The sequence below is a fragment of the Neopelma chrysocephalum genome, unplaced genomic scaffold, assembly GCF_003984885.1.
Source record: "Neopelma chrysocephalum unplaced genomic scaffold, ASM398488v2 Primary Assembly neopelma1_22, whole genome shotgun sequence".
Taxonomy (NCBI): domain Eukaryota; kingdom Metazoa; phylum Chordata; class Aves; order Passeriformes; family Pipridae; genus Neopelma; species Neopelma chrysocephalum.
This window is the reverse complement of record NW_020897689.1, coordinates 13,876,550-13,948,638: the sequence shown is the minus strand read 5'-3', so window position 1 is coordinate 13,948,638 and position 72,089 is coordinate 13,876,550. Positions and strand designations below refer to the sequence as shown.

Here is a 72,089-nt window from a genome sequence, read left to right as displayed (position 1 = left end):
AAGCCAATCATATCCTGGGCTGCAGGTCAAGTGACGTGATTCTGTCTTCTACTCCACTTGCATGAGACCCCACCTCAAGTACTAGTTCCATGTCTGGGGTCCCCAGCATAGCAAAGATATTGACCTGTAGGAGCAAGTCCAAAGGAGGGCCACCAAGATGATTAGAGGAATGGAGCACCATTCCTATGAGGAAAGGCTGAGAGAGTTGGGACTGTTCAGGATGACTTTGTTTTAACCTTCCGGTACGTGAAGGGAGCCTACAAGAAAGATGGAGAGAGACTACTTACAAGAGCATATAGTGACAGGACAAGGGGCAATGGTTGTAAACTGAGAGTAGGTTTAGATTAGACATTAAAAAGAAATTCTTTACTGTGAGGGTGGTGAGGCACTGGAACAGGTTGCTTGGAGAAGATGTGGATGCTCACCCCAACCCTGCAAGTGTTCAAAGCCAGGCTGGATGGAGCCCTGAGCCCCTTGGTCTAGTGAAAGATGTCCTTGCCCATGGCAGAGGGCTTGGAACTAGTATCTTTAAGGTCCCTTCCAACCCAAACCCAGTATTTATTCAAACTGCATTATTAGAAGGACAAACTGTTAGATACTCTGAGTACTAGAATGTCTTACTACAGCTCTGGCAAGAGGAAAACTTGTAATAAAACATGATAAGCCAGCAATAAATAGCTTCCAGGCCATCTCCTACTGCTCAGAGATGTTTAGTCTGAAGTAGCATGTAAGAGATAGATCCTTGACAGAGCTTTGGAGAAGTGGAGCATTTGGGCCATCCCTACTGATTGTAGGGTTTCCTGCAAAACAGGAAATAAAGAGAAATTTTTTGTATAAAAACACATGTTCTGGAGATCTCTAAGTCAGGAAAAGAAAACAGACCCATTCATACTGCAGCTGTTGCTGAAGGACTAATAGGAGTGACAAAGAGTGGAAACTTCTTTCTGGGAGATGATGTCTGGACATGCACAGAGGTAGGCTATTTATTTGATTGAAAGGTGACAGTCACATTTGGAGAAAAGTGTTACACTTTGGCCAAATCCAATCACTCTACCATCATATCAAGGTATCTTACACAATGAAATGGGCAACAAATTACAAACATTTTTCCCAAGAAGTGCATAAGCTCTTTTATATGCCATTAGTCCTCAGTTTCATCCTTTTATTTAAAACTTCCAAAAGTAAAACTATCTTTGTCACTTTCACTGCATCTACAATGAGATTCCTGCGTTCCTGTCTGAAGTGGTCAGCACCATTGCTTTGCTCTTCGCTTAAGACCCATCACCTGATAGCAGTGACAGGAAAGATTCTGGATTTATTTTGATCAATTTGTGTCCCACCTCTTTTCCTTCTCATATTCTCGTTCAACTGCCCCCCTAATTGTATACCTGACCCCCTTTCATCTGATAAAGTTCAAAGTTTAGTGTCACTTCTGACTTCATCTTTGGTAGGGATGGAGGAGCTTTTCCTTAGGTTGCTCTCTTTTGAAGTCTTTGAGGCCAGTGATGCTCTCTTAGACTCCATCTCCATCCTGTGTCTGTCTGAGGCACAAGCACTGGATGTGCCAAGCCTGTAAACCCCTCGAAAGTATGGTCTGACTTCAATGGTCAAATGCAGATCTCAGCAGGCAAGCATCAGGAAATGGAGTTACCTGGTGTGGCAACCATTCACAACAGCTGTCTCTTATCCATGGCTAGTGCCTTGCCCTAAGCTACAGACACCAGCCAGATGTGGGAGGCAGCACTGGCACTCCCCTTCTCACAGCCAGGCTGACACTCTCACAGCCAGGCTGAGCACGGGCAGCTGCTGATGCCTGCCTCTCCTTGATAAGACCAGTGCTTGCCTAAGTGCCTTGTGCACTGCTAGTGACTATCTGGCTGCCAGCATCAGGGGAGCAGAGGGCTGCTGAGCCAAGCCAAGCAGCCCACTCTGCTCTGCCCCACCTCTGCTGGAAAAAGGCAAGGTCCTCCTGGCAAGGTCCAAACGAGTGACTTCTCCTCCTCAGTCCATAGGAGCATGCCTAAACCCCGTCTCCTAAAAAGCAGTTTCACAAAAAGAAAAAAATCAGCAGAGGCCTCTCCTACCATGCTCCAGGGGTCAGTTGCAAGTAGCAACTGAAAGGCAGCTCAGAGTAATGTCCTAGGGCAAATGTGCCTCACCAGCCTCACCCTACAGCACAGTATGGGTCAGTGGGCTAAATATCCTCTGGAAGGAGTGGGTTTCAGGGAGTGCCAAGAGCCAAGCTGAGCATGGCTGTTTCTAAGCTAAGAGGTTTGGTAAGGTTCTGTGTGAAAGTGTGACTCTAGGTACAAATCCCAGGCACGTGCTTCCTAGACGGTGTGTTGACTGTACTGTCCAAACTGTATTACTGGATGCTTCACGTATTTTCTGTCATGGGGCCTTGATGTTAAAGAATGATGTAAGAGTATTGAACACAATGTGGATTAATGAAGGAAATTTTACTGTCTGTGTCATTCAGGGATCAGGTGAAGTTAACTGAATGATTCTTTCCAGTCTTAATAGCAGGAAGTTCATTACTTTGCTGACATTAGTGTTACTGAGGCTGTAGATAGACAAGATAGTAAACCTGTTTTAAGATGCCTATTACAAGATCAGAAACCCTGTGGCCATATGACACAAAGCACTGAAACAACTTCAGTCTGTCAGTTCTAATTTGTTCCAAATATTTTGAATTCTTAGTACAACTTCAATCTGTCTTGACAGATCAGTTTTTAGCTCATCCTGCCCACTCTAATTTTATGCCGAATACACATCATCTGTTTACCCATAGTTGGGATAAGGCCTGGCATATATCCATACACTGTACTATGGCTAATTCATCAGAAATATGCCCGTACCTCATTCAGATTGGATTTGTACCATGAGCTGATCCAGGAGCACACAGATCTCACACAGTAGAAGCACAGCCCGCATACGCCCTGTTGACAGAAATGGTATGTGACAGAAAGAATCTAGAAGGAAAGTAAAAGGTGTAAAAGGTATAAAAGCTGGAGGAAAGCTGATGAACAAAAACGAATGAGACATGACTTAAAAGAAAAAAAAATTTAAAAAAGCATATGAAACGAAAGATGTGAAAACCATGTGCAACACTGCATGTAGTGCAAATACAGTTACACATAGTACCAAACGTAAAGCACTGAGAATATGGACTAAAGGTAACTCAAGACTAGGCAGAAGGTTAATGCAAGCTTCTCAATTTGATGAAGGAAATAATGGGTGACAATCTGTGGTCCCTTTTATAAATACTAGGCCTAATAGAGTGAACCGATCTACTTTAATTTGGGTGATCATAAGTAATTGCAAGTCACTTTGGTCGTGCAGTCTGTATTGCACATGCAGACTTGAATATATTTTTACCACAGCTCTGAATGAAAGGTTGTATTGCTGTGTACAAACAGGAAGAATGTACTGAGAAAATGGAAGGACTCTATCTGAAGAAGAGGAAAAAAATCTCATTAAAATCTAATGAAAGAAAATTTGAAAGACTAAGGAGATAAAAAAACCCTCACGATCTCATTAAATTAGTAATTGAAAAACTCTTGAGAGCAGATTTAACAGATTTGACAGATACCTAACTCTTTCCTTGCTCTAGCCAAACGCCCTCCTCTTACAGGTGCAACTTCTTTGGTTTGGGTGACACTTCTGCATGTAGGTGTGCACCACAGCTAAAATGTCAGCTGAAATTTGTTGCTGTGAAGCAGACCGTGTTTTGATTCTTTTCTCTCATTCTTCTGGCTGCTAGGGAAAGGGACAGGCATAAGTAAAGTGAGGGGAGCAGAGGTATCTTACCACCAGGTCTCTTGTTGCCCAAAACTGAATATATTTTGATTCTTCCTTCTTAGAAATTGTTGGGAAATCAGCATTATTAAAAAACTGTAAAATCAATCTCATCTATGTGCAGCTAAATTTCTTTATGAAAAGATTCCCAAAGTAACACCAGATTTCTCTTTTCTAACTGATTAATTAGGAAGAGGAGTCATGTATTTGAGATCACAAAGTATCTCCTTTTAAGAGATGGTAATGTAACCACATATTATCACTCTTTTCATTTACAGGACAACTGATAGATACTTTCTCAAAAAGCATTCCTTTTTCTTCTCTCTCTCTTTGATAAATAAAAACAACTACACAACAAAACAAAGGTATAATGCAGGTTGGTCTAGAGAGGAACCGAAGGCTAAATGAAAAGAGAAATTTAGCTAATATATCAGAAGTCCTATAAAGCATGACTAAAACCGGTTGAAATTTAACATCTCAGTAATTTAGGGTATTCTAACTTAAATAAAACTTCATTGCCATTCAGAAAAATTCTAGAAATGCCAAGAAGGGCACTCTTTCCTTGTAGATGGAACAAAGATGCACCTTCCAAGGGCTTCATTGGGTCCTTTACTTTTGAGACCCCAATATTGAAAATACCGTGGGCTCTTCTCTCAAGAAAAATAATCTTCCCAAAATAATTTCAGAGGTTTTGTGAATTAAAAAAAAAAAAGTTCCTGTGCAGAACCGCACAGCTTAGCATTCTCATAGAAGAAGTGGCAATGGCAACTTATTGGTTGTTCCTTCATCTCTTAAAAACAAAAAAAATTTACTCATCAGTCTGTCCCTCAGCTTCACAAAGCAGGCTGAGGGGAGAACTTATCGCTCTCTAACTACCTGAAAGGAGGTTTTAGCCAGATGGACATCATTCTCCTCTCCTAGGCAACCAACAGTAGGATAAGAGGGCACAGTCTTAAGCTGCAGCAGGGGATATTTAGGTTAAACGTAGGAAGAAGTCCTTTACGGAGAGAGCAATTGGGCATTGGAATGTGCTGCCCAGGGAGGTGGTAGAGTCACTGTCCCTGGAGGTATTTAAGAAGAGAGTGGATGTGGCACTTAGTGCCATGGTCTTGGAGATGAGGTGGTTTTATGACAAAGGTTGGACTCAAGGATCTCAAAGGTCTTTTCCAACCTAAATGATCCTGTGATTCTGTGATTCTACAAAATTTGACACTCACTATTAAGGACAGTGAAAGAAAGTTTCTGCAGCTTGTAATTTCAAGACACCAATCGGACCTTCCTTCTCTGTATTTATGAACCTCAAATGAAAATGGTATGAAATGAGCTTGTTAGCTTTTTAGTGATTAAAACCAAAGTTAATTGTGATGGAACAGTAACCACAATTATAGTAATCAACTCTAAAATGAGAATGAATTCTTAATATTAGATTCAATTTTGTTAACGAGAAGCTGGATTTAGGAATTGTTACCTGATTAACTAACCAAGAGATGTAACGTATGGAAAGCCTGAACATAATACACCACTCAAAACTTTTTGGGAAAGGATGAATACTGTATTATCAAGTAGCACACAAAAAATGGCTATGCTCTGAAGCCACCCACTATTAAATGCATTTGGGAAAGAATGCACACCAACAAGGGAAGGTGTCAGGTCAGGAGAAGCAAGAGGAGATTGTATTTTGGAAAAGGAAAAAAAAGCAACCTGATACAGGTGTGAAGAGGAGTTTGGAGGGAAGAGACAGGTTTCAAATTCAAGGATTATAGGATTACAGTTAATCTGCCTCTTTAGCGGTGCCCACTTGAGACACTGCAGGTACTGCCTTGTGTAAACCAGTAATTTTCACAAAACTTCACAAACTTCACTTATTCCCATGAACTCAGATAACAGGGACCTTTGAAGCCAGGTATCTAAACTCAAGCAAAATCTTCTTTCCAGGCAGTGGCAAAGACTCTGAAAGCACAGGAATTTTTTTCCTATCCCATTCTTGGCATTTCAGTGCAGTGAGCATCTAGGAAGGGCTGCTGACCACTGTGCCATAGGGAAACCTTGTGAGAAAAGTGTTTATGCCAAACATGTATGTAAACATCTGCCCATGCAGAGCACACTTAGAGTGGGCTGTTCTTGGGACCCCTGGTGGCCTAGTGGTTAGGATGCGGCACTCTCACCACTGCGACCCAGGTTCGATTCCAGGTCCCCCAGGCAGATGGAGCTCGTTAGCCCTGTGAGGCCATCCATCTATGAGAAGGACACTCTAAACAAACCTACGTCCTGAGGACCTCACTGCCATTGTCCAAGCTTGCTTGGCCCCGGCAGATGAACCTTAGGATTAAAGGGTGGGCTCAGTTCAGCGCAGGCTGTGTCTCACCTAAAAAATCCATTGCGCAGGCTGGAAAGGTAAAAAGACCTTTCCCAAAATCTTCGTTCCCGAAGACTGGCCATTATTATCTATGGTTCAGGAACAATGTGTCATTGCTCTAAAAAGATTACAAAGAAAGCACTTGGGGACTACTGTGGGCTCACTGTGCTCACAGCTCAGCTTTACATTCTTGAACAGCTGATTCCATTAAGACCAAACAGATGGGTTCCATTTTTCAAGTAAAAAGCAACAAAAAACAGTGTGGCTCCCTTAAGAGTTGAAGTCAAACCAGCACTGGGAATCATGGTGCTCCTCAAAACCACTGGTGGCTTTGCTGCCACCGGCCCAAACATCATGGAGATCTCTGTTGCAACCACAGTGATGCTGGGAGAGTGGTGCCCTGAGCCATGGGTGTGCCCAGACCTCACTGGGGCCACAGGACTGACTTTGCAGCCACCATTAGTCCTGAGGACATCACTCCCAAAACCTTGACTTGCTGCTGTTTCTGTTGGGGTTACTGCTTCTTCAAGTTGCCATATGACCTCTTTCCTGGAATTTGTGATGACTTAGGTAGTGGCAATTTATATTTGATTTCTGGTATTTATTTGTGATTTAATCTGAGTAGATGTGATCTTGACATATAGCCTAATCTACAGTTTATTTTCCAGTTTTAATAGAAACCAGTCTCAATTTTCATACACAAATTTTTCATTAAGAGTATCTCTTTGCCCACAGACGCCTCCTTGATGAAGGCGCATAGGTCAGAAAAAAACAGATGCCGAATTATGATATAGAGAGAGACATCTGCAGATACACATTTTCTTTGTTTGACTTTTATGTTGGGAACAAACCCTGCCTGAAGCTCTATAGTATGCAGACATCTAGTGGTTGGATAATGTAGTGCAATTGAACATCTACACAGGACACTTACAAACATTTTGCGCCATCACTTCATCATCTGAAGGCCAGATACCTTGGGTCCTGTTGAAAATGGATTCTTTGTCTCTGCAAGACCTTTTTCATTCAATACAACCCTAGTCACGGGTATTTTGAGATGCTCTGGCTTCATGTGTTTCTAGGATTCCATTTTAAATTGCATGGAATGGAGGTGGTCAAAATATAAAATGCCAAGAAATCAGGAAGGTTCAAAATGCTGCAGAACATCTACTTAATCACAGCCTATAATTCCACACTGAGACTCATGTTCTTGGTAATCATTACTGCCTTTCTTGACAAGAGCACACGGCTCTCAAGTTTTTTTGTGGTTGTTTTTTTATTTTTCTCTTGAGTAAACTTCTTATCTATGTGAATTGCTATGTTTCTAATCCACGAACAAATCTTTCAGCTACCTTTGGTTTTCCTTTATTTTTCTTTTTGCTCAGCCACACGCACACAACTAAAGAGATCAAGCCTTTTTAAATTTATGATTCAAGATAATGAAACTCCAACTGACACTTCCAACTGACCCATAGTGCATTAAAAACAAACAAACAAAAACCCCCTGGTATCTTCACAACATGAGTTTAAACACACATTTTCTAGAGCTGCTTTATACCTATTATTTAAAATACTGCTGACATGGTGTATCACATCCAGCTGTATGTGTTTCACTGACTTATCATAGCTTTCATCTGTTTCATGCTCACCACTGTCAGATGTTTATATGGGATGCACTTCAGAAAGCACTGTTTGTAGTGTATATTTATATTAGACCCTAAGGGAGCAAAAGAGTTTATGTCTATGGAAGATCAAGTTGCTTTTTTCTCCATCTCAGACACAAACATCACCTTTAATAATAAGCGCAGGATTTGCTTATGTGCTTGAATCTCCTGCCTTCTTGAGTGCTTTACTATATAAAAGACTGGAGTTTGTGTTATGACCTTATTTTTTTATTGTCTTTCATCTCGGGGGATGTGGTGGGGGTGGAAAAGTAACCCGACACAGAGAATGTGGTGAAGAGATAGGGTTTGGGATAAGGATTGCTGTCCAAGGACAAGCAGCCAATTCCCCATCCGTGGTGGGAGAGGAGCAGGAGAGCAGAAGTCTCAGGGAATAAGGCTGGCTAGGTGTGGTTTCTGATCACTGATTTGGGCGGCTGTGAGTTAGTCAGCTGGTGTTACACAACCCAGAATGGACCACTTCCAACACAAGCAAGTTGAGATGTAAATAGAGGGGGAATATTTCCAACCACATCCCTGCTAGCGAAAAGGACGCTTAAGGAAGTTTCCTTATGCTGTTTTTGCTTTGTTATCTTTATGCTTTCTTTTTTCTTTGTTATTCAAGGCTTAAACAGCTCATTGTGTACTTTGTAGGGCAAATTCTTCTCAAGTTTACCTAATATTTCCCTTCTTTTAGCCCACCTTCAGTTGTTTCCCTGTTATCTGGGGAGGAGAGGGCCTCTTTGGATCAAGATGAGGTCAGGCTGTGGGGAAGGCCAAGCAGAAATAAAGAACTGACGCTGTCTCTATAAACAGCATGAGAAGAACAGCAGTGAGAAGGATTTGACTACACCGAACTGGAGTCACAAAAAATAACCCAGCACTGAAAAACAAACCTTGCCTTAGAAGTCATCATGTCAGCCAATCAGGGAGAAAACTGAAGAGGTGATCTGACTACTGAGTCAATGCCAGGTTTTTTTTAACTTTGCAGATAAGGCTAAGTTAAGGTATAACAAGTTCTCCTGGACAAGACTACATGTGTTGCAGGTCAATATGAAGAGTATCTCTCTGATTTCTGTGTCTTTTTCTTGTGCCTGGCATCATACAGATAGCCAGTCTGTGATCAGAGAGGAATCCTCATATGATACAGGGGAGAAGGCATATGCAAAGTGATTGTAAAGATAAGTTCCTTAATACGCCTAATGCATTCAAACAAATACTGTGAGAGAAAGCCTCGTGAGCAAATGAAAAATGTCTTCACAGCAAGTCTCAAAAATCATTCAGCATGAATAACCCAGGGATGAATAATGAATAATGGGAGAGAAGGGAAGGGAACAGGACTTTACCTTTAATTAATTAAAGAAAGGGAGAAGCCAAATCATACAAATACTAACAGTATATGTGAACTGCTGGTGAGATGATGTTAGGCAGACAGTCTTCATACTGGAATTTGTTAACTTCAATTAGAAGTTCTACTATTCATTTTAAATTGTTCTTGTTTTAAAAATAGTTCCTCTGTGTATAGCATTCTAAAGAGATGAATGCACACACAGATGTGTGCTTACAATGGCAGTTACATTTTCATAAATAAATGTGCACCTGAATACTTCCAAACACACTCTGCATGGCCCAGCCTCAGGAGGGGTTGTAGATGATTCTCCAGCTACCTGACATTTCAGAAGGCTGCACTGTTTTATAAAGGAAGAACACATCTCAAAACAAGTCATGGCTGATGATATCACCATGAAACTCAGCCAAGGAGAAAAAGGCAGGCCAAAATTTGTCCTCCTTCCACAGTTCTCCACCCTTAGAGGGTTTTCCCCTTTTCCTCTACAGCCATCATTCCCCCTGAAGCTCCCCTCATTTCTACAAGGAAGGAAATTTCTCTTCATTCTCAATGGAGTTGATGTGACAACCATGAAAGAATTAATTTGCACTAGGCCATTACTGCACCAGTGCTGTGCCCACCAGTCAAACTCAATGAAGGTGATTCTGACCTTATGGCAGCTGCACCCTGGCATGGCCTGGGAAACACTGATGTCTATGACTTCTTGTGAAGCTGTATGTGCATGGATGTCTTCTCCCCGCTCCTTCTCCAGTCTCAGAAAAATTCAGCTGAAATTTCTCAGTAAAATTATTTTTTTCTTTATGTTGCCCTGTTGTTAAGCACTTTTAACTCTTCAGCAACAGTAGTCTTCAATTACCATCTGAGATTAGGAACACCGATGAATCAACCTTTAGGAGGCAGACAGGGGTGCTGGCCAGAGACCACTCTTATTTCCTCCTAGAATTAGTGTCCTAGCTCACACCTGTTTCCATACACAACCACTATACCATGCTTGCCAGTATAACATCTGGGATGGAGCCTATCCTTTAACCCACAGTAATGCCTGGTTACCTCCCAGGTGTATTTTGGGAACAGGTCTAGAATTCATTATTGCTCCACCTATGCCTTAATTTTCACACGAAAGAAAGGTGGGAGCCAGGGCAGAATGCAGGTTTAGGGAGGTATGGTACTCTCTAAGAAGCTCCTCTGGTATGGAAAAATGGGAGCCCATGATCACAGCCCAGAGAGCAAAGCACATTGCGCTATGGTCTGAAGTTTAAAGAGTTTAAAGCCTCTGTGTTTTTCTGGGAGCTTCAGAAAACTACAGAGGAATCCAAAGCACATGTTGCCTGCACAAGAAAGATCATCAACAGCAGACATCCTGCCCCAACTCACCTGCCTTCTCCCAAGAGCTGGATTTCTTCCTTTACCCAATACCTTCCTACAGTTTACCAGAAGCCTGTGGAGCCAGTTTTTGCCTAATGAGGCACATAGCTGCTTTTAAGTATTATATCATTGATTTCTTGATCAACAAGAATCTAACTGCTCGATGCCTCCTGGAAAGTTACAATTCACATTTCTAATAAATCTTTAAAATTATGTGGAGCATTATGTGCATTAATATTTACCTTTAAAAATACTCCCAGATAGCAACTGGATTCAGAATTTTAGCAGCTATAGACTTGAAGAGGAAGTTATTAATTCAGGGCCTTACACTACGTCAGAACACCTATATCAGTCTTTACGATTTCTTAAAAATGTTAATACAAAGGCAGGCACGTGGAACTCTAATTGGAGAGCAGCAGAGCCTTGTCACACTCAATAAAACCTCTCATGGGTGCAGTGTAACTGAAGTAATACATTGAGAACCCTTTCTGCAAATTCCTCCCTATGGATTCTTACCAAAACCAGAAAGAATAATTTGATTCTTCCCAACACACCACAAATGTGGGTTGACCAATCTTTAATTAGAATGGGTATGTTTTGTGAATGAATTTGTTGTTATAATTAGATCTAGTTCTTAAGAAAAGATGCAGTTATAAGTATTTATACCAATTTTTTTTTCTTTTGAAGCCAACCCTAGAAAAAAAAAGCCTGACAAATGTTGAGACAAATTTACTAACCTCAATTACTAGTATATGACTAGAAGTTCACTGCACAAGGCAGTGCTTGAAAGAACAGCAAACAGAGGAAGGGAGCACAGGAAAGGGAAATAATGGACTTTTTGGTGGAGACATTACATCATTTGCTTTGCAATGTATCCGTATTTTACAGCCAAAATAATATCAGCCAGCTCCAAGATAAGGAATGTATTTATTTAGAGAATAGTTCAGATTTCATCATAATGTCAATATTTGCCATAATACTACTACAGTTCCTGTCACTTAACACCCAGTAGTTAATAAGACGTTGTGTGCAAAGGGACAAGACCTTCTGAATGAGCTGTGGACAATTATTAGGTTCAGAACATGGTTCATTGCAGTTTTGGAGGGTTCTCTCATTGCTGGGTGAAAGAAGACAGGAACATGTCTTCACCCGGCAGAAATCAGTTGACTTCCACCTCACTAGCTTTGTTTCATTTTGCCAACATTTTAGTACCAAACCTGATAACTAGGACAAATTATCAGGTTCCTGTCCAAAACTGCAGACAGCCCAGCCTAGCCATTCCAGGCCATTGCAGAAGAGATTTCTCCCTGTCCTGTGGTACGATGTGGATCAGTGGGAGGCCAAGCTCCGGTGATCAGTGAGTTGGGGTTGGGCTCTGTCTGTGGCTGCTTGGGGAGTCCTTGCTGAAGGCAGAGGTGCAGCAGCCACTGAAGTTGCTACATCCACATGCTGGGGACACTGCAGGTGGGAAGTGTGGTTTTGGACAGCACTGAAATCTTGAATTCATTGACTAGATATTTGGGTCATATTTCATTAAATGTGGGCAGAAGATGGAGAGGGACTCCTTAAACACAACCCTAAGAAATACAAGTTTCTATAGGCCCAAGGAGCAATGTGCCAATTGCTGCTCTGTTAAGCCCAAAATAAACAGATGACCTCACGGTGGGCTGCTTGCTGTACATTTTCCATGCATTTATTGCAATGCATGCTGCCAAGGGGTATCTCCAAAGGAAGAGTGTTTCTGCAGTACACCCAGTTATGAACACAGTAAGTGCTCAGCAGTATCTGCTCCCCCTCACCCAGCTCACAGGGTGTGTTTGTCCTATTGTTACTGTTGCCCCTAATATACACATAAATGACTCAGAGAGTTCGTAACTCATTATTCAGCAGCAGCTCTGCCCATAACCCTTGACAAGGTGGATTAAGGATGCCTTCTGACACTGCATTTACCATTGCCTGGGGATGACTTTGTGACTGATGATTGATCTGCTCCAAGGGAGTAACCTCCCCTTTGTGAACCCTCAGTTTGCATCTTCATTGTGCCGCAGCCTGGAGCTTGCCATCTGTGCCTCTGGGATTCTTCCATTCACAAAGGTCTCTGCATAAACCTGCCCACTCATGCTAGTACAGCAGACCTCACTAATAGCTATGGTGATCAAAGCTACTGCCCCCCATATTACTGACTTTGTCCTTCAGATCTTGGTGTTTTGTAGGAATTAGAAGTTATGAGCTTGACTGCCTAGTTTAGACTACCCCTCCCTTATCTTCTCTGTCAGGTAAGGCATGTGTGGCCCAGCATGGCAATCTCCATGCTGTGCAGTGAGCCTAGAACATGCAGAGTAGGTCTCAGACTGCCATCCTCAGCAATGTAAAGAACAAATGGAACTGTCATAATTCACAGGAGAACAAAGGCTGATAATTTTCTGCCTGAATTTCTTTGCAAAGTTCCATGACCCATCAAGTAGAAAATAATCCAGACAATTCTGTTTATTGTTATATTCCTTAGTTCCAAACTGTCCTTTATTTCAGTAAGGTTCCTAGTAATGCAAATGTCATTCAGCTTTATTCAGATAAACCATGTTAAGTGTATATGTTTGGAAAAGGAGTGCTCCTTTCTGCCAAAAAAATAAATCTGAATTTGTAGAATACTCTTTATGAACAATGTTTTTCTTAGCTTTATAGAACGCACCTCCCCTCTACAGAAAGGATGGTTACTGACAGCAGAAGAAATTATATGGAATAAAATTAAATCTAATATTCAAAACAATAATGAGTATTTCTACATACTAGCATTCATACCAAGCTTAAAATCAGTACTACTTGGATCACAGATGACTATTTCATGCTATAGCAAAGTAACTATAAAAGCAATTATAACTACCATTTAAAAATAATTAACAGTGAGAATTGGAAGATTTAATGTGTTTTCTTCTTTTAATGTACAGCCCCATTCACAGAATTTCACTGGACCATGTGGACAGACCAACTGTCCCAGCCGTCTATCAAGGCTGAATTAGATGAAGACAAACAATACAGGCTTTGTGGTTCAACTGAAGCAGCAGCCTCAGAAAGTTTCCATTTCTCATCTGCGGGCACTGTGGGAGCATTGTCTTCCCCCTCTCTGAAAAGAGAATGGAACAATTATGTTACTGAAATTCCTCCACAGTGGGTCTGAAAGACTGTTTATGTCCAGCCAGGGAGACAGGGAAAACTAAAAGCTGGGATTTCATGACAGCAGGTGGGAGCAGTTTCAGGCTATATACTTCAGTGACATAATGGTTCTGATTCTTCTCTTTCAGGGTAAAGCCAGTGCTGGAAGATTTACTAGCAATGGAGGAAATAGTAGTAAAAATGCGAAGTTAAATGCAGTGGTAAAATTATTAATTCAAACCAAAGTTCTACAATTGGCTTACTGAATCAATCTGGTAATTGATTCTATGTGGTGTGCATGGCAGTAAACTAGAAAGAAAAATACACCAGTCACAGAGAATTTTTTACCATTTACTATTTTAGAGGCCCTACCAAGTGAAGTGCTGAGTACCCAGCTCTTATGGGAGTCAGGTGGGCTCAGGAGACAGAAAGCAATCACCCAATTTGTTCTAATAGCAATAATATTCTTACTCATTAGCAGCAGAGATTAATCAATACTCAATTTCATGCAAACACATATTCATGTGCTTTGGCATAACCTTAAGAAATCAGCTGCTCAGGTTGCCCCAATGCTCTCAGCTCAGAAGCAGTGCCAAACCATTTCATTCTGTTATACTAATAATCTCCTTTTTTTTTCCTGAGGTTATTTTAGTGCTAACTATAACTCAGTTCATACACACAAACAATCTGTAAGTCCTTGGGTGCAAATGATCACCTGGGGCTACAAGGAAGAGTCAACGCATTTGAAAGAGTTCCCACTCTTACTTAAAGAAGAAAGGAGAGTAGAGGCTGTCAGCCACCATCAGCACTGCTAAGAAGTCAATCTTGCCTACACAGAGACAATCTGTGCCATGATTTGCATGTGCTCCCTGGTTATCAATCAATACTCCCCCAAAAAAGTCATCTGGCAGCAACATCATTTAATGGTCCACTTGAAGAACTTTCTACAAGCTGCCTTCTAAAGGAGGCTGTAAGTCCTTCACACAGCAGCTGGTTTTAGCCACGGTTACACTCTACATAATAGCATAGAGAATTATCAGTCCTTCCTGGGGTTTGGTATGATGGTGTAACATAAAAAAACCCAAATAACAATAACAAGTTATTCTTCATATCTGAAAAACTCTTGGAATGTTTTTCAGTGGGCTGCTGATACAAGGAACCATCCCACTCACTGAAGGGAACAGAAGGCTTCCATTTGCATGGTCAGCAGGTACAGGATCAGTGACTAAGACTGAAAAGTCTGAGTGAGAAAGCTTGAAAGAAGCCAACACTTTTGTGTTCTTAAGGTTCCATACAGGCAAACTAATGCTGTGACACAGTGACACTTTCTCAATCTCAATTAGTGCTAAACTAATTAAGAAAACTGTTTTATACACTGCAGTGAGTAGTATCTCTCTTCTTTCTTGGATAATCCCTAGTGTGATGTAAGGGTGATTGAGTATCTAATTACTCCTTAATTGAATGCACATTTTGTACATTTTTAGCTAGTTCAAGCTTAATGCTTTTAGTCCAAAAGTCAAAGTCAGTGAAATTAAGTTGAACTGGGATTTGGGCAGCTATTGTATTAATGGATTACTTTTGGAAAGGAGCCTAATTACAAGCCAGTCCAAAGATTTCAGATATGTTCAATATAGAAATACTTAATATATTGCCTGACAAAAGACTGATTCTATATATTGGTAGTGTTGTTTTTCATGTTTACTGTTTATTCTTGTTTCACAGTAATTTTTCTACCATGCTAAATAAATAGCACTGTTCCATAATATATATATGGTCAAGTGACACACTATTCAGGCTAAAGGTTTATGTAGATATGAAGATATCTGCTCCTCTTACTCTGTTGAAAAGTTTTTGGAAATGCAATATTTGAGCTACAATTGTACAAATGAGTGTGTGTATTACAGTCAGAAAATTGCCTAGAAGCCTTGCTTGTTTATAAATTTCTGCCCCTGAAATTTCCTTATCTTAGGTTGAGTACTACATATATGAGTCCCACTGCTTCTGGTGAAGTCCTCTACAGATAAGAAAACCATTACCAAAGAAAACCTTTCAGGATCAGTGCCATGAAGTGTAAATACCTGCAAAGTCTAAGAGCTGTTATCACAATACCCATGGTTAAAAAAAAATATTAACAAGGTCAATCTAAACTCAGAAATTAATGTCAGAACATAAAAAAATCATTATGTTTCCAAGACGATTTATATCTAATTCTTTCATATAATAATTTAAAGTACCTATATTCCTCACAGAGAAAATTTTCTGGTACGAAACTAGGATAAATGCAACACTATAAATTTTATCTCAGAAACAAGGAGCAGCAGCAGGAGCAAAGATAAAGCCAAGCTGGTATATTTTTAAGAACGAAAGGTCCCAATGTTCCTACAGCAATAGAGAGAACTTATTTAAAAGAGAAGATATAGGAAAACTTCAGTGAAAAGGATTATTTTTCAAAGTCTTCCAAAAGTGTTGAGAAAATGCAAATAAAGAGACTAAGGAGAACTTAAATACGATGGCCACAATAATACGTCTTTCCATCTGATAAGGAGGAAGTAAGATGCCCCACTGCAGTAGCCTTAGGTCAAGATCACTACACAAGATCAAAAACTTTACTCTGCTACTTAAAATAGTCAATCTGCTTTTTGGAGAACTATTCCACCTATTTTGTCTTACCATATTCCTTATCATAATTGTTCACACAACATCTCTATTTTGTTTCCTTACAAAAGGATCTTGCCTTCTACTCCTTAACACTATGATAAATCAAAAAGTATAAGAGTTTAAAAAAAATCAAAATAAAGGGGTGGCAAACCCCATTTGGTACTGACTAAACATTACCACTACCCTATACCTTCCTAAAAACAGCACCTGATAGTACAGTCAGGCATGGATTCAGAGTGTCTTAGAAAAGAGGACTGACTACTTATGAAATCTTATCATTCCTGAAATGCTTTGCATTTCTTCCAAGAAAAGGTCACAATTTTTTGAGTCTACATCAAGTTCTGTGGGCGTTTAACTACATCTATCTAATTAAAATGTACCTTTATCTTGAGCTCTGGAGATGCATTAATAAAATCTTTTAAAATAAAGTTTTTCTCTGTAGCACTGCTCTGTCATAAACGCTGGTGTTATTCCTGAAACGTTGCTAACAACAGTCACTGCTGGCATTCTCTTCCTTGAGTGGCAATTATCACTTGCAAAAAACATTTTCAGTAACCCAAATAACTTGGTAGTTTATCTTTGCTATTTGTTTTCAAAACACGGTTGTCTGCTTAGCAAGAGTTTGTTTGCATATTGTTCATTGCATTGTCCTCATCCATATGAAATAATTAGAATTAAAACTTCCAATAAGAGTAAGGACGTCTGCCTACCTGGATCTTCAGTTTCAATGTAGGAGTAATGTTCTGCTTAAAACTCCCTGTGTGATTTCATACAGGTAAAACATAGCGAACTCCCAGTGCCGAACACATATAACATTACTGATTGAGGAAAGCATATTGCAGGCCTTCTTCTCTGACTTGGTCAGACATATGTACATCTACATCATTTTAATATCCTTGACATTCGAGAGCCTGTTACATTACATTTCACATGCACTAATCTCTTTCTCTAAAAATGGATGAAACTTTATCAAATATGATTTAAGCTTCCTATCATTTCGCCTCACCACTAATTCAAAGCTTTTTTGACCATATGTGAAAATAACATACCATAGTTTCAGTGTGCTCAGACTCTAACTTGTGTGTTGTGGCTGCCAATAAGCATGTCATGAGGGTGGTTTTTATGACAGGCAGTCCTGGCTACATTATCAGTTCCCAAGTAGCAGTGTACAAACCAAACACGGTTTATGGTAAGCAGCTGGAAATTATATTCTCTCAACTCATTTTGCAAAAAGCTGATGAAACAGCGAATTGTGAATAGCAGTGAATATGTGATGCTCATAGAGACCCACAGGTCACGAAGTTTGGGAGCCCTTGTCAGCATGAATTACCTAAAGCATAAGCAGAGATCTGACTCCTAGGCTACCTTATAACATTTTAGCTTTGAAAAGGAAGGACAGTAATATCTTTCTTCTTTGCTTCTTCTTTATATGCTTAGGGATTTTGACCATTTTCCATTCCTCCACAATTTGTGCATTTCTAACAAGAGCTCAGTAAGGAATTGAACAACGATAATTTCAATATGATACTAATTCTGGAAACAGCTACAACTCAGAATGGCTTTGTTCCTCATTTAGGGTTTGATCACTCCCTATATTGATGCTCTGGCGTGAACACAGCATAAATACACACTACAGCAGTGACTAGTCTATGACTCTTGGCTGCCTCTGACTACCAAGTCCCTACATTCTGGCCCCTGTGTCAGAGGTATGTCACACAAGAAACAAAAGTTTTTTCTACTCACTAATTTGAATCATAGCAGTGGAGAAAAAAATTATGTTGACATCACAGGGTTCACTTACAATCTCAGTACACATCCTATTACCTGCTATTACAATGAAGTAGTGGAAAACAATCTGAAAAGGTACCATCTTCCAGCCATTCCTGGAGCTTTTGGTTGCCTGAATGCTCCAAAACTTTTGGTTTGTTTCCAGTAGGCCTCTAGAGGATTAAGGTCCGTAGCTCACAAGCCAAAGGTGTTTGGCCCTCTGACCTATAGTCACGCACTCAAGCGTAAACACATTCTCAAGTACTCTGAAGTGGCAGTGGAGTGTTGGGCACTATACATAAGATCTTAAACACAGAAGAACAATTATTAGTTTTGTTGATAACATGAAGTTCAGTTTCTTTCAAAGACTGAAACTTAACAATTAAACCAACCACCTTTTAAGCACAAACTCTAAACTCATGAAGACAAACAATGACCGATAAAAAGTCACTCGCTGAGAATCAGCATAAATATTCATATTTCATCAAATCTAGGAAATTAGTGTTTGCATTTCTAAAGAACTACTGTTGATAATCTTTGTGTTCAGTTGTTTTGGTTTTTTTTTAAACAGGAAAAAGATAAGAACAGTCATAATAACCTAATGATGCATGGCTGCAGAAAGCTCGCTCCAGCTCTGGATCTACACAATAATGGCCAGTCTTCGTGAACGAAGATTTGGGGAAAGGTCTTTTACCTTTCCAGCCTGCGCAATGGATTTTTTTTTAGGTGAGACACAGCCTGCGCTGAACTGAGCCCACCCTTTAATCCTAAGGTTCATCTGCCGGGGCCAAGCAAGCTTGGACAATGGCAGTGAGGTCCTCAGGACGTAGGTTTGTTTAGAGTGACCTTCTCATAGATGGATGGCCTCACAGGGCTAACGAGCTACCATCTGCCCGGGGGACTTGGGATTCGAACCCGTGGTCGCAGCAGTGAGAGTCCTGCATGCTAACCACTAGGCCACCAGGGGTCCCCATCTACACAATAGCAAAGGATAAAATCCCCAAGTGTTAGAACTTCTGCAGAGTAACTTCTCTGCGAACTTCACAAACTGCAAATGCTACTAGTAAACTGAAACTAAAGACACGTAGATAGGTAATATAAATGCCCATTAAAATATAAAGTTCACTGAGATCTGCTTAAACAAAGAAATGCAGACCATACCATTGCATCACGCTTTCCATTTCTCAGCAACTCCACAGCTCCCTCTGTATTTGAATGTCCCTTCATATTCTACAGTGTTACTATACAGTTTGCAATTCCACAGAGAGGGGAGTGCATCACTACCTTTTTAGTACTAGCTCGTTCCCACTGGCAACACTGATCCCACTTCAACATCCTACAGAAAGGGCAACACAGTTTTGTTGCCACAAGAGCTGGTTAGCATCTTCAAAAGCAAGTTATTTGCACTATCCACTCACTAAATGCATCAGTTACAGTCATCATACTGCCCTCTCTCCTTGCTGTGAAACTACTGTTATGCTAATTTCTGCTTGTCTGCTCATCTCATTATCATCCAGAAAGTTTCCAGAGAATCAGGCACGCAGTCTCTGTTCCTCCCACTCTAAATTACTCCTTCCTGTTCCTCAGGCCTAGCACAATCTTGCTATTCTAATGATGCCATTTTTTTTCTTCTAATCTCGAATGTACAACTAGGAAAATTCTAATTATATTAAGAATGTTTTTAATCTGAATTAATTTCTGCTATCATAATTTACAGGACATTGGATAAACTTGCAATCTGAGGTCTACCAAATATGAATGCGTATGTATGAATGTGTATACAAAAACTGATGCTTTTTCAGATGTTTCTGACTCAGTCACAAACAATAAATGTTCAGGAGAACTGGAGTAATATATAGATTGAATAGGTATAAGTCATCATCACACTTGGAGAATAATTCTTTATTTATGAATATAAAATAAATTGTGTCTGGGATAGAGACTTCTGAGACAATACACTGGAGATCAAATTCTTATTTATTAATTATGCTCAGTGGAAACCAAATTAAAGTTTATCACTTTTTTTTTAAGTATTTTTTCAATATTATTTTAGCAAATTATTTTTTAGAAAAAGCTCTTACTGTCTTCTATTGAAAGAATCTCATGGATTTCAATGACTTCTGTAGCAGGAACTTATTTGATCTCATCTTAGTAAATAGGAGCAATGCCACTTACCTACTCTATGCATGGAATCATGCATATACACTCTGATTCATAAATGAACGAAGACATGTAGGCATGCCAACCTCACTTCAGTATCATTACAAATTCAAGTTGATATTCAAGTGTTTGAAATCAGGCATCTTGCTCATTCACAGATAAAGCTGTTCCACTGAGGTAAAAGAGGAGAAAGGCATGTCTATCAATCAGTTACATGTAAACTAATAAGGATTAAAGAGGGGATGAAACATCCACTGGAAACCACAGATGACACCATCTTCAGTGAAGAATGCCCTATCAGAAAAGTACTTATCCATTAGGAAAGGTGGTAAGCCCCAAAATAACAGTCTGCTGGAAAACTCACAATTCACATATTGAGAAATAGTCAGACAGGCATCAAATCATCATCAAAAAAAAAATAACCTCTGATGAAATGGAAGATTTAAGGGTTTTCTTATTTCATTTTTAGGAGTGATAGCATTTGTTGTCCCCATTGTTAAGCTTTGCTGTATAAGAACTATAAATCTTTTTTCCAAGATCACCTGAAAATGTCAAGAAATAGCTTGGTGCCCATAGGAAGGGCTCTCAGTCAGGCAGGAAGTATGAAAAAAATTAGTGTTAACACTGAGGAAGTCCCAATGTTATCCTTTCTCTTTTCTTTCAGAAAAGGATCTGGGAGCCCTGGCAAACAAGTTCTACATGTGTCAGTAATGCACCCAGGCAACAACGAAGGCCAACAGCCTCCTGGGTTGCACCAGGAGAAGCATTGCCAGCAGGGGGAGGGAAATGATCCTTCGCTTCTACTCAGCACTGACAGAACACCTGGAGCACAGGGGCCAGTTCTGGGTTCCCCAGTTCAAAAGAAACATGGAGACCAGCAATGGGTCACAAAGATGATTAAGCAATTGGAGTACCTGTCACAAAAGGATGGCTGAGAGAGCTGGGACTGCCTAGCCCAGAAAAGATGTTTCAACAGGGATTTTATCAACCTATATAAACACTTTATGAGAACAAGAAGATGGCACCAGACTCTTCAACTGCATCCAGTACAAGGAGAAATCCAATAGGTACAAACTGAAATACTGGAAATTTCATTTAAGATTAAGAACCTTTTTCCCCACAACAGTGGTCAAACACAGGGACAAGTTGCTTAAAGAGATTAAGGAGTTTTCATCCTCAAGATATTTAACTCCTAGCTGCACATGGCCCTGCCAGCCCACTGTAGTTAACACTGCTTTGAGCAGAGGATCAAACCAGTAGATCTCTGGAGGCACCTTCCAATCACATCTATTCTGTTATTCTGGAAAAAACTTTCTGTTATTCTTGAAAAACTATTCTGTTAATGTTCTTCACTGTCTGAAAGCAAATCTGTACTGAGATTTCCCTCCAAACTCCTTTAACACCTGATTAGTTCTTTCACTACTGGACATGATGTTAAAAGGTTAGAAATCTAAAAAATTACTTTTTCAAAAGAAACTTACGTGAAAACTGTGACAACTGCAGGAGAGGAAGGATGTAAAGGCCATATAATTGGATGTAAATGGGATGCATTTCAAAAACACCCACACCACAGAGTCCAAAAACTCATTAACCCCAGGCTATAGGAGAGAGATCCGTTTTTAGCAACAAAGAAGAGCCAAAAGGGGCCAACCAGATAGCAGCAAACTTATTCTAAAGCTGATTGGGTTAAAGAGAGCAGAGAAGCTACAAAGTTCTACCTGTTTTGTCCTCCTGAAGGCTCCCTTTAGAGCCTGGCCAAACTTTGTTTTAGAACTGGAAAGGAGTATTTTGAGATCTGAGTTTTCCCATGATGGAAGAACATTAAAAAAAAAAAAATCAACTATTTCCCTGAGACTGCACACCATGATATTCCATGTTTGTGTCGACTCTGCCTCTAATTCAACAAACTAGAACAATTTACATCAAAGACCAACATATGCCATTTGATCATAAGCCACAAAGGGTTCCGTTTTGTCAAGGTTTAAATCAAGGCTAAGGAGCAGATGTTCTGAAGCTTTGGGAGTATGGTGTGTGTAGAGCCTGCATTCTGATTCAGTCAAAACTAATTAGACCTTTCAAACAACCTCTTTCTCCTCCTGTGCATATAACACTTCTGGAAACATTTGTCTCCTCCTTTCCCTGACAGAGTGACAAGGTCATGGCAAACCAGTGTTCCTCAAGGTTCTTCAAGTGAATGTACCACATTGGCTTGGAATAAAAAAAAACATTGAAAACTTCACTGATAGGTGCTCCAGCAGCCTTGGCAGAGGGACATTGTGTCATAAAAGAAGCCCATCAGTGTGTTTGTAACTGTAATATTCGAGACATATCAGAGGTTTAAAATATAAGGTAATCTTCTCTTTGAAAGGAAAAAATGCTCTTCTTGGTTCACGAGGTAGATGCTGCCCTGCAAACTATTACTTCCCCATCTGCTACTGAGTCTTCGTAGCAATACTCAGCCGATGTCAGCAGTCCCAGCTTAAAGGACTTCCTTCATTCCTATGAAGGAAGGTGTCTTTTCTGAGGATGTCTGAGGTCTCTGTGAGGAGCTACTGTTCCTCAACACCTTGCTCCTGGAGAGGTGTGAGGAAATCACCACAAAGTAAGTAGGGTTGTTTTCTTCTCTTTCTGCCTCTTTGCATACAATAAAGGTGAACAATGCCATGTGATTTCTTTTTACACTTCATTTTTTTCAGCTCTCCAAACAAAACAGCAAGGATATATAATGAAACATTGATTGATTCAGTGCTGTTTGTACTGATGTACCCAAAACTAAGAAGACCTGGCCAAATGAATTTTGGATAAATAATTCAATCAGGTGTAGAGAGATAAGCGTCATTTCTTCTGGGAGTTACACAATGCCAGGAGTCACAGTTCTTCCTCAGTGCTTGAGAGTCCACAATTACCATAGCCCTAGAGTGAGGACTGTTATTTTATAATAAAAATTCCATCATTTGTGAATTAAAACTGCAGATTATTTTGTGAAGCACAGCCAAGATAAATCTTATTATATAGAACAAATCTTTATAAGTATTGACAAATGTAATAAAATTTCAAACATGAAAGCAAAAGGGAAATTTTTACATTTCAATTCCAGCATTGTAAAAGAAACTCTTTCATGCTTAAAATTCAAACTCAGTGTGTCAAGTAATTTCACTCTTACAAACTTGAATTACCTGCACTGGCCTGAGGGTATTATTCACTCTCTGAGAAAAACTGTACTTTAACATTGCTATGATTTTCCCAAGTAATTTTTATGCAGAAGCTGGGATGAATTTGAAACATCCATTTCAAGATTAAAGTGACAACATTTGGTGACTGCAGAGAACCATGTAATTGAGAATTGGGCTTAGGGATGTGCTCAAAATTAAATATGGGAATGAGAAAATATTTTTTAAAAAGTATCAAGATTTTGCTTTATTTGTTTAACTTCTAGGATTCAGATATTAACTAAGGTTATAAAATACAAATAAACACTTACTTCAAAAATGTTTAGATGCATACACTATTTGAATACTTACGCTATATGGAAAGACCATGAAATTGTTGGTCACTCTCCTAGCTCATTTAATAATTTCTATCCTATGCAGAAGGGAGGATAATTTTCCCACTTGGATCCATTTTTTGGAACCACAGGATTATCAATCTCTTTTACAGGTTATCTTCTGTCTGATTATTTATTAACTTCATATCAAGTTGGGACCCAGAGAATGCTCTGAAGAGGCTTAACTCCAAAACAGAGCATGTGAACTAAGTTCCACCATTGACCTAGAAAGGGCAAGAATTTAATGTACAAATATATGTCCTTACCCAAAAGTGTTTATCAATAAGCTTTCAGCAGCATGCTTCCAGGTGAAAATCTGGATGAATTGATTAACTTTGAAGAAATGTGCAGTTAGAAAATCTGATGCTTTTATATAATGGATTCCAACAGTAAATAGGGTAATGAGGAGTACCCAATATTTTGATCATTTAAATAAAGTTCATTGTAGACAGTAGATGAAAAATTTTACTATGCTAAAAAGCAGTATGACTTGTCAAAGGAAGCAACAGAACAGATTCATTCTTTTCTTGAAGACATCCCAGATTTGCTGTCTTACTATTTGTGTCAAGGTGGGGCCATTTTATTTCAAAATCAACCATAAATTCTGGTGCCTTGACTTACTACTTTCAAGGCAACTATTTGTCTTAGAATCATAGAATCGTTTAGTTTAGAAAAGATCTCTAAGATCATCACGTCCAACCACCAACCCAGCATTGCCAGGTCCACCACTAAACCATGTCCCCTCAGTGTCACATCTACATGACTTTTAAATGCCTTCAGAGATGGTGACTCGGACACTTCCCTGGGCTTTAACTTTCTATGAATCTCATTGCCAGGCTTTTCATTATAGTAAAACATTGATTAACTAAGTATAATGAGGTTTAGGAGTAACTGTTGAGCATTGAGGGAATTTATTTTGTAACTGATAGAGGCTGGGGGAACATGACATGGGAGCTTTTAATAACTGAAGCAGGGTTAATGTAGGTTCACATGCATATTAGCTCTTATGTCATCCTTAAATTATTGCTCTGTGAGCCAATGAAGGCTGAAAAGAAGCAGTAACTACTCTGATGAATGAAATAAGAAAAATTAGCCATAAGAGAAGTTAATTAGTTTCCTCTTGTATCTTCACTAGAGTTGCCTAAGATTCAGTCTTGGGAAAAAACAGCATTGTAAAGCAAGGAGAAGAGAATTATTTTTTTTTTTAAAGCAGAAAGAAAAAAAGAAAAAAAAAAAGAAAAAGCCTCCTTTGAGAATTAAAGGCCTCCTTCCAGAACTACTACCCTGTTTTTTAAGAGATAAGACTAGGAAGATACAGTGACTGGTCTTCTAAAAACACAGTAAGAAATCAACCTGTAAACTTCAGTAATTGGGGAATTATACCCCATAACCTACGTATACTGTGCTCTTCCTACCTGCAGCAGGAGAAATTTAAAGCCACAAGAAGTAATTGTGATGTAACTGTGTGTGGTGATTCACTGCCTACTGAAGTCAATACAAATATTTCAATACATTAAATCACTTACTAGAGTCCAGCTACTAAAGAACCTAACAGTAACCTGTGCTGGTTTGGACTGGGATGGAGTTAATTTTCTTCACAGTAGCCAGTATAGGGTTCTGTTTTGCATTTGTATTGATAACACGGGGATGTTTTTGTTACTGCTGAGCAGGGCTTTCACAGTTTCAAGGCCTTTTCTGCTTCTCATTCCACCCACCAACAAGCAGGTTGGGAGTGCACAAGGAGTTGGGAGGGGACACAGCTGGGACAGCTGACCCCAACTGACCCAAGGGTTATTCTGTACCATGTGGAAACATGCTCAGCACGTAGATGTAGGGGAAGAAGAAAGAAAGGAGGGACATTTGGAGCAATAGCATTTGTTTTTCCAAGTCACCATAACTTGTGATGGAACCTGGCTCCTGGAGACAGCTGAATATCTGCCTGACTATGGGAAGTGGTGAATGAATTCCTTGTTTTGTTCTGCTTGCATGTATGGCTTTTGCTTTACCTACTAAACTGTCAACCCACAAGTTCTCTCACTTTTACTCTCCTTATTTTCTTCCCCATCCCAAAAATGAAGAGTGAGCAAGGAGCTTGCAGGGCTTGATTGTGAGCTGGGGTTAAACCATGACATAACCAAACTATTATACCACAGGATAAAATAGAACATTACACTGTCAAAATTTACAGTTGTTAAAATGTACCATAACATTACCTAAAATTAATTCAGCAAGTTTTCTCCTTTTGCTAAATCTCCTCTATGAAAATTGTTTCAGATTTTCGATTTTTCCACTAAGTTTTTACTTACCTGACTAAAGATTTACTACTGTTGTTCTTACTCCTCTGCTACTGAAATGCGGCCCTGATAATTCTATCACTAAGTGGCTGAGTTGGTCTGAAGTTATCTCCTAGGATTCCATCAGAGCCCTCTAAAAGTTCAGCACCTTTAACATGTGTCCTCAGTCTTCGAAATTCTTCTATCTGAAAGACATAAAAACAGACATGAAGAAGCTGAGACACATTCTTCACTATGGGACTAATGATCAAAATCAGCCTTGTCCAATCCATTCTGCAGCTTTGAAAATGGGAGCGTTCAGGTACCATATATTAGGGTCAATATACATTAATAACCTTTAAAAATAGTTGTCAGCACTTCTTTTAGGATCTATGACCTTCTTAGCCGTTGCAGATTACATCCTATGAATCAACCTTACAGTTCTGCATTGAGAGTAATCATTCTGGTGCTCTTCAAATAAGTGCATTTCAGGAATAACTTGGTTGAATACAAATTGTTTTGAAATTCTCCTAGTGATTTGTTTACTGCCTGAAACTGTTGTTGCCTTCTAAATCAGAAGAATTCTGAACAGATTCTTAGCTTTAGAGGATGTCTGTTGACATTCTATGTGGAAAAATACAGGTTTTGCAATCAAAACAAAATACTGCTTCAAAAGATCTATAGATGTAGGTACTTAGAAAGTCAAATACAGTAAAAAATAAATATAAAGTATTTCAATTGAGCCAAAACAAATATGTTTCTGGCTTACAGAATCTTTTTAGATTTTTCTAAGTGTAATCTGGTGTAGGGTAGAACACGAGCAGCTTCCATCTCCATCCGTGGTATCAGCATCAAGCGCTGCATGATAAAGAACTGAGACAACAATGCATATCACAGCAATATTAGACTTTATTCTTCAACACTGCTGTCTTTCGGAGTCTGGTATTTTAAGTAAGTAGTTACAACTACTATAACAATTGGGTTTGCTTTAACATATTCACAAGCTGTCTTAGCTGGATACAGCAAATGTATCTGATGGCTGACTCCCCTAACCTCAGCCTCTCTACATTTATTGACCCTTTGGTGCCTCACTATGCAGTTCCACTCTAACTTGAAACTGAAGATAATAGAGAAAGTAAAGTGGAGCTTGCAGTACATAATCATTTAAACATCTAAGATATTATAGAGGTAATTTCCCCATGAAAAACATTCTATGAAGGATTACAGATTACAAGGAAAATGTAAGTGTGATTCCAGAATTAAATTAAATTAGGTACAAAACAGCAGGTAATGGCATTTTTATTCTTATCCTGTCTGCAGAGAATACATTCTTACTGCAACCTGGAAGACAACTGCCTTCATTGTTGTTTTCCACTCTACAGCAGAATTGATATAGACTTATTTACTTGATTTAGAGGCTAGCTCTGCTCTGCTTCATTTTCCTCAAAAAAACAGTGTTCTTGGGAATCAACACAGCTTCTGGCAGCTGAGATATAAAGCAACAGCTTAGACTGCAAAGATGAAAAGGAGAATGAACTGTAAAGCTCCTTGAAAGTGCTTTTTGAGGCAGAATTCTGTTTTGGAAGATTCTTGTTGTTGCTGTTTACTTAAAGAAAGGTGAAAACAAACCCACAACGGGCTTGGAATTGAAAAAGTCTTCAGTACTCAAGTGCTGGCAAATCACTGAATGGATTTTTGTAAAGGTAGCCTCTTTCACCATCTGAATCATCTCTGGAAAGTCTGAGATAATTGCAGTTTAGGAAGGAGCATTTTACAAAAACGTGGCTTTTGTTTGATCTGTTGAGAATGAGATACTTCAAACAAGTACAGATGAAGGACAGGGAAGAGCAGACTCTCTGCAAAGCTGGCATTTGTGATCTGTCTCCTACTGTAACTACAAATGCTCCATCTCAGTCCCCACAGCGAAATCTTTCTCCAGGAGGTACTTCATACAACATAGCTTCCAGTTTCTTCAGTCAGGAAAGTAGAACTGACCTGATCTCCACACCTGCTCTTTAGTCTTCAGGGAAGTCAGAAATTCTAGCCCTACTCCAAGGGGGAATTGCCCAGTCTCTTTGTTTAGTTCTTCATTCCATGTTTCAGACTGCCATGACTGAGACCCTCTATACACATGGTGGTTTGCTTCACTCATGAGAAGTGGTTCTGTCAGAAACGGACACTAGTGTGCTGACACTACTTTTCCTATTAAATTTCCATGTGACAAGGCAGTCTGTGTGCCCTACTCATCCTGATTTACCACATATGGAACCACTTACCATCTCCTCCCAACCCCTCATAAGTCAATGTTCTAACTCCAAACCAACTCTAAATTCTGCAGGACTGCCAATGAAACAGGTGTTTTAGAGGCACATGGCTATTGGATATTCACATACTTTTACCAGAAAGTATGCACTTACAAAAGTTCTTCTCATGCCCAGAAGACACCAAGGATGACCTAGGCCTGTTCACACTGAAATTCAGGATCAAGTTCTAACCAGTGAAGAGGCAAATCCACAGTGTTAACAGTCGCATTTCTACTGAGTAAAAGCATTTAGTTTATATTTTGTAGAATGTTTTTACCACTTCCTGTATTCAAATCCTGAACACTGCATTCTTCTGTTTCACTCACGTGCTTACTGAAGAATAGAACACACAAAACAAAGAATTTGCATGTTTTTTACAAACATTTCTTCTATATGAGGTATAAAAGCATTACCCTTCTGCTTGAAAATTCTACATGCCTCCATGACACCTCCCAAGAACACGAACCTGCTTCTTTCCCATTGCACAGAATACCATGAACCTCTGAGTGCTTTATTTCACAGACTACATAAATTTTGCACAATTCCCAATCCAGCTCCATATGCTAGTTACTATTTCTGTCCTTTAGGAGGTCTTGATTCTGAATGAGGTAGACAAAAGGACTAGAGACCTCGCCATTCGATACAAAACCAATTGACTCTGACAATGAATACTGCAGAATGACAGCTCCTTGTTGCATCATTGTTTAAAATCTCTACTCTGAGTGGCTTAGTCAATGTATTTGTTCTGGGCTTCAGTGAACCGCAAAGCACATTATTCACTAAAGCTCCATTTTTTTTTAAATATAGAGGAAAGGAGCATGAGTAAGTTTTTTTTCAATAATTTCATGCCCTTTACTGGCCTGATAGGAAGGAGTTTTTTATTTTCTCCCACTGCATTTCAGCAGTGTACATGCATGGGCGAGGTATCTCACAAAAACAGTCAAATCAGTTCTTTCCGGGCTGGGCTGTATATTTCAGCGTGAGACAAATGAGGATGATAAAAATCACAAAAGAAGGACAGGCATATGCAAAAAGGGTACTGCAGGGTGCAGCTTTCCTGACAAGCTCCTTTACACTGAGGTCAATAATAAAACTCCAAGAACCAAATTTGCAAGCCCTTATTCTCCAGGGGAGAAGAGTTGCCTGCACATTTTATCCAGCTCTCACAGAATGACCCATGAAGGAAAAATGCTTTCTGATAGAATTGAAGACTCATGTCAAAGAAAATTACTTCCAGTGAGGAAAAAGCATTGTATTCCACGAAAGCACATCTGGATGCTGCAGTCCTGGCTTGCTGTTTTGCTATTCGTATAACCTTTATGCCTTTGCCAAAATTGTTATTTCTCCACTGTTTCAAAATAAGAAAATGTGAAAATACATAGATGTGATGATGTACCACAATTGCAATTTTATTCTTTTTTTTTTTCCCCTTATGACCCATGGTTTGTTAAGCTAATCAATATTGTTATGTTAATTACAGAAAATGAGAACGGGAATAAGTATCTTGTCTCCAACATATGAGTTAATTTAATTAGAGGAAGGAAATAAAATCCTTTCCGTACTAGACTATGTTATTCTTTATTTACTTGTTATTGACACTTAGAACTTGATTATTTTATGGCCTGAAAAATGAAAATAGAAATCCTTGAATTTGTCTCTTACCAGCTATAACCACAGATGGTACTAGTATTTATATAAATAACTTGAAGTTTCATAAGCTGCATTCATTACTATCCCACAGAAGAAAGTTCTACAAGTTAATGACATATGTAAAAATAATGTGTTTAAAACCATTAGAAATGCATTTGCACTGAAATATATGCTTTAATATTACAAGCTGGCTTAATAAAATTAAATGCCTTTACCAGCTTTCCATGGATGACCAAAATGGCATATCCTATATACATCCTCTTATTTTCCACAGGCAAAAGCCCTTGCATTTCTAATTTCTGCTTGCAACCTGCTCTAGATGAACCTGCTTTAGCAGGGCATTTGGACTAGATGATCTCCAGAGGTCCATTCCAACCCCAATTATTCTGTGATTCTGTGATTAAGTGAAATCTCTCATAGGTACTCAGGCCCACATGCACAAAAGAGGCCAGGTATTTCATTGCAGCAAAAATGATAATTACAATTTAAAATCTTGGATTTTTAGGCTACAGGAAAATATTCTGGCCCACCAAAATCTTATTTTGGGCATCCTGGAGACCTTGCAGTACCTTTCAAACTTTGAATCCCAAAATCACCTCCTCTCACTTGTCCCCATATTTATTTTTAATTGACATCTGAAAGCACTACGTGATGCAAGTTAATTTTTTATCCCACCCTGGCAAAAGTTCTTCATGTTCTTAATAATTGTCTTTCCTGCACAACCTTACCTTTAATGTTGCAATCATAACTACTAGTGGGGATTTTTTTCTAATTGATGCTTATCTATGACAAATACAAAGCATTGTGGATCATATTGGCATAAGTCTGCTCCCATCTATCACTCTGCTCCAGTGCCACATCTTACCTGCATACTGCATCAATGGGAAGGAAAAGCTCCTCCATGACTTGTGTGCCCTTTATCACTGCAATATTCTTGTTGGCTTTGGTTCATACCTATCAAAGTAATGCAGCAACACAAACCAGGTACCCCTCACCTAACAAAGGTCAAGACTGTGAATCATAGTCTTTTCCCCAGGCACTATGGGTTACTCTTTTCCCCAGGCACAACATTTTTTTCAGGAGTTTATCCCCTTTGCACCATATTCCATGTTGTTTTATTGTGGCAAATTAATACATAGTAATCCTAACTGAAATTGCATTTATCTAGTTAATTCCTCTTTTGTTCATCCTCTTGCTGTCTCCCATCACATATGGATGGCTTGAACTGTGCCCTCCTCTGTGCACTGACTGGATTAAAAGGAAATTGAGACTACAAAATCTGCAACTAGTAGTATCATACTATGTCTCAGTTTAGCAGCTGTGGACTTTGTATCTCTGATTAAGTCCTCTTACTGTACCTCTGATTAAGTCCTCTTATTTATCCATATTATACCTGAACAATTAGCTGCCAAGTTACAAAATACACACTCTCTTTAAAAGTTATTCTGGATCTAATAATGCCAACAGAATGCTATTTCCATCTACTCAGTAGTAAGCAGCCACAAGATTTACCTCTTCATAAACAAACAAATAACAGATTTATGATGGGATACATTTAAGTTGTAGCTACCATACAAATAGCTTATTGGGAGCTATTGCTTTTATCCTATGATCAGACCCAGAATTCAATTTCCATATGAAAATAAACACTGCCAATTTCAAACTGTTAAAGTTTGTAAAATATTGTGCTGGCATCACTAGCAAAATTTTACGTTATTAAAGCTGAAATAATTTAAATCTGAATTTATCACCTTTGATTTTTTTTTCCCTTCTGTTTGTACATGTTTCAGAACAGGCAATGAAAATGAATGTATTCAGCTTCAGGGATTCTAGAGAGTTTCACTTAAATTAAACCCACAGTCCTCCAGTTGGGATTCACAGACTGTGGGAGTATATTCATCAGGAGTTTTAATCGTTTTTACCATGATTATTTGTAGACAGATTTGAAATGTTTTCTGTAGAAAGCCTCACGACTGTAAGATATAATGTAAGAAAAAAAACCAAACACTTTAAAATACATATGTGTGAAATCAAATTTAAATAGGTAGTTTCCATTTGACATTTATTATAAAAATGAATATAAAAAGAGCAAGATAAATTAAATATAGTTCAATGCAATATAGCTAGCCATAACTACGTTAACATTTTTCATTCTCCAGGACATAGTGTCTCCCTATGCTTTTTTGTTCCTTTAACATCAAAAAGCAGTGATATTTGAAAGCTTACAATAATGAAGAATTGAATTTCTTTTGCCAATTGACTTCTTTCTTCTTCTTGCACTTAAATAAAGAATTATTTTAAATGCAGATGATAAATGATAACAAGGTTTTTCATCTCTGACCTTTGCGTTGCTTTCAATGACTCAAAAGGTTTAACCTTTACTTGAAAAGCCATGTACTGATCTAATGGGATCTTTAAGGAGAACAGATATAACGTCCTGATATATATATTTGCACGCTATAACCTTTAGCTCATAACCATATTCCAAGGTCACTTTAAGCACAGCTGTTACCTGCACTTGGGACACAGTCAAAGGGTAGCGAAATAGTATCCAGGTGACACCTTCACTGCAGGGTGGAATGGTTAGAGAGCCCTCATACACCCAGTAGTCACGCAGCAGAGGATCTGAAATTAAAAGAAATATGGAATTTTAATGAAATCGAAGTTAATTGTGTCTTTCAATTATGACCGCTTATGATAGCCATGGGCCTGCTCAAATGATGAAGTTAGTATGCAGTAAGCTAAGGTGTGAACTTATAACCTGCCAAGCACTGTCCACTGCTTTCTCATGTGAATGTATATGAGCTTGTGGTCATTATATTACAGTAACTTTCCACTGCAGACGAGTATTTTAAATATAAAAATGACTCCTTAGAGATGTGAAAAATAACATGTGCACAACTCTTTAAACTAACACAGCAAATAAGTAATATTGTGAGAAAGAACTCCTGTTAATGTCAAAACCTACAAGAGCCATCCAATTTTGAAGGCAGAGGGGTTGGAGTGATCACATTTTAACTGACTTTTACATTTAGGATACGTCTCAAGGATGAATTTATTCCGTTTTTTAGAAAAAAGTCAGTGAAAATTCAGCTCAAGAAAAACTTTACAGTTTGCAATTCTGGTGACATATTTTTTGAGATGCACTGGTGCCTTCTAGCTTTGGAAAAGTGAGTTTAATTTTATGTGGAAGGGGGAATCATGGTTTATTTTAGAATTTTTTAAGTTTATAAATTTATTTATAATTTTATAAATAGCTATTAGAATAAACAGTTGTCTATGAAGGGAATGTACAATGTTTTGTCCAAGCAAAGTTTTGACTCTACATACAACACAGAGACCCCTGGTGGCCTAGTGGTTAGCGTGCAGGACTTTCACTGCTGCGACCACGGGTTCGAATCCCCGGTCTCCTGGCCTGATGGAGGTCGTTAGCCCTGTGAGGCCATCCATCTATGAGAAGGACACTCTAAACAAACCTACGTCCTGAGGACCTCACTGCCATTGTCCAAGCTTGCTTGGCCCCGGCAGATGAACCTTAGGATTAAAGGGTGGGCTCAGTTCAGCGCAGGCTGTGTCTCACCTAAAAAATCCATTGCGCAGGCTGGAAAGGTAAAAGACCTTTCCCCAAATCTTCGTTCGCGAAGATGGGCCATTATTATTATTACATACAACACATATGCTTTTAACTATTTTAATTACTTTAACTATTTTAATTTTAATTTCTCATGGATTCCAATCATGCTGCACTTCACAAGGCTTTCCTTTGCTGCTGTAGCCCAAACAGCCTAAGAAGTATGGAGAGGAAACTGCCTGACTGTAAAAGAGGGGACAAGAAAAAAACCTAGAGAGGAACTGGAGACAAAGGGTGATTCATCATGGCATGGAGAGCTAAGGGGAAGATAGAATGGGAGACTGGAAACATAAACTTGCTTGGTCGAACTAACCTGTTTTTTCACTATTAGTTTTTCCACTACTTAGTCAGAGGAATATCAGCGGAATTAAATCTTGTTAATGAAGCCTGTGATTGTCAGTGAATGGATTTTTTTTATTGGTGTAATTTTCTTTCTCAGTTAGGGAATTACACAGCAAATCCACTGACAGCAAGTTGCATTATCAAACACTCAAAAGTTAAGAACTGCAAGAATTAATTCAGCCCATCCTGTGCATGCATTGTGACACTGTCTTGTTACATGATCATGTATGTCTTTTCTGGAGAATCTGTCATCATTTACTTGCAAAGATGGATGATTTTGTTTTAAAAAGCATCTAATAACACTTGGATTTCTCTGTACAATATTCTGTACTTGGTCTTCTTTTTCCCATGCTCCTCAAATCCTGCATGTTAGAAGGACCATATTTTCTCATTTTTCATATTTCTAGTGTACTCGTTTCTTCAGTGCCTGAGTGCTTAAGTGAATTAATTTATCCTTCCACATCTCTGTGTGGTGAGGAAGGATGTATTACCCCCACACTTTAAAGCTGGGAAACTGAGGCACAGAGAAGTTAAGGTCAAATGCATCTATTCATTTGAGGTGTTCAATATGACATGCTTAGAACCTGATTTCTCTGAGTAGTTAATTTTCTATAGCACTTAATACAGTCAGAGCACTGCTCCCATTGACTTCTCTTGGAGGTGTAAGCACTCAGCACTTCTGCAAATCAGACCCCATGATCTCAAGTCGGGCACCTAGAAAATGAGGAACACATAGTTAGAGATGACCTGTGGAAATTTTGGGTTATGTGACTTGATCAACATCAAATAGGAACTGTGAGGCAGGGGTCCTGTAAAAATAAATTCTGGTCATGCAATTAGGTGATGTTTTATAATGCATATGCATGAAGAAGCACAGGCAGCCTTAATTCCTGCAATTCCTAATTGCTGAGCACTTCACTTTGCAACATAGACACTATCGTTTTGATATAGTTAATATATTTTAATGTAGACCTGGGCTATTTTGAAAAATTAAAGATCTTGCCACTATATCACAGAATTTATCTCAGATGGATTCCTCAATTTTTAGAAACATTGTTTTTAGAAATGCATTTTTTAAGTCACATTTCTCACTGATATTCTTTAGCTGTTAGTTATATGTTTGAATATGCCTCCCTTTGTCACTACTCCTTCTATGCTATGCAACTCTCACTGTATTATGCCATTGTCTTTTGATGCTGCCAAAAAAATACCTTGTTAAGTGGGTAGCCTTACACTTCCTATTTTATGCCCAAGTAGAGAAAGGAGTTCACACTGCTGCCTCTCTAGGTGGGATGATAAATCCTCAAGAAAACTAGCCACAGTGTTGCTAGCAGTGCAGAGACTACAGTATTATGTCTCACTCACATGACAAAGGTGTATATTTACAGTAAATTCTGATGGACTTCATCCCTATCCTGTCAGCACCAGTAGGTGCAAAATGCATTACCACCTTATGGGACACACTCTCAGGCTTGCAACTTAGGCTAAGCTTTGGATCAAGATTGTCTCAGCCTCTCCAATTAGCTAGTAATCCACACATGCAAAGTAAACAAAGGCACCTACCTGGCAATAAAGAGTTGGGATTAAAACAGGGTATTGTTTTGGACTTTCCCTGAAAAAATGAATACAAATCAATCTCATCTCTAGTTTCTTATTAAAATGCTGATGAATGGAGAGGTAAAACACTTTCTGTGTTCTTACAACATTAAGCCCCACACTCCTGTGCAAAGCAACCTCATTAAGAGCTCCCATTTAATTATCATTGCATTTGTCCTTGCAGCTACACAAACACATATTTTTATTCTATTTTATATTTTATTTCTAAGGTTATCTCAGGAATTTGTTAACTTCCTGTCTTTAGTACCTGGGCTTCTTCCAGGCCCCAGCCTTGAAATTCTCTATACAAAATTCAGGGGTTCCATACAAATGAATTAAAAAAACCAAGGGCCAAAGTGAGCTTTTTCTTAACTAATGTGGATAACATTTAATAAAGTAAAGCAGGTTCCACATATTTAATGCAAAAAAATTTTATGTATACCAAAGTATGTTTGATGCTGACCCTCTAAAAATCATCATTACAACACACTTCACACAATGAAGGCTGTCCTCTCAGTAATGAAACTACAGAGTTCCATACACTACTGTTTTCTCTGACACCTTCATAAGCAATGAGTTTGCAGTATTAAACATCATGACTGAAGTTTACCATATATTATTTGAGTAAAAGTTATTTTATTTTCTAATTTTTCTACACTTCAACATCCACTGTAGTGAATGGCTAATCTCTTCAGACCAAAGAAAAGCATGTCATCAATACATCTCAAAATTCTTTTAAAATCAAAGGTATGTATGATTACTTCTGTTACAGATCATAAAGTAGAGAGATGAAAGTAACTCGCCCAAGGTCATTTAAGATAGCAACATTCTGGATATCTTCTCAGTCCTGCTAGGATTAGTATCTCTCCTTCAGGATCCCCACACAAAATCCACCTGACAAGTCAGCATTGTGTTCCTGTTGATTTCGCACTGCAATTTAATATGGGTCCTCATTTCATCTATTCTTTTCCTCTACAAATTAAAACCAGATAAGTTTGGAGATACTGCTCCTGGCATTTGCTAAGCATGTAGTAGTGCTTGCATTCACGCTGACTCCATTATAATCACTGAAAAGGTAGGATTTCCAATCAGTTATTGGTATAGATCAAACTTTCTGGACACCTGAATAGAAATTAACTACTAAGATAATGCAGTTAATGTAAAATGTTGAGATTTTCACGCAGGTCACCAAATGATGGCTCTCACATGTGGTTTCACTACAGACATATCTGAAATCTTCCTCTTGGCTTCATACAAACTCTTTGCTCACTTCCTCTCTGGTCAGTGAAGGAAGCATTTCTTCAGACAATGTCTTACCTTGTACTGGATGTCCTGGAGAATTTCGGTTACAGCCTTTAGGCCTACATGCTCTTTTCCTATCTGAAATACAGCAAGTGAAGATGAGTTTAAGTATCTTGCTATTTCAGAAACTGTGAGGCAAAACAGAGGTCAACCAGACCAGTAAGTTCTAGAGTTGTTTTTAGATAGGCTACACAAACTTCTGTTAACCAGTGATACATGGCAACTTCAAATAATTAAATCATTATAAAACCACCAGCCAAAAGTAAACAAGGTTTAAATACTTTAAAGCAGAGACAGAAACTCACAGAAAAAGAGTCACAGTTAAGTCCAGTAAGTCTTGACTAACCCTGTTTTGCAGCATACACTCTATGTGGAGTCAAAATCATGCAGTATTATGACACATAAATGCCAAGGATACAGTTTGTCCTTACCAATTTTTGTCAGAAGAGTATACAGAAAGGAACAGAGTGAACAAGCATGACAGACACTTTTTGAATTTGTTCCCACAGCATTGCAAATCTGTGGGATCCCAAATCTGGCCCAAGGTATCTCTGAAGCTCGGGGGAGTTTTTTTCCTGTCTTCAGAGCACATAATGGCAGATTCCCTCCCTCATGACACCTCTGGGATCCTGCCAGTGAAAGCTGGGCTCCCAGCAGGCTGCAGCACTGCCTTTACCAAACACCTTTAAGGCACAGAAGATGAGGCTCTCAAAAGAAACACAATGTTGAAATAAGAGATTCTAATTTTACATGAACGTAGTTCACTCTGCACACTGAATTCAGCTGCTTCTGACCCAAATAACCCATTTCAGGACCCAAGCTTTTACCTTCAGAACAACATTGTCAAAATCGGAAGACACAGAATGGCCTTCCACTTGACTTCTTTGTCAACATGCACACATATGAGGTGAGGAAATAAGCCAGCATGAGTAAGAACGTGAGAGCTAGACCCTGAAAAATTTGTTTGCTCTTTGTTTCACTTGGAATCGAATGACACAGTAGTCACTGGAAGGAAACAGTTGAATGTCAACAAAAGGTACTTTGTTATTTCTATGAATTTAACAGGATTTTCTTTTGTTTGAGAACAGAATTTCAATCAAAAACCTTCAAAGTAGGTAACAGATATTGAAGTCACTTCAAAGATACTGTTTCTAAATTAATAATCCCCAAGGGCTGTCACTTATACCAGTGAAAATATTTTCACTGACCTTAAAATGATGTATTTGAGAAGTGTGTGGTGTAAAACTATATTTTCATGCCTTTACCGGGAAAAAATGGTCACTGAATTTCCTCTCCCTGATCCTTTAATAAAGAGCATAAATATTATTTTTCCCTGGTCAATTGTAATTATATGATGCCTTTCTTGGCTAATGAAAAACCCTTTTGGAATGCTTAAGAACACCGATGAAGGTGAGAGACCAGAAGTTGAAAATGTATCATTGAAGTTCCAGATTTATTTAAGAACTTATATATAACTTTCTGACTAACTTGAAGGTTACCTCTGCTGGAATGAGAAGGTGACTTATATAAGCAATTATCACACAGCCCTCTAGGATACAAAACTGAAGACTTTATAACTTCCATTTTTAGCAGTTCTATCTGAGTGTTGAGGCAGTAACCAACATAGCTTCAAATTCAGAGGTAAAGCTCAAAGGCACTCATAAACTCGTTATGAAATACGACAAATTACTAATATTACTGTGAAAGAAAATCCATTGGATCTAAGCATGAACTCTAAACCTCTTCCTGCAAACCCATTCAAATGAAACAGTTTGCCATTCCTCCTGAGGAAGATGAGAATCTGGCATTTGAGGACTAAACCAGAAAATCTTTATAGGGTGCAGACCTTGAAAAACCTTCAACAGCAATTAGATTATGGCATTAACTTCCCAGCTTTCATTACACCTTGTTCCCAGGAAGCTTTAAGCCTCCTCATTGCAGGCTTTTCTGAGGGTCTGTGGCAAGACTTGTTAGCACTCTCAGTCTCTGAAGAAGTAATATGACTCCCTGAACAGTAGGCCTGGCCAGAAATGGAGAAAAACATCACAGAGATAGTGAAGCACTCGTACATCTTGACAGCCCTCATTCTGCCCTCAAAGGAATGGAGGTTGGATGTCCACTTATGGCCAACTATATATTATCTCTTCTTTAACTAACATAATCCCAATATCCTGTTTAAACAAGAATTACTTGGCACATCCATAGAAGATGTGACTGAGAAGTATCTTTTGAATAGAATACTAGCAGTCATACATTGTTTTATGTTATGAAATCACTACAAATTAAATAAAATGGAAAGGACGTCATTATCCTCAGACAAATGACAGTGCTTCATAACAAGTGTAACCCAGGAAACTTACCTGCACAAACAAAGCAATAATAGCTATGCCGTGCTTCTTCCCAACCGCCTCATCAATGCTGCTGTACAGTGTAGAGTTCCAGTGCATTAGATGAAGCTAAAACAAAGCAGTGCAAATAGACTGATAGAGAAATATGTTTTGTAATAAAAAACCACCAGCAATTAACATCAGTTAACAAAGCATTAGCATGTGCATGACATGTATGTGCATGTATAGATAAGTGCATTACTATTGTAAATATCTGAACATCAAGAATAAAACATCAGCTCAGATAAAGTGATGCATAGCCACTTACCAAATATATACAGCAAAGGTGTGAATGATTGTACTAATTATGATTTACCAACTCACTCACTTTGAATACTAAAATAACATCAGCTATTGAAGCCCATCAACACTGCCTCTCAGCCATCCCACTGTCTCCCACGGTAGGAGAATTATTATGGACAGAGGCTGTCCAAACACATGTTAGACTGACTGACTCTACTATCGTAACATCATGCCTCTTGAGATGAGTTACTCAAATGTCAGTAGTAAGAGCAGAAGTGATTTTGGGAAATGTTAAACATAGAGAAAGTCAAGCAGAGAAAAGTGGCTGGAGGATCACCTTAGGACAGCCATGAAAGAAAGGGATGGTAAAGAGGAAAGTATGAGCCCTCGACTGCCTTCTTCCACAGGGCAGCAGGGCCTGCAGGAGTTAATGCATGAAACCATGGCAGGCAGTACATATTGGATAACAAACACAAAGTCTGTTCTGGTGAAGTGTCATAGCATGATTTGGGAAGTGGTGTTTTAGCAAAGTGCTGGAAGACAGATTATCAGGTGGTTGGAAAGGGGGGGAAAGAAGGTGGGGGAAGGAAGATGGGGGGTAAAGAGAAAAGTGCTGTAAAACAGAGTGACAGTTTGGGGGGGAAGGAGGGAGGGAGGGAGGAAGGAAGGAAAGAAGGAAGGAAGTAAGGAAGGGCACTCAGCTGAAAGATAACATACATTTGGAACATGAGTTTTTCCAAAAATAATGCTAAAATGTAATCTTTGTGACTAGGTTTGATAACACTGTAGAACTTGAACATACTAAGCACAGCAGCTTTGAAGTTTATCTGTCAATTTTTGCACATTTCACAGAGATAAAACAGCTAAGAAAATACAAACTCTTAGACTTACTTCCTGTTGTAAAATCATGATCAATATTTTGCTCAGTCATGTGTCTAAAGAAGTTAAAATGACACCCTGATATCCAACGTTGTTTCCACCTTCAGCAAAATTAGTTTTTAAAACAGATAACATGTCTTCCTATTTTGTGTTTTATTTCTTCACAATAACAACCTCTGTGAAATGCTTACTGCCCCTTAGACAACAGGAGTTCACTCAGGCATTTCAGCATCCCAGAAGATGAGTTCTTCAAGCAATCAGTCTCCACTTATTTAATCTCCAATAAGAATTTTAGGCACTGCTCTTGATGATTATCATTTCAAAAGTAAATACAAATATTTAAATGAACATACTGTAAATTGATTTAAATTCCAGATTATCATCCAAATAATTCTATTCATTCTGATCAAAAGTGTCTGCTGCAGCAAAAACATGCAACATTTTTCTTAAGAAATATAATAATTCATTTGCATATGAGAACACTAATACAAATAATCTACTTGCCCATGGCTACAAAACTTGTAGACTTACAAATGCTCCCTGTTAGAACTAAGCTATTTATTACCCATGGATTTACTTTGTGTTGTGCATTTCATCATGTATAAAAAGCTTTGTTACACATTTGATTTGTCTTTGGATTTTAAAGGAACAAAACCAGAGGATCAAATAATAAGATTTCAGTCTCCAAGGCTCCCTTTGGCAGGCACAGAGCCACCACCACCCAAGAAGATAAAGCCAAAGCACTGCACTTTTCCACAGATGAGCCTGGCATTCGTACCAGCTCGTCACTAGAGGGGGATCACGGAATCCCACAGTCCTCACCAAAATCCTGACATTAAGAAGGAAATGTGAAAGAAAAAGTTTGGAGTGACTGCAGCAGGGATGGCAGCGTCCTTGGTACAGTGAGAACAGCGCTGCATGGCATGTGGCACAAAGCTTGTCCTTTGGTGGCTGGAACAACAGCACCAAGGGCAATCGTCAAATGTAAAGAGACCGTGACTTTGCCTGTGTCAACAGGCAGGTTTTGGCTGGAGCTGCTGTGGCATTCAACGTGTTGTACTCCTTTGGAGGTGAAGTCTAATCTGATATCTGTCTGCATTTGGACAGCAGCAGGCTTTTTATTAAGATCTGAAAGGAAAATATTGAGTCCAAGAAAGGGGAAAATGAGCAAGTGCTTCAAACCGTACAAGCAATGAGTCCAATTTATCCAGAAACATATATTTGTCCTGTTTTAGGCAGCAGGCTCATCAGGGCAGGGACTTTCCTATGATAAGGCTGTATCATGTAGAAAAAGTACACCAAAACCTCTGTGTAATACTGTAATGCATTGAGAGTTATAGAATTAGCCCATTCAACAGCCTGACAGGAAGATGTGATGCAAAATATGCTCATCTGATGCATGAGAAAAGAACCATAGTGCAAGGGTATCTTTCGGTGTCTGCATCCTCTCCAAATCTCCTTCCTTTCCACTAGCTCAATAGAGATCAGAATGGTCTACTCAAAAAAAAAACCAAAAAGACAACAACAAAAAAAACTCACCACCATAACACCAACACCACTTGAATATAAGGAAGAACTTCTTTCCTGTGCAGGTGACCACACACTGGAACAGACTGCCCAGGGAAATTGTGGAGTCTGGATATATTTAAGAACTGTCTGAATGCAAACCTGTGCAATGTGCTCTAGGATGACTCTGCTTGAGCAGAGAGGTTGGACCAGATGACCCACTGTGGTCCCCTTAGCCTTACCCATTCTGTGATTTTGTGATACCATAAAGACAAAAAACGGATGTATTTAAAGCTAATGTTGACACTCCTAGACTGGGTTCAGGTTTAATAATCAGCATTACTAAAGGTACTGAAAGATAGGCAGTCAGCACTTTCTGGTCCAAAGGTTTCTGTAACTTTGAGGTTCTGCTCGAGGATGTTTAAATTCCACTGTAGGGTCCTTGAAACAAGAATTATCATTTTGTATTGGATTGCTAAAGCCCGAAGTAGAACTTCTGATCTGTGTTTAAGATGCTACTGTGTTACTTCTTTAAAGGTGGTAAGAATTACAGTGGATTAGTGATATATATTTTACACAGCGGGTTGCAAACTTGCTGTCATAGACACTGTGGTGCCAAACACTGTCAGCAGGTTCACAAATGAGCTAGATAAATTATGGACAAGTCAAAAAGAGACACTAAAGAAAACAGGTAGAGGGTACTCCTAGTCCTATGATGGTAAATGAATAGGGAATAAACCAAAAAGTGGTCAGGCTTACGTGCTCTTCCTACACAGCATCCCTTGTTAACCCTGCTAACAACAGCACACTGAATGGACTGTTCACCTGATACAGCAGGGAATTTATTCTATTCTCATGTCCTGAATCAAGGTGATATTCAGAATTAGCTATTCACAGAAAACATTCTGTCATTAGGGATTTACAAACCTAAATCAGACAGGCAACCTAAAGGAAAATAATAATCAATACCATAATATTTCCTAACAACAGGCTTATATGCCTCATATCTTTTAACTCTATAAGGCCATGCATGCACACTAAAATAAATAAACAAATGTGGACATGTACTTAAAAAACTGGAAGTCAAATCAAATTATTTCTTCTACAAGGTAGGAAAAATGTAACTCAGAAGGGGGCTGGGAAAGTACATGAAAAAATGATTCAGAAAGTGAAGTAGCAAGGAAGTAGTAAGCGAGTGTCTGTAGTAAAGTGTTTTTTCCCAATCATGTTTTATCCTGTGTATTTGTGGTTCTCTGGAGCAGTTCTGACTCTTGTGTGCTCTTTTTTATTTCTAATATGACATCAGATATAAATATCAGATGACAGATTTTTAGAAAGATAGCAAAAAGTCTATAAACATTACAAAATTTGAACTCTTGAGAGTACAGTCCACAAACAATATTGTCTGTAACTCTTTTTAATATTTAGTGGAATCAAATATGCAGAGAGGAAAGACCCCAGTGGTTTCACAAACCTTGAAACTCTCAATATGATATAATGCCCATGCACATGGACAACTTCATATCCATGCATCTGTGTCTTACAACTAGGAATAATCACAGAGGCTATTAGATTAATGTTCTGTATTTTAATAACCTTCACTTACAGATTGATTTGAGATAGCTGCATAAAAAGTGCACACCCATAAGGGGTGCCAGTCCCTGATATGAACATAACCATGTGGGTTTTTTTAAACAATCAGCTGCAGTGCATTGGCAGCTTACCATTGTGTGGTTCTCATTCAGAGTACAAAGAAGTGGCACATGTCAGTATGGCAGGAGAGGCTGTGCTCGAATTATTAGCTAATGTTTTGATACTTGGTAGTTATGATGGTTATACACTACCAAAATCTGTCAGCTATATGGTTACCGATTATCAGTGGCTGGCTTGACTACCAGAGAGTATATTTTTCAAAATAATAAGAAAGGTGTGAGAAAGTCCTTAGCACTCAAAAAATACATTTTTCTCTTGGAAAAAAAATAATTTGGAGCCTTTTAGCACTCCAGCCGTAAATCAAAGAATTGTAGCAGTGACTTCTTTAAAATCAGATAAAAACTCATGAAGGCAAACACCTCCTGCTTCTGCCCATGCTGCACTGTTCCAAAATTTGCAGGGGCTGGAGTGAACTGATTCCCAGCAGAACAAGGGATCCCGCTTGGACAAAGACTTGGATTCGGGAATTGGATTTCTGGGGGTCGCAAACCACGACAATAATAAAGTACTAATAAAGTTGATCTGTTCTGTGAACAGCTCAAGAGACTCCTTCACAGGGAAGATTACAAAGTTAATTCTGGGTAGCAGAGCAAACTCCTTCAAAGGATTATTCTGTATGGAACAAATTCTGAGAAACTTCTCCATTTTCATCCAGTTCCCACTCAACCAAAAGACTACTGATCCCAATCCTTACTTACAAAAAGCTGACAGACATTAATAAGGGGCCTATCATAAAACAAGACTTTCTCAAAATTGAGTAAGGACCTGAGATTCTGTCTTTAAAATCAATAAACAAATGAAAACACTACCCTTAAAACCACTCCTTTCTCTACCACAGAAATACCTTTTATGTCAATATGAAAAGGCTTGGGATGGTAGATATTTATACAAAATCAGAGTCCCTGGGCTGACAGATTCTGACAGGAATCAAAGTCACTTTATATGACCTAGTACATTTATCAGTTCTGGAAGTGTCTCTCAATAAAAAACACCGTTACAAAAACATATGGTTTTCCCCTGGCTGGGGCACTGACTGCTCTGTCGAAATCTGCAGGGTCCTAAGCTCACTGAGAGCAAAAATGATCTTCTAAGCTCTGTTGCTGACCTTACTTTATTCCCAGATCACACATAATACATATAATGACAGGATAATTTATGTCAGAAGTCACCTCTGAAGTTCAATCATTTCACAGCAGCACCAATTTCAAAGTTAGCTACTAATTCAAAGTTAGATCAGGTTGTTCAGGTCCTTGTCTCACTAAGCTTTGCATATCTCCAACAATGTAGATCCCACAACTCTTCCAGATATCATTTTCTGTGTTTGCCCTCCTCCATAATGAAGATTTTTTTCCTCCTCGTACCTAATCAGAATCTCTGCTGTTGCAGCTTGTGTCCCTTGCCTCTTGTCCTTTCACACTTCCCAGGAGTCTCTGTTCAGGAGCCCAGGCACAAATTGCCTATGATGACTGACTCCTGAAGGATATCTCTTCCTGAAACCCCCTCAGTGAATGACCATGTTTCACCTAAGCTTACTTTCAGATAAGCTTTCCTAACTCTTACAATATCAGTAAAGTTGCTACTAGCTCTAACTCTTACAATATCAGTAAAGTTGCTACTAGCTCTGTCCCTTGCTGCAACATGCTAGTGTGCACCTGCCACCCAAACGCCAGACCAAACATAAGACAGGCTAATTCTTTACTGGAAAATACACTCTGAAATAAATCACAACTCATCTTCTGTTATGATGTATCTGATTAATGGTAAGGGGAGAAGAAGGACTCTACTCCAACATTTCTGCACTCTTATATGATCTTAATGTCACAAATTTGATATAAACCCACACAATCTGGAATGTCTTGTTACCATAAAAAGCAGCTCATATGCTGTAACTCCTTTCGTTATGAATACTTATTGCTAAACTACTGAAACCCTAACTTACTATTGGCACCCCTAAAAAACACTGTTCAATGTACTGTGTTTCCACTGGCTAAGTCAGGCAGTTTGGAACAGAGCTCCATGGGATACAAGGGGAAATGTGCCAACAGCAGAAATCCTCCTGACCTCCCTGGCACCAGAAACAGGCCCTATGGGGGACTTATGCCTGATAAAACCATCAGCAGCTGAGGCAGCAGGAGGCAACATGAAACACCTGCCCAAACTGGGTGTAGGTCCTGCCTCAATTCAACTGGCAACCACAGCCCACACTACCGGGGGGGATATAGGGGATTCTTCTGTTCATAGGCTGCTGTTTGTGCTCTATGCACAGTAGAAGACCATCATTTTTAAATAATTCCTCTTCAGATCTATTAAACTATTAGAATATCAGATTATGACACAATCATCAATAGGCTTGCTTGAATCTATGCTGCTGTTGCAATCACCCACTGCATTTTTCCACTCTCTACACTCTTTACTGAGAAGCTAATTTTTACCAAAGCTTCTTTCTTCAATGAATGCTGCATCATGTGTAAATTAATCTTTTGGAAACCTTTGTTCCTTGGTCAGAACTAGGTTATACAGCTATTTCTTGTTATCTGTGTAAGTAGCAATTAGACAGTGCTTAGTCTTGTAATATTACAGGAGAGAAGGCATCTCTCTGCAGATGAGAGATTTGCTATTGCTCTCATATCTTCCCAACTCTTATTTCAATGCATACAGGCTGCACATCAAAATATTAATATTTAATTGAATACTGCATCACCACATCTTAATCAGAGTTGTAACTAAAACATGTCAGTCTGGAAATTTTGGGCATGCTGGGTTTTGTCATATTTCTGTCACTGCTGAGAGAGTGGAGCTGAAATTCTGTTTTGATTCCGCATAAACACCATCTCAGGGATAAATCAATGTCACTAAGGTAAATTAAAGTAGTACAATTGCTCTACTAAAGACTGTAGAGATAAGAAATGTTCTCCTGGACTCACCCAAGTTTGTAAAAGATCAGCATATTCCAGTTTCATTCACAACATGCCATAAAAGTGGAGGAGGGAACAGTACAAATGACAAACTGTGGCTACCCAACTAGGGCCAGCATGAAGTCTTTTTCCTGGTTTGAGAGGGATGAAATGAAGCTGAGGACTTACACTAGTAATAACAGAAGGCGACACAGCCTAGTTATACAATAATTATGTCTAATTTCAACAGCACAAATATTCCATAAGCAACATTATAGGAGGACAAAATGTGGAAAAATTGTGTCTTGCCATTTTACATGTGCACAAGAATTTATGAGGTGATACTTGACTTGGCAATGAATTGTTTCAGGAAGCAATTGACTAAGCTGTTGGCAGTGACCATAACATACAGTAATTAAGTTCCAAATCCTCACAAGGAGACTGAACCAAGGATATGACCAGGGCACACAGCTTTAAGAAAAGTGATTTAAAACCCAGAAAGTTAGTTATTAACAGCCTGAAGGAGAGGTTTAGGAAAATAAAGTTAATGGAATTGATACAGAGGTTGTTTGAAAATGTCTTAGGAGAAGTGAGAGTATGTGTACATACTCCATGCCACAAAAAAACAGAAACAAAAACCCATAAAGTAACAAAGTCTTCGTGGTTAAACATTACAGTTCAGTCAACGTAAATACGCTTCCTTCAAAAATGCAAATGCAAATAAAGAAAACTACTAGATCATGAAGCCTAGGCAAAATCAAATAGAAGAGGATGAAAATGTTGTCAAGGGAGTTATAGATCAGTGCACTTGGTTTATGTTTCCAGACTTGAATTTTTCAAGGCTTCTCTTGTGGATAGGTGCCAAAATGCCACTGGGCCTATCTTTGAAAGCAACAGTAATTTCACGATTTAAAACTCAACTGAAAGCAGATCCAAGAAACACAGATGACAACACTGTTAGCATTAAACCTCTCCTGATTGATATAATGTAGGAGAAGGGAAAGAAAATCTTCTGCTGAACTTCTGCTTGTTACAATTTATTTAAAGAGTTAAAGATCGAGCAGATCTAGTCTGAGGATTGATGGCCAGGCTCCGAGCATTTTCAGAACAAGATGACATTCCCTGAACAAAGAAGTCTGTAATCTAAGATCAGAGAAATTAGGTGCAAGCAAATCATGCTGGAGCAGAGTACAAGGTATCCTGGAGACACTGTACAAACCTTCGCAGTCATGGTGTGAGATACTACATGTCTCGGGTCAAAAGCTAATTTCACAGCTAAAACATGCTGAACAAATATTTGAATAGGACATCAGGGTAGTCCAGAATCCTTCCTGACTGTTGCTCTGCTCCCTATCAATATCTCTGAAAGAGGGTAGAGCTTCTGTAAATAAAATTATTTTTGTTGGATCATAAAAGGAAGGATTGCAAAGACACCTTCAAAGACACTCTCTTAACAAAAAAGTCATCCTAGTGACAGCAGAAGTATTCTAGACAATTGAGAGGCAAACCTTCAGAAGTGGCACTGAAAAGGTAAAGAACAGTGGAACTACTGAATTATTTGCAGCATCTCAGGAAACACTCCCACAGTTGCTGTGGCAAATCACTTGTGCTAAAGAATTATCTGCATTGCAGAATAATAAAAACATTACAACATCTAATATTAAACAGGAATCTGTGTTCCCTTTGAAAAGTCTAATCACATGCAGCATCCTCACTTCATATTATTCCAAGAACTACTAGTCCATTAAAAAAATGAAATTAACAGCAGGAAGTAGTGACGTATATGGAAAAACTCAAAAGACAGAAGCTACAAACAGTAAGCTAAAAAGAAAAGTAACAGGAACTATAAAAAATGTAACTGAGGGCTCTTCTTTCTGTTCTGGCAAAAGAAGCCAAAAGGTTTGGGGGGGGGGGGAATAATTTAAACAATTAAAACAGTAAAAACAGGTCAAATCTCATGTCCCTTTTCTAATGAGATGGACTAACTCTTCAGAGGGAGGCTTTCTTCCTACCAAAAAGACAAGGTTAAGAAATAAGAAGGGGACATGGGGAGGATGACACAAGGCCAAAAACCACAGCAGTTCTCTCAGCACTCACAAACATGGGCATAAATTATCTTCATGGTTAATGCAACCACAACATCAATATTTTCACCTATCTCCTCAATGGCCCCAGAAGCTGCTGACATGTAACATTCGCTTCCCTATTTTTTAGGAAAATCATTGGCAAAAATGTCAGACAGTGTAGGGGAAACTGTCATTTGTGTGTATTTATTTTTTCTTCATGTTTCAAAGCACAAGCACAGTTTATGTCTACTGGCACACTCAGGAGATTAAAGGAAAGCAGGAATTAATCAAAATTAACATTTTTCCAACTGTAATAAATGTATACAGGATAAGAAAAGGAATGTAAAAAGTAAAATATCCTTGTTTCTAGATTGCTGACTTTCAATATCAACCAAATAGTAAGAAACTAAAAAGTTACACAGTTATTACTGTCAGATTCACAGGTCAGGCTCTTCACTGTGCCAAGTTTCTTGTTTGTGTGTGAAGTAAGGAGCACCACAGAGCAGGTTATTGTTCCCTGATAGTCCGGTCCCAGCAAACATGTAGGCTGAAGTGCCCTGGGTCTGCCTTTACCTATGCTAACAGGAACAAATATACTTTCTTTTTCCTTCCCTTGAACTACGAAGGCCAGGAAAGAAAAAGCAAGGATTTTAGTGCAGGACTCTCCAGCTTGCTTTCAGTCTGGTTCTTGCCAGCTCGAGTGGGCATATATGTGTGTCTGCATGTGCTTTACAGCTCCACAGTTACATAGAGCGAAGTTTGGGAAAAGGACTGGACCTTGATGGATAGTTGATGATATTACAGACTAAACATGCCATCAAGAAGACAGAAAACACAAAGTGCTATGGGTTAACTATTTAATTCTCAAAGTGTTATTTATATGACTAAGCATTTAATAAAAGTATGTCCAATTCCAAAATGTTGCCTGCAATGTGTTGTCTTGAATTTAAAACCAGACTGTTCGTGTGCAGAAGGAATAAAATAATCAGTTTAATTTTCAATGATAGATTCTCTAATGAAGGTAGAATAGAAAACACTCCTTCCCTGTTAATGCACTAAGTTTTATGAATAACTAATTTGAATGCCACGGTTCTCTGTGTTACAAGGCAAAGGTGTCTCTTAGGAGATGAGAATCTGCAGCTGCGTATTATCTTCTTAGATCATAACCTTGACTATTATCCAGCGAGCAGTTGCTCTTCCATAGTACACTCCTCTAGGAAACTCACTCAGGATTTTTTCCTGTAATGTTGGCTAAACTTCTTTCGAAATATTAAACTTCGCTATGCCTCTCCAACAGTTTTCTCTTGAATTTCAAGTTTGCAGATTGCATAATAGTGTTATGTTTTTCTCCTCTCCCACAGTTCCATAAACTCCACAATTTTTGCTAAACTTTAACTGCTCCCCAGTTCAGTTCATTATGTGGCTTAATGCTGGGACAGCAAAAATGCAGGAATGACCAGTATCTCATTGGCAACAGTGTGTTCTATGGAGTAGGGCATCAGATATCTCTGTGGTTAAATTGCTGAACTGGGATTTACAACCTAAATTAGTTATTCCAGTACTACAATGTCTGAAAGTCTTACTAGCATTCAAGCATCTAGAAATTCTGTGTCAGTTCTCTATCAGTTCTGAAAAAAGCATCATGTGTGACTATAGCCAAACAATTTAATGCCCTTGAACTTGTTTTCTACCAGTTCGTTGGCAATAGCAGAACTCGTCTCACACAAACTGATGTTTTAAGGATTACATTATATGTGCTTATGAAGCACTCGGGCATAACAGCAAATACGTGGAAGCCTTCAAAGGTTTTCAGTTCTTAGGTGATCTACAAATTTCATTCTTTACCTCTTAAGAGCCATGACTTCACCATTAGCACAAATAACACAAAATTTTGGAGTTAGTATCAGAAAGTTCTTGTGTCTCTCTTTCAGAGTATTCACTCATGCACTGTGGCCAATCTAGAAACTGGTCCTGATTTAAACATGCAGCATGGAAAACAACAAAACAAGGAATCTCCTTTCCCCTTCTTCAATAAGTGATAGGTTTTAGATAAAAAAACAGTTAGGCCTAGTGGTTTGGGCAAAATGCCAAGGAGAACCAAATAGGAAAACCAAGGCACCAGGAAATTGAAGCAAAAAGGGAACAGAGTGCCAGCAAAGATCGTGGCAGAAATTAGAAAGTTATGTACAACTGAAGCAAATCATCTCAAAGGCACACAGACATGAAAAAAAGGCAAGGAAGAGACTTGAGCAGCCATCTGGTTGTGCTCAAACCCAGGTTTAAATTCTCTTCAGAAGTCCCATCTTCTAAGAGACTACACAAGATCTTCTCCCACAGCAGAGAGTAGACTGAAGCAGCCGTTTTGTTAGAGTTGGGAACAGTTTACAATAAGGACAGTCATGATAGTACCCTCAGTATTCATAAGTACAAGCACTGCCACCAAGACCTTGTGTGAGAAAGTAGAGTAAGGAGAAGGTAAAGCTGTAATTCTGCTCAAGGAGTGGAAAAGAATCACATCTTTTTAAAAAGTGTCAGGGATTACAGTGTTGCCAGCACAGACAGGGATTGCTAAGAGCTGTTTTGTCCAAGGTTACTTGCCTGCTTCCATGGGGATGCAGTGCCACCAAAAATGTTACTACAGGCTGTGACTGAACATTGCATCTCAGCCCAGCACAGCTGCAAGAAAATTTGATGCTAAGCATCTATTACAGGCAAAGAGCAAAGACTGGCTGCAGCTTCTGGCAGAACTAAACCAATAAGCTCAGATTAGATGGAATATGGAGCCCAGAGAAGGGGAGTAACTCCTCATTTTCTTCTCATTCTCTTTTCCTTCACCCAACGTCTCTCCACTTGCAAAATTTTCCCTTAGAAGAATTTGTCCTATTCTGCTCAGTCATTTCTAGTTTGAAAAATTTATTTCTTCAATGAATGCTGAAATTCTCCATCCTGGTAGAAGCAGATGATTGCAACTGCCACCTCAATACAGTTTTAGATGTATATGAGCCCAAAAGCTTCTCCACACAAAACTCACTATAAATGGCTCTTAAAAAACAGACAAAAGGATAAAGAGGTTTCAGTATAGACTGTTAATGCCACTTTTTGACCTGGTGTCTGGTAGCTTCTATATTTTCCACAATTCAATAAATAAATTGTAGATTTTGCACAGAAGGGAATTCACATTTGCTATCCCTGAATATGTCAACAGTTCTTCCACAGAGCTTAAGTGAGAATTTTTTCAGGTGTCAGACAAGCTAAAAGCATGTTCATGCTAGTACCTCAGCCCATTTTTGCACCTGCTTTCAGGAATTCACAATACAAAGCATTCCCTGAAAAATTCAAACTATATGTGACTGAGTGAAACAAGGGTCAACCAAAGCTCATATTGGCAAATTACCCAGGAACAAAGTATACTTCAGAGACTGCATGTGCCTACTTAGGTCAAATTAACCCTCAACAACAATAAAAATATAACACTGAAAGAACTTACCAACTAGCAATCTCAGGAGTCATAAGCTGGTCATGTGTGCTTTTACAATGATGGTAACTTTATCTTGTTGCTGGTTTCCTGTTTCCCTGTATACTGAGAGGGGACAAAGACCTCACAGCTTTGTCCCACTACAAAAAATTCAAGCAGAAGTCACATCAAGTAGGGGATTGCAGAGTGTACAGTACATAGAAAAATGCAGAAAAACACTTAAACACCTGCATCTATGGGACTAGAATCCCATGTAGCAAAATTCACTAACAGTCCTGGAATTGTGCTAAGACCAACTTTGCCCATGGAGGGCTGTGTAAAGCTAAGTGCTATTATTATGTTCCTAAATGGCATCCTGCGTCTCCTAGAACGCTTCCATCAACGCTGCCTCCGCACAATCCTAAACATCCACTGGTCAGACTACGTGACCAATACATCTGTTCTTGAACAGGCAGCAATCACAAGTATTGAGGCCATGCTACTGAGAACGCAACTGCGATGGGCAGGGCACGTCTCCAGGATGAAGGACCACCGCCTCCCTAAGATCCTGCTCTATGGTGAACTTGCCACTGGCTGTCGCAAGAGAGGAGCTCCGAAGAAAAGATACAAGGACTCCTTGAAGCAACAACTCAGCCTTGGGCATATTGATCACCATAACTGGTCTACTCTGGCCTCTAATCGGGAGGCCTGGAGACAGACCATTTATAATGCTGCTGATGCTTTTGAGAAAGCACGCAGGATCACTCTTGAGGAGAAAAGACAACGCAGAAAGAATCGAGCCTTGCAGAATATACCATCTAAGGAGTCTTTCTGCTGTGTCTTTTGCAACCGGACGTGTCTATCTCGTATTGGCCTTTTTAGCCACCAACGCGCTTGCAAGAAACGTGGGTAGAGTCCTTCCCAAATCTTCGTTCGCGAAGCCTAGCCATGATGATGAAATGGCATCTACATAACGTGTAAAAAATTGCTTCTGTATAAATCACCGAGATTTAGAAAATAAAACTGAAAACACCTACTTAAATATTGGCATGGTTTTCCCGTGTTTTTACACAATTCTGTCCTCAAAAGTTGGATAGTGTCCAATCATCATATCTGCTTTGAACTATTATTAGCCTGTTATTCTTAACCTGTCAAGTATATAGCTATTACATGAATATCATAATTTCCTTATAAGACACACTGTATTTAATCACAGATCACAGTATTCACCTGCAATGATTCCAAAATTTAGAACTGGCCAAGCCTTTTGGTAACAAGTTAATTTTCTACCAGAAAACATGGGCAACTTCTGAGAAGAGTTCCAGACCTCAGTGCAATGCTACATAAACTCTTCTGGAATTTGTTCTTTTTGCCTCCTGTTACATTCATGACTGCCTATTCTTCATTCATGGGTCTTTTGCTGCCAATATGAGTAGAATTAATTCTTTTTTCACAAGCAGGTAATCAATGCAATCAACTAAGGCAACAGGATTTACTCCTTGGTTTAAAACTTATCTTTTAGGGTTCATTACTTGGATCATAGTACCATTAAAGTAACTGGGAAAAATGCCCAGATATCAGATATTAGATGTTCATATTAGAAACTACTGTAAACAAGGATTAAATTCTGCTTGCCGATCACACCTACCCAGTCCTTCTGCAGCTTGTAATTCTCTGCATAAAGAGGGAGAGACATGCTTGCATGCACATTGTCTCCCAGACTTTCTATTGCAAATACTCTGCTTTATTTTTTAGCCTAAATAAGCTAATAAGAAAATTATTAAAAGAGATGGCAAGGTTAAATAATGTTGGTAAAAAATATTAAAAGTTGTCAAAAAATAAATTTCTGTTTTGAAAGCATGATGCCTTTTCTAAAGAAATGCTAGAAAGGGGATGCACAGTATGCAGATATCTGATTTCAGAGCTGGGCACAGAGACAATCTCGCACTGAAGACAGTAAAGACTTGAGTAGATAAGAGTAATGCTGACAGCCTAACCTGAAGCTCTAAAGATGTAACTCTGTTTGATGAGTACCTTAGGAAATGTTTCTTGTGAACAAAGGAAAACCTAATGGTTTAAATCAGATCAAGGGTTGGATATGATTTTTGCATTGTTACCTTCATTGCAGCAGATATTTCAGTGACTCTGAAAGAACCTACGGAATGAATTAATCTGCTCTTCATTATGCAACAGAAAGTAACATCTTTTATTCCTGTACAGAACTGATTCTGGTCCTTCCAGCAACTGGATTTTCTTCTGTTCTAGTTGAAAAATGTAGGACAGACAACAATAGTTTTTAATCTTCCTGCACATCTTGGAAACATTTTTTTAATGATTTTCTGCCAACACTCTTCTACTGAGAGCTTTCACATGGTTCACAGCTAATGTAATCCTACATTTTAAAGAGGATGGATTACAGAGAATTATCCTCCTGTTTATATTGCAAGTGGTGAAAGGAACCTTTTTATTTTCTCTGATACAGTTTTATTTCAGAGCAGTGGCCTGGAAACAACTGTGCCGTTATGGTCAGCTTGTGCCTTTGGTCACACCACCACCCGAGTAACTAAGAGGAAGAGACACCTTTAAGGCATAAATTTCCCTGTTTCCCTTCACTTCAGAAGTAGTGAAATGATTTTTTCTTTTTCTTTTTTCTTCATGAACCAGTATTGGTGTTATCACATGATTCACTTTCTCCTGCTGGCTTTCATTTCTTTTTTGACTGTAAGTTCATTCAGCCTGGCGCTATAGAGAGATCAGATACTATGGGAATGCATTTTTAGCTGCTTCCATTTCACTTCATTAACAACAAAAATAAACTGCAGTAATTTGCTATTCCTGTCCTCCTCTATCTCCCTGTTGTACATCAAAGGTAAGGGAGAGAGTCAGTTTCACTAGTTCATCATTTGTTCTTCCCCCTTCTCCAACTCATACTCTTGGCATGAAGGTGAGAAATAAAGATTCCAAATAGTTCCTCTCTTTCCTACACCTAAATCAGGTTCAGATAACACGTTTATATAAGTGCTCTGTGGAAACCTGCACAATCTAATATTTGATACCTAGTTCTTTTTGCTGACAAACAACAGGTTCTCAACGTTAAGACCTTACTAAACATTTAATATATGCGGTGGCCAAAGTAACGCTGCATTACATGCAATAGAAGTTCTTGGTGAGAAAGATTTCTGGAGAAAGCTGCACAAATGTCTCCTTCCAACTTCTGGCCAAAAGGCAAGAAGGCCCTTCATGCTCTTGTTTTCATGGAACAGAGAGAGAAGTATTACACTGATATGTACAGCCCTCTGCTTTTCCTTGTTTTAAAAAGCACTGTAACAATATTTACCTTTAAAAACTAATTATTGTTTTGTCCTCTTTTCCTGACTGATTGCAAACACAGATGTTTCAGTGAAAACGAAAAGACTGGCATATCACTATCAACGTCCTGGTTTCTTCAGTCAAGGAAGGTAGAAAACACATCTTTGCTGAACCTCATATAAAAATTAAAAAAACACAATTAACTCAGCCTCCAAGCCACATGAACAACATTTTTTGAGAGTATTAATTACTTCAAGCAGCTGTTCCAGAGGTTACATAAACTTCATAGTCTAACCAATTTCCCCATGAACCTATATATCCTAAGCACATACAAAGGCCTCAGCAGTGTAGTAAGAAATACTGGAGTTCTGAACTACAAGACATGGGCTATTACCCAAATGATACAGGCTATTGCCTAATTTCTATAAAAGAAGTTATGGTACCAAAGATGAAGAGACTAAGGAATTAACGGCAGACTGCTCTTTCAAACTTTTAAAAAACAACACTCTTTTTTAAAGTCATCATTTACAAAGGTCATGACACTGATAATCTGAAGCTGTTCCACAATTATTTGGTCCAATGTAATAAAATAAAGTCATACAGTCTTCAGTCCTAAAAAAAAACAGACTGCTGCTCCAGTCAATAGCTAGTCTTAGACAGTCTACTCAGATCTCTTCAAACTAAAAAGCTGGTTTCTGTAGAACTGCTCAGGTTTTATAACAATGTAATAGAGTGTATAATCTGGGCCAAGTTTGTTGTGTCAGTAATGCACCCACTTAAACTAAGCACTTTCATTTTCATATTACTGCTAGTTCCTTAGAAAAATGTCCTACTAGATTTGGTCCACTGGAAGAAGATCCAAACTTATGCACTTCGTGCTCAACATATTTCTAGGCATGCATTGGTGCACAAACAACTGCCAGCTTATTTTGTATGAAAGCATAACTACACCAGACTGCTTGTATGTAGCCAAAATAGGAATCAATTGCTGTTTGTGTTCAGTAACTAACAAATGCAGTGAAAATTAAGCCCAATACACATTCAGAATATATGAACTGATTTGAAACAATGCATAAACTAATACCAATGGCCAAACTAAGAAAACGAGATTTAATTATTTAAAAAAAAAAAGTCTTAGATGTATTGCTTCATAAACATCTACAGTGGTCACAAGCACTTGTGAAATTATTGCTCAAGTATAATACTTGATTTGAACTATTCAAGAGGGAATTAATATAGAAGCTCTTTGTGCATATAGCAGAAGGAAACGCAGCTCATCTATGGTCAAATAAACTGCTCTGCACTTTCTTGCAATATGGAGCAGAAGATGATGAACCAGCTCAACCAACACACCTGTATGCAACCGACCTTGAATTCATCCAGTTGCACTGTCATTTTCTACCGTAAGAATTAATCTGCAGAAGGATCTGTTTGCAAAATGAAATATTCACACTATATTTAAAGTGTATTATGAGCCATTTTTTTCCTGCCACAGAATTTTTGCATCAGTAATTATTTCTTGGAAATCAGAGTTTAGCTGAAAGTTACTTAGATGCAAGAGATGAAAACTCTGGCTTGCTCACCTCCAGCTGATGTTCTTCAACTGTGCCAGAATTCTGTTTGTGCAGCTGCTGTGCTGCTTTTAAAGTAGGAGAAGAATGAAATCCCTTCATAACTGATTAACTTTTTTGTTTTGTATCTCTGGGTCAAGCATATCTTCCTCTGGACTCATTTGGAGTAGATAATTATGGGGTTTCTGCAGATGATCAATAGATTGTTCCCACATACCACCAAGACTGTTTGCAAGTGATCCTTAATAAACAAGGGGATAGGAAGCCTGATAGATTCCCAAGTTCAGTTCTCAACACAGTTCATGTGAATATTTCTTGATCACTGCATGCTAGATTAGCCTTGAGAAAAAGTACTAAGCAGAGCTGTTTCATAATGAACAGGCTACTTTCTGCCTCAGGGGAACACTGCAGTATTCTGAAGGTCTTCCTGCCCATATAAATCACGTTGTATGTATTATGCCAGGTAATCAGGATGCAGAAGTCATTCCTTTGCTTTCCCTTTGGTTGATGAGTCTTACCCATTCAAGTAATTCTGCATTTCCAGGATCTGCCTGGAATCAATCTGCAAAGAGGATCTATGTGTAAGTGGCACTTAGGGACGTGGTTTAGGGGAGGACTTGGCAGTGTTAGGTTTATGGTTGGCCTTGTAGATCTTAAAGGTCTTTTCCAACCTAAATGATTCTATGATCTGACTTGAGTCAACATGGAACCCCCCTATGAGTGAATTTTTATGGAGGATTTTGATGGACCAGTGCAAAACAGCAAATAGCAGACACCAAAATCTGACCCACAACTCTTAAAGCAAGTATTTGAACAACCCTAAGAATTAGATTGATGGTGCAAGCCCACAAAATTTTTACACTTAGTTAAGCAGTCGTTGCTTTAATATTTTTATATCTTTTTCCATAAAGTGGTTCTACTCCAGTAGTCTGGTACTCCTGAATGCTACAATAACAAATTTTTTAGTGGTGAACAACACAGAGAAAAAAAGAAATATAGTTTCGGGATCTTGAGGAATTATGATAGATAAATAAGGCAAAAATAACTTAAAGAGCTCTGAAAAGTCTTGAGCTTCTTTAAAACCAATAGTGCACAACAAATGAAATAAAAGATGTAATGCTGATATCACTAAACATCAGGGTTGGTATCTCTTAAAATTAGTGTTGCAGCCCAGGTCTAAGCTACTCCTTGACGAGTGTAAGCAATGGGATAGTGGGAAGTGAAGTAATATGATGAACTGCTGCTGGAGGGCAGGAGAAATAGGTCTCAGCATTTTGGGTTGCCTAGGAGCCCAAATGGAACACAAACCCCATGAGCAGCTGAATTTTTTCAGACTGCATCATCACTCTGCCTGTGTTTCAAAATCTTTTAATTCTTTGATATCTTATAGAACATACACAGGACTATCCCATACACAGGACTATCACGTAATCTTCAATTTTCAGGTATGTAAAGCTATTTCATGAACCAATTGTTCTACGCTTACTCCAAATTGACCTAAATTGTTATTAGTCGCCACAGAAATATTTCCAGTGGCTATTTCTTCCCATCTATAGCTATTAGTCAAGGTGACATAGGAAGTGTTGAAATGGCAGATCTTGTTAGAACACTAATAGGAAAAAAAGTTAATAATTCTTCAAGTTAACTTTATGACCAATTAATCATACAGTGGGATGAGTGCTGGAGGCATTCTGTTCCAGATGCATATCCTAATCTACCTGCACTAAAGCACACCTCAGGAAGACAGCTTTGTGGTTGAAATATAAAGCAGGCTGAGCTTAGAGAAATTCTCTTTTGGACTACCAGGAATTCAGACTATGAAATAAAATCTTTTGCATTTTGTGAGTGTTGTGTTACGCAATGCCGTGTCACTCTTACCTCCATGGGAAAGGCCTTAAAATTAACTGTGTGTTCAGAACCACGCTGGTTTTCTCTCCCCCAGTGAAATCGAACATCGTGTAGCTCAAACTCATGTCCCCGAGGTAATGGTCCGCCTATTAACACTGGGAAAGAAGAAAAGTGGTAAGGAACTTGACTTTCGAGGCAGAGAAGCCACTGAAGCAGAGAATCAGTTGTATTCTTCAAATATAATGAGTAGATTGCAGCAAGCTTCTTTTTTATGAGTGGCACCAGAGAGGAGAAGAGTAAAGTTGACAGACTTGACACCTTCACTTTCAAAGTACTATGCAGGTACAGAACATGAATTGAGGCAGTTATGTGAAACTGCTGTCATACTGCACTCTTTGTTTTATGATGCGGAACACATCTGGACACACCACCAAAAAAAAAAGTGTACCTTTATCAGTCAGAAGAATGAATATGTTTATTGCTCTTATCAAGATATTAGCCATGTGCTCTAAACAGATGGCAGGGGTTCTGAATTGAATGGGGAAAGTAGTCCAAATGCTTAATCTCCATGACCTATATTTGCTATGAGTCACAGAAATTAATAGAAAACTTTGATTGCAAATATATCACTAGGTAAAGGTGTTCAGTCAGGCTGACCAGCTGTCAGGCTTCTGAGACACAGAATGCCTCCATATGAAAATATAATCAGACCTACACACCAGAGCAGCAACAACACACCTCATTTAGCTTAAAACAGCTTCTAGGCAGGGAAGGCTTTTCTTTACTTCCTTCATTTAAACATCTGGAATTTCTTAAAAGCATTTGTCCACAATTGCAACACAGGCACAAAAAAAATTATACAGCAACTCAATACTTTTGCATTAATAGAGACTTCCACCATAAGTAGTAAAAACAAGCAATTGTGAGGCCCAAACTACTATGGAATTAATCAGTGGAAATGTTTTGCCCAGGGATTTCTGAATCTGCTTCAGATCAAATATCAGACCACATGCTAGAGGTAACTTCCCACTAAAATCACTGAATACTGGCTTCTAGGCAGGGCTGGATTTTATTTAACGGCATTCACAGTCTTCCCCAGAATCCATTAAATTCTAGCTTACATTTCATGGACTTGGAATGAATCTTTTACAATCTCCGATAATTAATAAGGATTATTTAGCTGCATAAACTACAGCTTTAGGAAATTAATTCCATAATACAGTTATTTTGCCACACAAACTATACAGCCTGAGTTTGGAGCACAAGATATAGTGTGATACTAAAACATATTGAATCATATTTCAACTGTACAAATACAAAACTGAAGATACAGAACTATAAAAAACTGAAAGAAAACTGACCAATTTTGGTTTTCATAAGTACCAATTAGGTTGGAGGAAAAAAAAAGTCAGAAATTCCAATTACTCCTTCTTTAATAATTCCTCACAACTAATCTACCAGACATTAGGATTTCTAAAATGAATTTTCCTAATTGTATAGATTCAGATTTGCTACTTAAACTTGTTTTATCTGTATTCTATCTATACCTATATCCCCTACAGAGAAAATCTACATATCTGGTGAAAACTGGGGGAAACAACGATTGAAGTATTTAAAGAAATATGAACAAATATAAAGAATCATGGTACTCAATTAGTGCTATTTCTTAGGAAAATTGAGCATTTTCTCTGTTTTAAAATACTGCTTCTAGGAAAACTCTAACTAGAACAAATGTTCTCTATAGGATGTAGTCATGGATCTCCAGGAGCTTCATAGAGTTTATTTCCGAAGCTTAAGCTATAACACTGATCCCACGATAAAAGTATTTAGACGTATGAAGTAAGTTTATCTTTCCTTTGCCTTTCATTAGATCCTGATTCTTGTCAATGTATGAAATATGTTTAACTTCACTTTGTCGTTCACCAATTTTTGATCCTCATTAGAAAATGTTTCTGAAATGATGATCCACTGTGCAATCTGCTGCTGGCTTAAGAGAAGTCTCTCTGTTAGTAGGATGTGCTCTAAAGCATTTTTCAGTACACAATTCCATTACACAGTTGGTCATGGTTCTTCCACTTAATGCATAACACATGTACCAGCATCAAAACAAAAGCAGCCTGTGAAAATGTTTGCAATTAAATAATGAAAAGGATTTGGGAATTCCAGATGGACTGTGTGTCTTGAATTAAAGGATGAAATCAATCACCAGTAATGACAAATTGATTTTTAATATGTATCTTAATCAGTTTACTTTTTTCCATAAAGAAGTTTTCCTTTGACTGTTAACATTACAGTAGATGAGGATCTCTTGCACATTAATTGGACAGAGTTTCAAAAGCATTTAATGCTCAACAGTTCCCATCAAAATAATCTGGCTAAATGGATTTGTCATCAGAGATCCCCTGTGAGGAAAAGAAACTGCAGGAGTTTCCTCAATCCCTCAAAATTGGCCAGAATACTAGGTCAAACACAGCTTATTAACTCTTTTCTCCTCTTGGAAGGGATAATAAAGGATAATAAATGTTGCCTTCTCCTTCCCAAAAATGGAAAAATTATTCCCAACTTACTAATGGAGAATGGGAAATCATGTAACATGAAATCTAAGGAAAAGCTGAAACTAAACCAAGATTTCCTAAATCATAATTCCATACTTCAGTCAAAAACTTTAACTCTATTTCACATTTTCTTATAATTCAAGACTCATCAGTCTGGCATCACACTGCATTCAAGTATAAAAAGAAGTCTTTCCTTTCTTCTAATTCTCTTAGTGGTTTTGCACACACATTTAGGTGTGTTGGTCCCATCTTATTAATTATGGCTACTAAGTTATAAACTGCCCTTGGGAAAGGTAGGATTGAAGGAGTTGCATTTTGGCATGCAAGTGATGAGGTCATTTGTGGTCTCTCTCACTTCCTCCACAGGAGAATTCAAGAATTCCTGATCCTGCGGGGAGAACCTTGTCCCTTGAGAAAAGAGCTCTGCTTCTGATGAAGGCACTAAAACTGACTGGAAGTAGAATATTTCTGTTTTATTGCAAATCTGCAAAATTCTGTGGAAAGAAATGTGTTGCAATAATACATGGAAATTATCAAGGAAAGGAAATTATAAAGGAAAGCATCATTATTAAAATGACAAACCCTTCCTTTTTAAAAAATTCAGTGTAAAACTGAACTGACTCCCTCACTCTCAGCACAGCTGTAGTTCCAAGTATTACTGGGATATCAGAAGGAAACAAAAGTTGGAATGCCTCACAGTTTGACAATGTTCAGCTGTTTAAATGCCCCCAAAAGGCGGTTACTAGCTAAGACTGGTTAGAATAACATAGATGTTCTTCCAAACACATGGTAAGAACTACCACAGTGCTGGAAAGCACAATGGACTTTTTTCTCCCTACTTTCTTGTCTCCTTCATACAGAACAGCTTATCCAGTTGAAAAGTCAAGTAAGATAGTGCAATTTCACTTAAGTTGGAACTGTTTCTTTTATTATTTGCTTCTAATTCATATTTGATGAATGACACCAAAAATGTCACCTTTCAAGAAACGAGGACTACTTTGCTACCTGGTCCTCACCAATGCTGGGAGCACGTATAACTGGCGTTTCTATCTTAGTGTCCAAATCTGCACTTAGCACTCAGAATGCACTCAAATTAATGGAAAAAGTTCTTTTAACTTATGCGGTCTTTGGACCAAGGACAAACATAGCCCGCTGTACAGAATAGTTTGGCACCATATTATCTTAGCAGCAGTCTGGATTGCTTCTGAATGCAGACAGCTGTTAATGCTAGTGAATTGGAGGACACCACCACAAGAAGTAATTCTTGACATGCTCTGAAGCAATTTGACTGACTATCTGAATGGGCACAACTGCTCACTGCTGGGAAAAGCTACTGTTCCTACACTCCAAGATACACGTACAGCGAGTCTTAAGGCAACACAAGTTTTAGCAGGGAAAGCCAAGGCAATGTTTCAGCATACCTGATTTTGACTTCAGGGCAATCTGAATCGAATGCCCGTCGTTGATCACTTCACAGTCACGACACACTACGTAGTTCGGTGACAAACGCACTTCCAGAAGCGAGGGGTCATATTTAGCTTCTCTCGAGTTCAAGTTAATGGGCGATTGGTACTCCCCGTTAGCATCGGGGAAAATCAGCCCCCACTCCACTCCTGAGGCACAAGGGAAAAGCTGTTACGGGGGGACCCGGCACCCTGCGCTGTGGGACGGCCAGACCCTCCCCGCCCCACACCCACGGCCTCGCCGCTGCCCCGAGGCTCGGGCAGGGGCTGCTCCGCCGCACCCCAGCCCGCCGGACCCGGACATGGCCCCACGCCCGCCGCCCCGCGCTGCCCTCCCTTGGCGGGGACCGACCTGTCCCCGCCAAGGGACGGCGCTTCCCCGCTCCCCGCACCTCGGGGCGGCCAGGGGGGCGAACGTCCGTTCTCTCCGCCACTGAAATCCCCTCGCCATCTCCTCCTCCCCCGGCCGCGGTCAAAGTTTTTCCTCGGTGGAGCCGCCTCCCGCTCCTCACCTTCCTCGTAGCCCCACTCCGGAGCCTCCTCCCGGCGCGGCGGGGGCTCGGCGCCCTCGATTAGGCTCCTGTCAGCCATGGGCGGGCGCCCCGGGAGCGGCCGGGCGGGGTGTGCGGTGTGTGAGCGTGTGCGGGGCGAGGCTGCCTGGCGGCGCTCCGCACCAAGGCTCGGACCTCCCTCCGCCCTCCCGCCCCCGCCCGCGGCTGTCGGCGTGCAGAGGGGCAGGGGAAGGGGCAGGGGCGCCGCCGGGTGAGGCTGGCAGCCGGTCACTGTCCCAAAGGGGCGGTGGGGCGGGCGAGGGGTGAGATGACAGCCGTTGCCCGGGCTGGCGTCTCCCGTGGGATGCTAATCTCCTGGTCCTCCCTGCGTCTTCTTCGCCTTCCCCCGCGGGCTGCTCCCGTCGCCTGGGGACGGAATGTTTGCTCTACCCCTCCAGCTGTGGCACAGGAGGTCTGTGCGCCCGGGAGAGCAACTTCAGTAAAGGGAAGGGCAAAGCCCTGCCACTGGGGAGGAACAACCCGGGCACCTGGACAGGCTAAGGGCTGCCTGGCTGGAATGCACACCTGTGGGTCCTGGTGGGCATCAGGTCGGACGTGAGCCAGCAGTGTGCCCTTGCCGCAAAGAAGGTGAATGATATCTTGGGCTGCATTAGGCAAAGCAATGCCACCAAGTCAAGGGAGGCGATCCTGCCCCTCTGCTAAGCGCTGGTGAGGCCACACCTGGGGTGCTGGGTCTAAATCTGGTCTGTCTCAGAACAAGAGACATGGACCTACTGGAGAGAGTCCAACAATGGGTCATGAACATGGTTAAGGTACTGGACCACCCCTCCTATGAGGAAAAGCTGAGAGAGCTGGGACTGTTCAGCCTGGAGAGGAAGAGGCTCAAGGGGAGCTCATAAGATACACACAAATACCTAAATGAAAGATGCAAAGAGAACAGAGACAGGCTCCTTTCAGCGGTGCCCAGTAACAGGACCAGTGGTGATGGGCACAAACTGAAACGTGAGGTTCCTTCTGAACATCAGGAAATACTTTTTACTGTAAGAATGACTAAGCCCTAGCACAGGTTGCCCAGGGAGATTGTGGAGTCTCCATCCATGGAGGTATTCATCTGAACACAGTCCTGGGGAACTTGTCCTGGGCAACCCTGCTTGAGCAGGTGATTTGGACAAGGTGATCTCCAGAAGTCCCTCGCAATCTTAGCCACTCTGTGATTCTGCGGTTACTCCTCACCCCACAGCACTGTGCCTGTCCTATGCAGGGATGAAGGCTCTCATGAGGGTAAGGCAACCACTGAATAAGCAAGGCAGCCATGCTATGTCCCTTTGGTCCTGAAGGAGAGTTGAAACATCTTTACAAAGACCCTTTCACTTAGGCCAGATCCAGAAGTGTGGTATCAGCTCCTCCTGCAGATTATACAAGAGGTAGGGTTTGAGAAAAGTCTCTCCCCAACACAAAGGTGCCTCAGTTCAAGGTTATGAAAGGACCTTTCCTTCTTCTTTGATGAAAGCCATGCATGGAACTAGGAAACATTCATTCTGTCAAGGGAAAAAAGGAACAGAAGGGACCTCTGGTACAGAGATCTCTTCTAGGCAGTGGCCCAAACACTTGCATCAGTGAATGCAAGGGGAGCGGGAACCCAGTATCAACAGTCTGAAATCCCTGACAGCAATCAGAAAAGGCAACAGAGGCAGTCAAATAGCATTGCCATAATGGTAAAGGGGAAGTGCCCTTTGCTTACCATCCTTGTCCACTTAAAGACAGTGACCAGACCTCCCTGCATTCTGGTATCCCAAGAGGATAACATCTTGATCCTGTGCTGTTGATCCACCAGGTTTGATCTAGGTGTGGACCTCATTGTGCCTCAGTGTTCCCCAACTCAGCAGCAGTACCTGCGCTTTCTGCTCAGCACTGACATGGGAGCAGAAATTATCATCACTGTGAATGTGAGATGAAAGGAGAAGGACTGAAATGAAACTTCATTAATGAAGCAAGAGAGTACTGGTTCATGAGCTGCATGCAAGGTGAAAAGAAAATAGGACAAAACAAGTAGAATGTACTAGGTTGGGTTTTTCTCAAGATCAGAAGAGAAACACAGGTTTCCTTCTGCAACATCCTTAGTTACTCTCTTCACTATTGATGGTTGAAAGGAATATATACTACCCAAACAAATTACAACTGTGGTGCAGCTTACGGAGGCAAAAAATAGCAAATAGACATTTTTCATATAGTGAGAACCTGATATTAGTACAAACAGAAAAATCAGATTTTAACATACATTTTAGTCACGTGAGATATGATGTTGTCAATGCATACCCATCTCCCATACCAAATTGTATTTATTAGTTGTTACGTTTTATCCCCTAATCACGTCTTTAACCCACACCAGCTGCTTCTATTAATGTCAATCCCTTTGAATCATTGCTCAACCACACGAGGAAAAAGCAAACATTCCCCTAAATCATCACTGATTCTGGTCCATCTGACTGGAAATTCATTTTCCTCTTCAGAGTCTCATATTTTGGAAAAAAAACAAGCAGTCCTAGGGAGCTGGGCTCATACCCTTACTCCTCGAAATACTGTATTTCATTCATGGCCTCTATTGAGTCCTTTCCTGCAGTAGCTTTCCTGTGGGATGTCTAGAATTTCATGCTTATGAGGGGCAACATTATCAGGCCTATAAGTTCCTGTTTTGCAATAAACACTTTTCATGGTTTTCCATAGTTCTGATGGTTTGCATTCATAACTGAACTTAAGAACTAAGCAACTTGTATTTTTTGCCCTTCCTTTTAACCTTAACATTCTTTCCATATCTCTCTGCAAAATTAGGCATAGCAGGTAAAGATTACTGAATAGTTGGGATTTCTTCATTCCCATATGTCTGCTGACTAGTTTTCTGTTCATATATCCTGTTCCTTCCATAGTATCTGTCAGGCATAGTATGATCTAATCAACAGATTAGATTCCACTGAAGATTCCTGCAACTTCTTCAGTGGTGAAGTGTGTAACAATGGAGTTTGTCTCTTCATAATGAAATGGAGCATGGAACAGACCTCTTACATTAAACTCCAACCACAAATGCAGGTATTGACCTGACCAATCTCTGCACAAACCAACTCGTTCATTTATGAGCTTAGCTTCAAGTAAAAGGATTGAGACAATCGGATGGAGACAGTGGCATGATCTAGGCCTTGTTCAAGATCTGTGGGATTTGATCTCCTTTAATGATGTAGGCACACCTAAAATTGTTTGTGTAGATGTTCCCAATAGTTGAACTTACTATGAAAAGATGTTAAATATATAATACATATAAATACACTCTTTATTCTGTAAAAGTTCATTGCTCATGATGGCTCAGCACACTGATAAATCTGTAGGGAGGCACAGTTATGGTTCTCAAGCTACTATCAAACAGATGGGCAAAAAGTAGGAGAAGCCCAGCCAACATGACCTTCATAAGTGACATAATACCTCACCTACAGAAACAGGAGGAGGGCACCTCTCTCCCAAATCCCAGTTCAGCCTTTAATTCTGTGGAACCTGCTGACTTCTTGTTTAATTGGGATTAATGATCATACCCTTTGATGATAGCAGGGAAAAAAGCTCAGGCACAGATCCAGGGCTTAATAGTTCCTCTTTGAACTCACACGACAGAAGTTCAGAAGCAGTGTAGTCTCTAACATTCCTTTTATCAAACAAGAAATGGCATTTTGAAACATGGTTGATATCATACTTAATCCTGGTAAGATTGCAAGAAACTATTCTTGTGTTTCCTATATCTAGATATTATTATTTTCTCGACAGTCACTGATTTTTCTTCAACAGACTATATACCTTCCCCAAACACCTTAAAATGTATATACTCAGAAAACTAGGCTTGAACCAGAATTCTCCATCCAAAAACTATGCAATTGATATGCATAAATCATCATTAATGACTAGCAACACTTTTTAAGGGGTTATATTTCCTCAACTGTACTTACTGCTTTCACCACTCCAAAAGGGAGAGTCCAATGCAGGCAACTGTACAGGTTAATAAGAAATCTACAGGAAAAAAATCCAGAATTACATACAAGTTATTTTAAACTATACATTTCTACCTGCGGGATTCTTTCCAGGCCGTAGAACTGCGAGTTATTTCTCTGATTCGAGGGATGAGAAATTCAGACTGTGAGATGATCATATTTCCTTTATTATCCACTTTTTTCTTTATTACCTTTCTGCCAGCATAGAGTAGTCGAGGACACATAGGACTTAATATTTTGATAAGGAGATAAATATTCTGTGGGATAATAGAGCATTCCATTTGAGGCAATTTAGAGTCTGCTTATGCTTCTCTAAGCCAAATCTGAGCTCTTGCCGAGGTGTTCTGAAAGAAAAGGCAATGTCCATAGAAGAAGACAGGCAACTGAAGGGATCCAGAGCATCTAGTTTTTCCAGTGAATAAGGCTTCCTATTTTTTGTCCTGTATTAACTATGAGATTTACTAGCAATCATCTCTCTCCTGGTCTTGTTTCTGTCTTTATTTCTTGCCAGGCTACTCTCTCCGATATGTTTTATTCTTTTCCAAATTTAGAAGCATAAGCAGAAAGCTTCTGTGTTTGAACATTAAAGCATAAGCTTACGTGTAACAACATTGAAAATCTCTCTACATGTTTTAAAAGAAACTAGTTCATTACAAGGAATAATATTCCAGTATTCCTGGAATAATATTATTTTCTTTTTTTTTTCTGCAGCTGAAGTAATGTGTTACAAAAAGGAAAAGGATGGTTGGGTAGTTCAAATAGTTCAAGATGAAAAGGTAAAGGGAGACCATTTTCAATAAAGGGACCATTTGTAGCAAAAAGAAACCATTCACAGTGAAAGACACCATATGTTTGCAAGTCAGGTTTACATTGGCAAATGCCATCATGCAAACATTGCAAAAATATGTCCTCTGAATCCCAGTTTCCCCTTTCATCCACACAGAAGGGTGGTTTCAGTGGCCTTGAGTGTTTTAAGATCCTTACGTGTAAATTTGTGCTTCCTGGATTTGCCAGCTAATAGGATAGAAGACCAGTCCTGCACACACTTCCCATGTTTCACTTACAATATGCACGGTTTAGGGAAGAAATTAAAAGATCAACACATTGATCTGCAAGTGTGTACCAAGTTTTTCTACAGTACAGGTATAAGCCTCTTACATGCACAAGAGATGAAGGGAAAATGGGAACAGGCCAGTGCTCACAAACCGATGGGCATAATCAGTGTGTATTCTTCCAGTGTTCAAATCTGTAAAACAGGACTATTATGGCTGCCCATGAGAATTTACACATTAAGCTAGAGGACACTAAAATTATGGGAGGATAGTTTCAAGTTCCTTAAGAAAAACCAAGGAATAGGAAGTAGTTTTTTAAGGATTAAAAATACTACAGTCAAAAGGAAGCTGAAGAAATAAAAAATACAGTGTGTTTAAGGGCACACTAAAAAATTTAGAGAATAATCTATGTAGTCTCCTGGAACTTTTCTTTTCCCTAAAAGGATCTAGCCCTGGGAAAAAAATGTGTGAAGAACTATAAAAAATGGCAAAGACAACAGGAATTGCTGATGATGTAAAGTAAGCACAAAAGTGAATTCCTGTAGACAGTAGAAGAGTAGAAGGGAAGTGGGATTTTTTTCACTCTAGCAGGCTAAAACAAAAAGTGAGTTAAAGGATGAAATAGGATGTCTCTGAAACACAATGAAACAGAATGTAAATGATAATCAAGGGATCTGACATGGCATAACTCCTGTGTAAATAGTTCTTTATTTCTTTAGGAAGGAAGCAGAACTAAAGATACACCCAGATGTAAATTCAAGGAAGAAGATGAGAAGCTCAAGGGGAAAATCTGCAATAAGGGGATGATAAATATGTATTTACCTAGCTGTAATAATTTCAGATCTTTAACATCAGATGATATTCCTGAAGGATTATGAATTTCATCTAGTAGCTATTGAAAAGGAGCGGCTCTTTGTTAGTGGAACTGATAGACGTTAAATCCACTACTTGCAAATTAAACATTTTAAAAGGAAGCACTGAATCAGGAAAATACATAATATCTTCTACTGTTTAAAATAAAAGGAGCTGAATAATGGGCCTGATCATTTTTTTCAGTAGAAGAGCACAAGCAGGTGTTGGCTTACAGGTGTTGGCTTTTCATCTGGGAAGCTTGTGAGAAAGGGGAAGCACTGATCAGGATCAAGGGGCGAGGGAATAACAACATATTTGAGTCTGTAAAATGATGATGAAAGGAGTTTCAGTTCTTCATTCATTCTACTAAGTTTTGCTTATCAATGTATAAACATCCATAGATGACAAAGTGCTCATGTGCCCCGTTCTGGTTAAGCTATGAAATCATACATTCAGAGTGCAATCTGGCTTCCTATATCACAAGATATTACATTTCATCAAAGTGTTATGTATTAAGTTAATTACTTGGCTATCAGTAAATAATAACTTGTGTTTAGCCACAGCACATTTTCCAGAAATTCCAGACCCAAAGACATCAAGACATGAAGAATTCATTACTTTGAGAGCTTGTTTAAGTGGTTGATCTCTTTCAGTGTCAGCTAATGGGTACCTAATTCTAATTTGAATTTTTCTGGCTTTAACTTTCAGTCACTGGTTCATGTTATGCTTGTTTGCCTTGACAGAAGAGCCTTTTCTGCTTTGTGTTTTTTCCCTAATGTACTCACCCCCTTTAGTCTGGTCACCTCTGTGTGATCTAAATACTGACACCTAAATTCTCCTGTGTAGGTCTTGTTTTCACCTCTGTGTACTCGTTCATTTCTTTTTTATCTTCATGTTGAAGATTTACATTAGTCTTTATTTTGCTGTTGAATCAAATATTGAATCTTTTGTTCTGCTGCCATTTAGTGTAAACATTAAATCCGCTTTCTGAGTAAGGATATCCAGGAACCAATCTACAGAATGTGGACAAAGACTGCATTATCATTTTAACTGTTGTTCACCTAAAATGCCATTCATCTGAATGAGTCCTAGTGTTTATTTTTAATCTGAATCTTGTACACTAGTAAATCATATGCCTCATCAAAATCTGTAATCTCATTATATGTTTCTTTGACAAGACATACTTCCAGTAAAACTATTGTCACTAGCATTAATTATAGTCCTCTACATCAAGTTTTTATGACTGTAGTCCCATATAAATGGTATTTTGTAGTTTTCCTGTGGCTTTTCTCAGACAAACCATTTACCTAGATTATCTTCTTTCTCTCTTTTTTCTTTAGTATTTCTCATAATATTAATTATAATATTTCTTATAATATTCGTATAATGCTAAAATTATTTAAGTTTTATAATATTTTGCTGTATTTGCTAAAAATTTGCAGAAGAGACTGAGGGTCTGTTCTTATAGAAATCCAGGGTGTGAGTACATAGATTTAAATCAGATTTAAAAATCATAATTTTGTGATTTTGTATACCACTTAGCTACTAATAAAATGCAAAATTGTTTAAACACACATTTGGTACACAGATCAGATTCCTCTCCAAGCATGAAACTCGCAAAATATTTATGAATATTTTATCTCTTTATCATCATCTACAAATGCACTTTTTCAGCAAGTAACGACTTTGGGTTTCTTCTCTTATTATAAGAATGTTACTTATTTGTATGAAACCTGGTTATGGATTTTTCCTGAATTGTTCATCAATATTTTTATAACCTGCAATTTCTACTTCATATCAATATTTGTTTACTCCTTTTTCCACTTAAAATCGGTTTTATTTCTAATCATTTTTTCTATTCATCACTGAATCAGTACCAGATTCTAAGTATAGCTGCTCTATTTTTTTGTATTACAGAGTTTTGACGCTTTGTCACATTTTATAGTCAGTAAGAGCTCCTTATTTTCATTGAAATTTTTCTACCTTTTTCCTCTTTAGTTGTGTCATTTGTAATCAGTGACAGATAATAAACCGTGTGATTTCAAAGTAAATACAGCAGGAAACAAATTATATGGAAAGCAGTTTGCAGTTTCAAAGTCCAGTAGCCAACTACAGATAATAATTATGAAGGAGCAAGTACTTAAAGGGACGACAGACAGGAAATGACAGGCAGTGAGATCACACTGTAATGCTGCTAGAAAGACGCTTAGCTCACATCCTCAGATTTGCAATTCAAAACAGTTTAACTGGAACCTTGGAAAAGGAGATGTTTCCATTCAGATTTCTATTTTATCATTCATTAATCATGTTTCATGTAGATAACTAGGAAGAAGAAACTGATTTTATTTTAATTTAAATGTTTTGCATAGAAACACTGAACACTGATTTCTTGAATTAGTATTCTTCCAAGGTGATAATAACATCAAAAATAATGTAGTAATAGCTGGCTCAGATTAGATATCTGGCAAAAAGAACCAGTAAAGACATTTATCTTTGTATCCCCAGCCTTAAAAATTGAGATCTTACAGACACAGAAATGCTTATATTCAGAAATGCAAATGGACTGGTAACTTTCCAAGCCACTGAACAACACCAAACAGCTGCCATCAAAAATAAAAATCCTTTCATACACTGAATATGAAATATTTTCCCAAAACGCTCCAGATTTCCATGCAATAATTTATCCAGTTGTTCTAAGAGTTCACTTAATAGTTTATATGTTCTGCAATACATCCATGTACAGCAGTTTTATATGAAAAGAGCCTGGCAGAAGGCGTCAGAGGAGACTTCTTCACTAAAAAGAAGAGTTTAATATCAAACTTTTTATTCTTTCAATAAGATTTTGTATTTCACAGTCTC

The 72,089-nt window shown here is 39.0% G+C and overlaps 1 protein-coding gene across 2 annotated transcripts; it reads right to left on the bottom strand.

Annotated features, from left to right (window-relative positions):
- Positions 1 to 12,997: 12,997 nt before the first annotated feature.
- CA8 (carbonic anhydrase 8) lies at positions 12,998 to 63,442 on the bottom strand. Of its 2 annotated transcripts, XM_027707383.1 has the most exons (9): positions 63,302 to 63,442; positions 62,748 to 62,939; positions 58,802 to 58,926; positions 39,262 to 39,357; positions 36,917 to 36,979; positions 35,567 to 35,615; positions 32,543 to 32,655; positions 26,111 to 26,283; positions 12,998 to 13,646 (listed from the first exon to the last, which is right to left on the bottom strand). In XM_027707383.1, exons 1-8 carry the CDS (start codon positions 63,378 to 63,380, stop codon positions 26,149 to 26,151), a joined length of 852 nt encoding a protein of 283 aa, XP_027563184.1. In that variant the 5' UTR covers positions 63,381 to 63,442; the 3' UTR covers positions 12,998 to 13,646; positions 26,111 to 26,148. The 2 variants fall into 2 exon arrangements, with proteins under 2 accessions (XP_027563184.1, XP_027563247.1); XM_027707446.1 differs by lacking the exon at positions 39,262 to 39,357 and having other exon boundaries at positions 63,302 to 63,436.
- Between the last annotated feature and the right edge of the window lie 8,647 nt (positions 63,443 to 72,089).

Excerpts from the sequence above, each read along its gene's own strand:
- CA8 (XM_027707383.1), bottom strand. The coding sequence starts at position 63,380 with ATGGCTGACAGGAGCCTAATCGAGGGCGCCGAGCCCCCGCCGCGCCGG. Across the intron at positions 58,927-62,747 it reads TGCCCTGAAGTCAAAATCAG|TGTTAATAGGCGGACCATTA; the intron begins GTATGCTGAAAC and ends CTTCTTTCCCAG. Across the intron at positions 35,616-36,916 it reads TCCAGGACATCCAGTACAAG|GGAAAGTCCAAAACAATACC; the intron begins GTAAGACATTGT and ends TCATTTTTTCAG.